Source organism: Pongo pygmaeus, chromosome 9 (genome assembly GCF_028885625.2).
Source record: "Pongo pygmaeus isolate AG05252 chromosome 9, NHGRI_mPonPyg2-v2.0_pri, whole genome shotgun sequence".
Classification (NCBI taxonomy): domain Eukaryota; kingdom Metazoa; phylum Chordata; class Mammalia; order Primates; family Hominidae; genus Pongo; species Pongo pygmaeus.
The window spans coordinates 114,248,194-114,320,282 of record NC_072382.2 but is presented as its reverse complement, the minus strand read 5'-3'; the positions used below and the strand labels follow the sequence as shown (position 1 = coordinate 114,320,282).

Below are 72,089 nucleotides of genomic sequence, written 5' to 3'. Positions count from 1 at the left end.
AGGGTTAGGTCAAGTCTTAGTTATTTAGAGTGCTACTTAGAAAATGTTGATTGAAGATTACCTTGAAGACCCAGCTCTGGCAATGTGCCTCAGGACTCTGTCCTTGGCCCTCCCTTGTCCAACGGTTTTATCAATTACTTGAATGAAAAAAGAATCAGAAAGCACTCTAATCACGTTTGTGGGTGACACAATACCGGGAGAGTCAACTAAAGCAGCAAGTGCAAAATCCACACTCAGAGTAATAGGCTAGATGTGGTAGGTTAAATTTAACAAAGACAGTCACAAAATCACAAATTTAGGCCCTGAGGCAGGGCACATTATGAAAGTCCTCTGCCTTGACAACAGTTTAAGTAGGAAACATCTGAGATTTCAGAGGGGCCACAAGCTCAGTATGATTCAGAAGGGTGCTACAATTGCCCAGAGAGCTGAGAAAACCTCAGAGGCCGCGTTCATGGAATTATGTCCCAGATCAGAGAAAGTCATAGTCCCACTGGACACAATGTGGTTTCAGGCACGTTGGTCACCCAAGCAATGGCCAGGGATGATTGGATTTTCTGGCCAGCTGGAAAGGGATCCTCCGCTTCTCTCATTTGTGTCTGATTTTCCTTTCTGAAATTCTACCTTTAGGCACAGAAGACATAACTTTTGATTTAGCAAATAAGCATCTCATGCATTCAACAAATATTTATTTAGCACCTATCATATGCCAGGCACCATACTGAACACCTTTTCTAATGCTAGGGTGGTGAGGGAACCAAGATGAACACCAAATCCCAGTGTAATGTGGGGAAATGACACGCACACGCACGTACACACACACACACACACACACACACACCATTTTAATGTGATATTGCTAGAATGATGGTGTTTGCAAAGTGCTATGTTAACACAGCTTTCCCCTAGACAAGAATTATATTCTTGGGCCACAGAGGGCAGCTTGGTATTTTAGAGGGAACCAACATTAAGGTCATTTCATCCCCAGAGCCAAGTACAGAGCCTAGCACACAGTAGATATTTACTAAGTAATTGATGAATAGAGGAATGGGATGGAAGACTGCCTGATAGAGCTGAGAACAAGCCCCAGCTCTGCCCCTTTCTGTCAGTGAGTCCATAGGCAAGTTGAATTAATTCACTGAGCCTCAGTTTCTTCATAAATAAAACAGGGATAATGATCTTCATCTCACAGGGTTGTTTTGTGGGTTTAAAGAAATGGAATGAGCTCCAACAGATGCAAAGTGCCCTTCAAGGTACCAATGACATAGTAATAATAAACTAGTACTCATTGTTCCTCCGAGTCATGTGCCAGCAAGATCATATTTGGACTATTCCGGGCATCATGAGTTAAGATAGGCATTAACAAATTATAGTCCATTCAGAGAAAAGACCAAAATGAAGAGTGCTTTAGGAAGCAAGAAATGTTGTGGGGCTAAGGAAGCAAAGTCTTCCATAGAGCCCCAGAAGGCAGCACAAAAGGAGGGTAGAATTTTGGGAGTTCTATTCCAGCTCTGGTATGGAAGAATGTTCTGATAACCATAGCTGCCAAGAATGAAATAAGCTGCTCTATCAAGCAGGGAGCACCTCATTGCTGGGACTTTTAATGCAGGGTTTGAAGCAGCATCTGCTAGGAATTTTTAGACCATCATTTCTTCAACATAATATTTATTGAGTACCTACTATGTGCTCTCCTCTTGTTCTAGGGAACTTTGTATTAAAAAGGAAAAGCAAAGACATAGCCTGTGGATCTAAAGCACTCACAAAAGCAAATGATTTTGTGTATAATATTACAAGCTGCTGTGGGAACACAGAGGGTTTTATAGAAGGGATTTTGCCTTTGGAGGGGAGATGGGACAGAATGACCTCTAAGATCTCTTGGTTCCTATTATTCTATGATTCTATGTAAATCATAATCTCTTTCTGCCAAGAATTTACTCATCTAATCCAAAGATTTTCTTTGGAATTAAACCTTGGCGATTGAGCCTCTAATTCTTGAATGATAAGATTCCACAAAAGTATTGATAATGATGCCTTACAGCAGAAAAGCACCTTCCCCCCCAATCTGGTGGAAGAAATGTGACATCTATTATAACATTTGACCCCCACATCTAACCTATACATAAAACCATGTTTAAATAGATAAGGAAATGGAGAAACAGGAACAACATGGACTTGCCTCAAGTCACTCACTCATTCGCAGTAGAGCTGGGGAGAACACAGGTCACCTAAGCCTCGTTTATTGTTCTTGCCAATAGGTCATAATGCATTTAGCTTTCTTCTTGTTGGATTTTGTCTTGGAAACTTTCTCTTTCCCTCTACCTCCTCCCCTCCCCCCTACTCCGTTATTGCAAGCACAGAATCTGGCAGATGAATGACCTGGCTGATCTCCCAAGTTTCCCTCTGAAATGTAGAACCCGACATCCCTTCCATTTGAAATTCCAAACACAGTCACTGCTGTGTCAGAAAAAATATTAACCGTTTGAGCAGTGGACCTTGCCACCAGCCCAGGAGAATGATAAGCACAGGCAGAGAAGGGAAGCTGCTCACTGCCTTTGTTCAGCTCTAAGGGAAGATGCATGACCTAGCTGGGGTGGCGATGCTGTTTTTTAAAAATAAAATATAGGGATTCAAATGCCTGTGCTAAGAGCATTTCCTCCATGGGGAAATGGCCTTCTCCGGGAGACCAATAAATGTGTTCTTTGGCTTATTTATTTGGCTTTCATTTGAGGTTGAAGTGGCAACCAGTGGGCAGGTCCTGAGGCCAGGGCTTCTGCAAATGTTAGGCCATTTGGAATGCTGGCGAGTCTGCTGTTATTTTTTATCCCTGGGAGTGAATCACTCTGACAGCCTGACAAGGCTGCTGAGAGACAGAGTGAGGCACCTGTTTAGACAGTTGTCCCATCAGACTAGGTAGCCTGCTGTCTCTTCACCAGTGGGGGTCAGGGCAGGGACGAGACAGGAAAATGATGTGGGGCTGAGCAGAAAGCTACACTGTCTCCTGGGATGTCCCCTGGACAAGTGCCCGACAGGCACCCTCCTAGGGTATCCCAAGCTGCTCCACTGGCTGGTTTGGAATTCTCAGCCTGGATCAATCAGGTAATTTATGTGATTTGCTTCCAGAAACACCACAGACAAAACAGGAAATTTCTACATCTTCATCCATGAAAGAGTGAGCTTTGAAAGGCATTCTCTAAAAGGAATTTCATGTTGTTGGCAATGGCAGTATCATTGGAAGATGACCCACACCTATACACACCCACACTCACCCACACCCATTCACACACACACACACGTGCACCAGCACCTCCTCATTCCCTTATCTTGCTTTATTTTTCTCCATGGCACTTAACCATTTTTGCTGTCACTTATTTGTTTGTTATCTTCTCTCTCTACTAGAGAATATTCGCTCTGTGAGGACAATGACTTTGTCAGTTGTTCATTGCCGCAGCCCCAGTCCATCAAATGGGAACTGGCAATAGTTAGTTCTCATTAAATAACTGTTTCTTCACTTGTGGCCTCAAGGCCTATTACTGGAGTTTTATTAACTTAGTTTTCAAAGACTTCAACGTTATTAAAATGCAAACATCCTTAGAATCGCTCTTTAAGTCTTAATAATAGTTCTCAGCTAATAAATTTTGAGGATGAGAGAGTCTGCCATCACATTATGAAGCACAGATACTTTCTAGAGTTATGCTTGAGAGGAAAGCATTACAGGTGAGGAGGATCTAAAACAAGAGGGTTAGAAACAGTAAGGCCTGAAATGTGGCCTCTTGATTATTTTGCCCCAGTTGGTCCTGCCTGAGTCATATTTGACTCTCGGGCCACTCTAAATCCAACATCAGCAAATCCTATGTCAGCTCTGGTAGAGAAATCCCTTTCTCTCCACTCTCACTATTGATACCAAGTGCAAGATCCCTTTGATCTGAAATATCAGTGATCAATCCACATAAACAGTCTGCTGCCTCCAATCTCCCCATCTTATCCCTGTTGTGAACCACTTCCAGGCCAACTTTCTAAAACACCACTGTCTTTGGACTACCCCATGACAGTCACTAAGACCATTTCTGAATATTTCTGGTTATCCCTTTAGAGACCTATGATAGGCACGTGCGTGACTAGTTTTGTTCAGTGAGTTTTAAGAAGACACGATAGACATCAGTTCCGGGCTTGAACACTTCATTGCTGATGTGAGACCCCCCAGAGCTCTTTCTGTCTGGCACAGTGACCACAAATATTTCAGATTAGCCTGGATCCTGAGTGACCAGGGTGAGCAGACACCCCTGGTAACCCACAGTGGATATAAAATATAAAATTAACCTTCATTATTTAAGGCCCTGATAATTAGGGGTTGCTGATGACTGCAGCATAACAGAGACTATCCTAATACCTACCACATGCAATAAAACCTATAATGTTTCTCATTACTCATTATCATGTGTGATATGGTACACAGGTTATGGTTCTATAACCAATGTAATAGGTTATATACAAGTAGGTTACATAGTACCTATGGTACTATTGAACAGACATGGATCTAAGTCCTAATTTTGCTACTTACCATCAGACAAGGACAAGCTATGTAATCTCCTACTAAGTCTCCTCCTTTGTAAAATTAGAATAAAACTTACCTTGGGGTGATTAAATAAAATAACCCAGGGCTGGTGACAGGCCTATAGCAGCCACTCAGCAAGCATGCCTAAAGTAGATAAGTTCCCTTTTCTCTTCCTCTTCTTTCTGCTGACATTCAAATGTCTCTATCACCTGCCCATACCTAGCCCACCTGACTTGCCTCCCACGACTCACCTTCACAACCGATGCTCACATAATGTCACAAGCAGTGATGCTCAACCCTGGCTTCACATTTGAAATATTCGGACTGCTTTATTAAAATACCCATGCCTCCTCTTTACCTTACGCCAACTAAATCCATCTCTAGAATTGGGACCTGGCCTTGGTTTTCTGTAAAAGCATCTTTGGTGATTTAAATGTGCAGCCAAGATGGAGATCCCTGATCTGTAATTATATGAAGGGTTGTGAGTGTGGACTCTGGAGCCAGTTGCCTGAAGCTACATCTTAGCCACATAACCTTAAGTAGTTGTCTCCGTGCTTTTACTTCCTCATTGGAAAGCAGGGATGAGAATAATGAAGCCTCACCTCTTAAGGCCTTTATGAGGTTGGCAGAAGAGTGTGAACGCACTTGTGCCATGCCTGACTCATGGCAAACTCTCAGTGAGCATGGTTGCCCCTTCCCCCAGACCATGCTCAGCCCTGGAATGTCCTTTTCCTCCTCAAGGCCCTCTCCTCCTCAGCCCCTGCCTGAATCTTTGTTCAGTAATTCCTTCACATGCCTCCTCTACTCCAGATACGACTGCATGGAGAGCATGTACCATGATTTGCATGGAGAGCATGCACCATGCCTTTACATATGCAACATATTGCTCTTCAGTCTACTAAGTCTATCTCCTCATTGAGACTAGAAACTGATGAAGGAAGGAGTGATATCCATGCTTCCTTTTCTTCTCTATTCCTTACAACCACCTGAGTGGCACTGTGCACATGGTACCATTGGCTGATTGATGGGCGGCTGTTGGATTCAAAGCCATTCTCAGCAATGGCTGCAGCCACTGGCATGTCAACATCTGTAACAGCCGGTCGTGTCTTCAGGGCTGGCTCCCCAACCAGAAATGGGGCAAAGCTTAAATACTTAAGCAGTCAAGGACCTGAACCTGGACCATATAGCACAAAGAAGGACGGGGGGCAACCCTCCTCTCCCCAAGACCCTGTGAGGGTGGCGGGCCCACCCAATCAAAGGAGAGACCTGCATTGTAACTTTTATACTCTGGCTGACAAATGATCCCGCTCCAAAGAAAGGGAGTGCTGGGGAGATTGTATTTTCATCCTTCCTGATCTTCTGAGATCGGTGGAGAAATGCTTCCCACCAGCGGTGGGCCCTCCTGGCCTAGGCCCAGGTGACCTGGAGTCCATCCAGGAAGTCACAAGCCTGAGGATACGTGCAGGACTTCCTTGCTACACCCTTCAGATGAGAGCAAGGGAGGCTATGGAAATCTGTAACAATTTCTGAGGATCTGGGTTGGACCTCTGAGCCCCCCAAATCAGTATCTCTTTTCACCGATGTCTGTTTTCACTGCCTCTTTTCTTCCCGATAGTTTACCATAAGAGGAGAAATAGCCAGTCGCAGTGGCTCACGCCTGTAATCCCAGCACTCTGGGAGGCTGAGGTGGGCAGATCACCTGAGGTCAGCAGTTTGAGACCTGGCCAACATGGTGAAACCCTGTCTCTACTAAAAATACAAAAATTAGCCAGGCGTGGTAGTGCATACCTATAATCCCAGCTACTCAGGAGGCTGAAGCAGGAGAATCACTTGAACCTGAGAGGCGGAGGTTGCAGTGAGCCCAGATAGTGCCACTGCACTCCAGCCTGGGCAACAGAGCAAGACTTCGTCTCAAAAAAAAAAAAAAAAAAAAAGATTTTGGCTGACTGCAGTGGCTCACACCTGTAACCCTAGCACTTTGGGAGGCCAAGGCAGGTGGATCGCCTAAAGTCAGGAGTTCGAGACCAGCCTGGCCAACATGGTGAAACCCCATCTCTACTAAAAATACAAAAAATTAGGCTGGGCATGGTGGCTCGTGCCTGTAATCTCAACACTTTGGGAGGCCGAGGCCCACGAATTGTCTGAGGTCAGGAGTTTGAGACCATCCTGGCCAACACAGTGAAACCCCATCTCTACTAAAATACAAAAAAAATAGGTGGGTGTGGTGGCAGGTGCCTGTAATCCCAGCTACTCTGGAGGTTGAGGCAGGAGAATCGCTTGAACCTGAGAGGCAGAGGTTGCAGCAAGCCAAGGTCATGCCATTGCACTCATGCCTCAGTGACAAGAGCAAAACTCTGTCTCAAAAAAAAAAAGGTGGGGGGTTGGGGGTATAGTGACGGACAGTTGGAAACTGAGGCCAATAAAAATTCTCAGATTCTTACCAGTGTCTCACCCACCATCCAATGTCCTTGAGTAATGAAGGGGAAACAAAGAAAGGGAACAAATACTCAACCCCGCCTATGCCTAGCTCCAGGTTCTGGGTGATTTGTCTATTTGTTCACCTATTCCTTGTCTCCATTTTGTAGCGTGGGCGTTGTTGTTCCAGTTCCACAGATGAGAAAACAGTCTCAGACAGGACAGGTGAAGCAGATTGTTTGGTGCATGTGAGAGCCAAGTCAGACATTCATTCATTCATCTATTCATTCTCTCACAGGATTTAAAGTTCCTCATGATGGTGGCAGCAGACGAGGTAGAAGCGAGGACTAGGAAAGACCTGAATCATAGGTGAGTGTGTATGTTTTAAAAATGTACCGGGATTTGTTTTAATGCAGTGTGGTAAGACTGCAGACGTGGAAATGATTGTTGTGAAGAAGGAAATCTCTACCTACAGATTCCTAGAAAGAGGAGACACAACACGCCTTGCAGGGCCACATGGGGAAGGGGCAGGGACAGTCAGGGGGCAGAAGAGGGAGAGGGAAGAGCATGTCCAGAGCCACTCCTGGGGTTTCTGTGGGAAGGAATGGGCAAGGCAGCGTCGACACGCCGAGTACACTTAGGATTGGATGGTTTGAATAATTCTGAGGGTCTCTGGGCCGTAGGGGTGGTCCCGAGTTGTTCAGTACCTGGCCCTGGGATGATTTCAAACAGGGAGAATATTGTCTTAGTATGTGAAAGTTTGATAAAGGAGATGGTTGGAAGTGTGGGCCCTAGATTAGTTGGTTTGTATATCAAAGGTGTGTTCTCAGCGGAGTCATTTGCTGTCCCTAGCAGTCTCTCCAGGATCAGTGCCCCAAATGCCAGAGCATTTAGAATACAGAAAATAAGAAAATAGTCAATACACTGTGTGATGGTAAAAATCTGTAGGTGAAAACACTTGGGAAGAATAAAAAGTGATTTAGTCCCATCACCCCAGCCACAAAGGACTGAGGCTATTGCCTGAGAGATAAGGGAATAAAAATGGCAATGATGAAGCCAAGACAGTGCCAACACTTCCTCTGGGGTCTCAGTCTTCGGATGCTGTAACAAAATACCTTAGACTGGAAAATTTATAAATAATAGAAATTTATTTCTTACAGTTCTGGAAAGTCTAAAATCAAGGCACCAGCAAATTCGGTGTCCAGTGAGTGCTTGCCCTCTACTTTATAGATGGTGCCTCTTGCTCTGTCCTCACATTATGGAAGGAAAGGAAGGGCCAAACAGACTCTCAAGCCCTTTTATAAGGGCACTAATCCTGTCCACAAGAGCGGAAACCTCATGACCCAGTCACTTCTTAAAGGCTCCACCTTTTAATACTATTGCATTGAAAATTAATTTTCAACATTAATTTTGGAAAAATACAAACATTCAAACCACCACAGGGTCCATGCAGTGGAAAGATAGCAGCATCTTCAGGGGAGGAACCACATTTTAGTTATGGCCAGAAGATAGAGAAAAGAGCCCAAAAATATAGGGAGTTAGGACTGAATGAAGGCTCCAGAGTAAACAATGGAAAACACTGGAAGAGATTGTGACTGGGAATCAGTAGGCAGAGGTTGAGGAGAAGGCAGAAGACAATAGCTGAGAGGATTGTAGAGCTGTGGAAACAAGGAGCAGGGGGCATGGTTGGGTCTATTGTCCTGGGTTGTGGACCCGCCTAGGCTGAGGTCCCAGGTTATTCAGGAAACCTGGTTAAGCTAGCAATCTGTAGGCAATGCTCATTATTTTGATACTATGCGGCCAAGAAGTTCTTGTATTTTTAAATGAAACCTGTGCACAGCAGCTGTAGAAAATTTCTTGGCCTCTTAAGGTCTTATTCCCAGTAAATTACCAAAGTTCAGGATGCCTCAGAGATTTAAGGTTTCACTCGGGTAAATAAAAAGCCTACAATACCTGGGGGAACAGCCTTTGACTCCTTTCTTCATAAACAGGGAAAGAATGAACAGAATCCAAGTGCCTTCTAGTGGAGTTTCCATGGCCCTTATTTCTTGGGGTCTTTGTTTTTAAATCTGTCACTGCACCAGCAGACAAATTAGCACTCAGGACATCAAGATACTGGAGATCAGAAGTGGACGTGAGAACACTGATCTGAGATCACTTCTAAGACATCTAGGTCCAAAACTCAAGGAGTTACAGGTGGCCACACCAGGTATGGAGGGGCTATTCCCAACATCTTTTTCTTAATTGGAAGAATCCATCATTGTTCAATTTCCCCAGTCATACCATGTAGAGAGGCTGAAACTTGAGCTATTTTCATATGCTGAAACTTCCTCCCAAAAGCTCTTTGTGTTCAAGTTGTATGACCCCCTTGCTTATGCTGACCTTCACTCTTACTTTTCCTTCTACCTCATCCCACACTTCTTACTTCATACTTGCCCCATATGGCTGCTTTTTCTCTTTTTTTTTTTTTTTTTTTTTTTTGAGACGGAGTCTCGCTCTGTCCCCCAGGCTGGAGTGCAGTGGTGTGATCTCGGCTCACTGCAAGCTCCGCCTCCCAGGTTCACGCCATTCTCCTGCCTCAGCCTCCCGAGTAACTGGGACTACAGGCACCCGCCACCACACCCGTCTAATTTTTTGTATTTTTCAGTAGAGACGGGGTTTCACTGTGTTAGCCAGGATGGTCTCGATCTCCTGACCTTGTGATCTGCCCGCCTTGGCCTCCCAAAGTGCTGGGATTACAGGCTTGAGCCACAGCACCCGGCCATGGCTGCTTTTTAATATGTTTATTCATTCATTCCTCAAATATAGAGAACCTACCAGGTACAGGCACTGTACTCAATATTGGTGGCCCTGATTTCCATCCTACATACCAATCTTAAATCAATCCATATTCATGACAGATCCTCTACGTGAAAACACAAGAACCAGGGTAGGTGCTGGGTGTGGTACAGGAGGGGAGAAGTGTTCAGTTCAGTCATCGACTGGCTGGAGCTTGCAGGCTGTGGAGGCAACATGACCTGCACAAATCTTCACTCTGCCAGACAAGCTGAGCAATGGATGGGATGCTGCTAACAGGTGTGTTTTCAGTTGTGGAAAGAGCAAGAGTTAAAAATCCCAGACTCTGCCATTTAACTCACTGTTTAATCTCAAACAAGTTTCTTATTCCTGTGGGAGCTTTAGCTTATCAGGCTGTAAAATGAGAATAATCATCATCTACCCCCAATATTGTTGTAAAGATCAAATGAATGGATGCCTGTGGAAGTACTTTATAGACTGTAAAGAGGGATGTAGATTATCATCTGCAGGTAATAATAATTGTCTAACTATTTGCAGATTAACAAAAAAGTATATCCCCAAACCTTACTCCTCACGGATAAGCTATATTCTCCAGATCGCAAAAAACAAATAAACTGGCTTCTGAAAGCTCTGTAAACATACCCCTAAAGTAGGTAACTCTTAACCACACTCCTTTTCACTTTCCACTATAAGCTTTGGTCATGCCCTGAGAGCCATGGGGGTAAGGAGTGCAGAGTTATCTGGGATGCTCACACCTAATCAGGGCCCCATGGAAATCCTTTCTACAGCAAGTGCCTAGTCCTGTATAGCAGAGCTGAGTACCCGATCGGATAATGAGCCGCACAGCTGTGCAGGCAGATATTTCGCCAATTATGGTGGCATTAGGGAAAGTTATTGGAAAGGACTTTCTCCCACCATTGAGTAGTAAATGCTTTGCTAATTTGCCTGATGATACATTTATGACGGTTGCTTGCTAATCCTCTTTCACAATCTACCTTTAATGGCCTGTCTGTTTGGAGAGGCCAGTCCTCTCCAATGAACCAACTTTATTTCATTATGGCTTATTATTGTATTTTGTTCAGGGAGTGCCTGCAAATGAGAAAGTGCCCCACAAAACTCTCTCATCGTGGGCATGATTACTGCCTCGGTGCTTAGAAAGAAAGAAAAACAAATACTAATCTTTGCTAATTGCAACAGTAAAATATGTGTAGTTCAGAACTATTCTGCATGGAATTGTGAGAGGAAAAAAATCCCACACACACACAAGTACACACTCACACACAAAATGGAGCCTTGACGTGAAACTCAGACTATAAATATGTAGGACCCTCTCCTCTCTCGTGCTCACTCATCTGTCTTCCACAGCCCCATATTTTGCACATGTGCATTTGAGGCTCAGTATACTGGTATTATTTTTCAGATTTTGGAGGAGGTGCAGCAGGGATTGTTCTATAATTAAATTCATTTCTCTTGGGGGAATTTACTTCGTTTGCATCTCTTGTGCTCCTTTTACAGAACAAGATCTGAAAGGAAGGTTTTGTTTGTACTCTGTTCTGCAGTTTCTCTACTTTCTCTTTTTTCTTTCTTTTTTCCTCAGGTTCTCCCAGACTCTGGCCATAGGCATGACACAAAAGCTAATCAAGGATTGTCAGGACAATTTTATTTAACTTGGAGTGAGTTGGGGGAAAGAGTTGCTCTCCATAAAAGAGGCCAAGTGTTAAGTGGGCAGATCATCCTGTAATTAAGGTTTTTTTTCTATTGTAAAGATAAACTAACTGCTCACTTCTGCTGGCTTTACCTCCTTCACTGAATCAGAAATACCATCTGCAGCTGTGGGGAAGGCAGAGGCCGATTCATGGATAATTTTATGGCCAATTTGACAGTCATGTATTTAAGAGCATAAGAAGCAAAAGTTGTGTGATGCCTGGCAAAACAAAAAAAAACAAAAACAGAAGTCTTATGGTCAGTCTTGAGTTCAAACCCTACATTTACAGTAAGGACATTACAAGGTTGAGTAAGCCGAGTAAATCCCTCCCACTAATTATAACTCAAAACCCTAGACGAAATAGAAAAAGCAACTATCCTAGCAACTATCCTAGGACTCTGAAAGTAAACAAAACAAACAGATTGTGAAGGCTTGTTAACACCTAGAGCAGCAAGCCATATGGGAGTGACTTCCTGAGGCTCCCTACCCTGCTTTCTCTCTCACCACATTGACGTGAGCATGGCTGCACACATGGAGCAGTACCCCATGGTAGCACTGGCAGCCAAAACTTTGATGGAAACACCATTTTTCTGGTAAGAGAAACTGGGAAAAGGAGGTCCTCCTGGAGGCTGGAAAATGTGAGAGAAATGTCATAGAAGAAAACCTTGGAGAATAAAATCGTCTAATTCTATCTATAACATACGCATGTTCAAAGAACCCCTGAGTTGTGCAGGCATGAGACAGAAAGTGGCCTAGCAACGATTTTGAGAACCAAACTGAGATGTCTATCATTATCCACAGAAGGTAAGACAAAACTTACAATCTGACCCCAACTGGTTCAGACTAAAATAACAACAAAAATCAAGGTTCTTTAGAGGATTTTAATAGAATACAGAGTATGCACAACATAGCATTTATACTATCCAGGATGTAATCCAAAATCACTTGCATACAAAGGAGCAGGAAAATGTGACAAATCTCAAGGGATAAAGACAATCATAAAATGCTAACCTAGAGATTATCAGACACAGACTTTAAAGCAGATATTATAACCATCTTGTATGAGGTTTGAAGAAAACTTGAAAAGAATGAAAAACATTTTCAGCAGTCTATTTCTATATTTCAGCAGAGATATAGAAACCATAAAAAGAACCAAATGGAAAATTTAAAACTAAAAAGTAAAACATCTGAAATTTAAAAATGTTCACTAGATAGTCTCAATAGGACTTGAAGATAGCATTAGAAATTGTCTCTGAGAAACAGAGACAAAAATTAAAACAAACAGAACCATCCTCAGGGACTTGTGGGATAATATGAAGAGGGCATTGTTGTCCCATGAGGAGAAGAGAAAGAGTACTTGAAGAAATTATGAGTAAAATCTTCCCAAATTTGGTGGAAAACATACATTTACAGTTTCCGAAAGCTCGGCAAGTCTGAAAAAAGATAAATTTAAAGAATATGCCAGACATATGATAGTCAAACTACTCAAAATCAAAGATTAAAAATATTCTGAAAGTAGCTAGAGAAACACATCACATTATATATAAGGAGACAGTGATTTGAAATAACATGGGTTTCTCATTAGAAACTGTAAAGGCCAGAAGGCAATGGGACTATACTCTGAAAGCATTAAAAGAAAAATAATTCTCAGTCTAGAACTCTATAGTGAGCAAAAATATTCATTATAAATGAAGATGAAATAAAGAAATTCTCAGATAAATGAAAAAGTGAGAAAATTCATAACCATCAGACATGCTCTAAAAGAAATATTAAAGGAAATTCTAGAGGAAAAAGAAACCAGAGAAAAACTTGTATCTTTAGGAAAGAAAGAAGAGCAACAGAAATGGTAAATATCTGGATAAATATAAAGCATTATTTGTCATCTCTTAATGCCTTTAAAACATGTGCTTGTTGAAAGCAGAAATTATAACATTGGTGGGATTTTCAATGTATGTAGATGATACATATATATAACAACTTTAACATAAAGTGGGAGGATGAGAGGATAAAGAGACCAATATGTTTCTAAGTTTTCTCCATTTTACTTGAAGTCATAAAATATTAACTCTAAATAGACTGTGCAAGGTTATGTATGTATATTGTAATCCTTAATCATTAAAAATAATACAAAGAGAAATAGTCAAAAAGCCAGCAGATAAGTTAAAATGGAATACTTAAAAAGTTCAAATAATTCAAAAGAAGTAACTAAAGAGGTAATAAAGGAACAGAAAATAGAAGTAACAAAAATGAATAATAAAATGGTAAACCTCAATCCCACCATATCAAGAATTATATTAACTATAAGTGGCCTAAACAAACCAATTGGAAGACAGAGATTATCAGGTGGAGCTGTTTTTTTTAAAAACCTGTCTTTACTATGTACTAGCTATAAGACCTTGGAAAGTTACCTAATCTTTTGATCCACAGTTTGTTTTTTAATTAATTACAAGGGAATAATAATATCTACCATGCTGAGTTGTTATGGAGATAAAATGAAGTGGTGTCAGCTAAATGCCTAGTGTATGGTAAGTACTCAATAAATTATATCAACTCTCTGCTAATGACCATTAACAACAACCACTAACAGCTACTAAATCTATCTATAGTAATTTAGGACCATTCATGTAGCTCTACATTATTTTGTCTTTGAAAAAAATCACTAAAGAAAAGGTGTGATCACAAAAGATTATCTTCTCTAAAGCATGGTTTCTCTTATCCCACTCTGAATATGACACAAAATTACTATATATCTTTTTTCTTACAGGACTCACTGCATATTTATAATATCTTTAGCGTTATGAATTAGTAAATTGTATAGATTGAGTCTCTATTTCCACATCTTCCAACAACTCTAACCATTTATTTGTTTGAACTTCTACCCTCATTGAAATGATCCTTGCTTACTAGAAAATAATTATCTGTACTACTTCCCATAAGCATTTCTGAATTTCACAATACTGAATGTCAGAGCAAGAACCCAGGCCTCTCAAGACCTGCCCTTACCAATTTATATGTAATTAAGACATCTGTTAATGAGCGCACATCCTCCACTGGAAGGTGCAACACTGATTTGTTCTCTTTGCTGGGAAGGTAGACTGCTTGGATTCCAGCCAGAGGAGAGACAGAGACATAGAGACTGGCTGTACATTTAAGAAGCAGCATTGTCAAGGTGCCAGAGAGCAAAAATACAGAAAAGTTCATCTCGACAAATATATAGTGAGAACTAACCATGTGCAGGGCACAGAGCCAGGGGCTAGGAAAAGAACTATGAATCAGTGAGGATAATCAACATAACTGCCACCCTCAGATAGCTAAAGGTCTGATAGAGGAGGCAGCTGGTCAACAGGTCATTTCAGTCAAGTGTGGTCATTGCTCAATTCATACCCTCTTAGACCTGCCCTCAAGAGGCCTTAATACCCAGGGCCTAAGTTCCCACAAACCCCAGATATCCCAGAGATCAGTTTGGAGAATTCCCACACTGGGAACTTCTGCTTTTCTTCAGCCAACATCACACATGTAGAGAGGTCTGGGAGCAGATATTTCCTGGTAGTGTTTGCAGTGTCATTTACCATTTATGTCACCTGTCATAGGAGCCATTATAATATTTGCTGAAGTATTTAAATCAAGTTCTTTACTTTAAGCCAGTGGTTGCTGAGCTTTAATTAAAGCGTATTTGCATACATTAATATCACCCAGCTTCCCTACATTTTAACTGTATTTTTGCATTCAAAACATGACATTTCAATAACAATAGTTGTCAGTGCCTGGGCTCTTATTTATGCCACAATGACAGATCCTGTTAATTACAGCCCCGGTTGGCTTTTCCAGCTCCTTCTGACACAGTCTGCATGCAGCCACGGCTTCTAGTCTTTAAGGCTTGTGCATTTCGGTATTTAAAGAGCAGCTCCACCATGCTGCAAAGGTCTTTAAAATGTCGGGCTCCTGTTTTCTATCTCCAGCCCTGCTGATGTTCCAGCCTTCAGGAGTCAGGAGAAACAAATGCAGCTTTTGTATCAGAGACTATTGGGCCTGGCAGCTTCTGGGTAAAATTCTAGTCCTTACTAATGGTGGATCTGATGTGTTAAAAGCTGAGGACCAACTTAAACTCTGATCCGGATTGTATCTTCCCTGCAGTTAAAATAGTGAAGAAACAGAAAGTAATTTTGGTAGACTATGAATGCTTTGAGTTGCAGGTGAAGGAATAATAGGGAAATTCTCACCTCTTAAACATTGCTGAGTATTACTGGGGGTGGATAGCTGCTGTTTAGTGAGTGCCAATGTAAGCTGGATGGTTGGCACCAGAGAGGGTTTGCCCTCCTGGGGAATTCCTGCTCCTGCTTTAGGATTTGGTCCAGGTCACCCACCTCCCCAGACAAGCTAAGTTACTCTCTCCCCTTTGTGCTCCCGAGGAATCTTCTCCTAGCCTTGTTAGGGCACTGACCACTCCTCATTATTTTCTTATCTCTCTTTCCAACTAGACTGTGAATTCCTAAAAAAAGGAACCATACTTTATCTCCCCATACCTGACACCAATGGCCCCAAAGAAACATTTCTGGAAATGAGAAACCATAATACCAGACTCCCAGGGTCTGAGCTGGCGCCAACAATCAGGTAAGGGCCCTAGTTGTGGGAAAGACCAGGACTAAAGGCCAGGACCATCCCTGAGAGAGGGGGGCCTGTCCTCTCTCATGGTTTAACCAGCCAGCCCACACATTGCAGGCATCCCAGGTGCAGGTGACCCAGTTCCACCCCTGCAGCCTCACCAATCAGACCCTGGACTTTCCCTCCCTCGCTCCAGGAAAAATGTTCTGAAATCAGAAAAGCAAATGGCTTCCAGCATCCCAAAACTGCAGAGACAGCTAAAGAGAGAAAGCTCTTTCAAAACAGCCTTTGTGGCCACAGTGGATTTCTGAACCCTGTAGTGAAGCCAGAGGAGTGAAAAGTCAGCCGGAGGTTTACATTTCCAAACACTGAAGCTGGAACAATAAACAGTGCGCTCAGCAGGCAGAGAGACAGCCTGATTTGGGTTTCTCTTGTTTATCCAAATACTCTCCAGCAAGCCCCAGCTCACAAACAATCTGTTTGTCTACCGTGAGTCCATGAGTCACTGACCTCTGGGAGCCAGACAACGTTTCCTGGGTTTGACAACAAAGTGATAGCAAATATCTCTGCAGTGCAGAGAACAACAAAAGATGCTGTGAGCCAAAAACTACTTAGAACCAAACTGGAACCCTAGGGAGGTGGGTGGATGCTAGGCCTGCTTGAGGAGAGTATGTGAACCTGTGTTTGAGCTCACAGGCACTGGTCCAGTCCCATTTTAGCAGCCACTTTTAAGCCCTGTCTATATACTGCCCTCTCTGCAAGCTTTTCTGTCTCCTTGTGTGTTAATCCATTCTTGCACTGCTATAAAGAAATACTTGAGACTGGGTAATTTGTAAACAAAAGACGTTTAATTGGCTCACAGCTCTGCAGGCTGTACAACCATGGCATTGGCACCTGCTTGGCTTCTGGGGAGGCCTCAGGGAGCTTTAACTCATGGTGGAAAGAGAAACAGGATTAGGCATATCACATGGCCAGAGCAGGAGCAAGAAAGAGAGTGGGAGGTGCCACACACTTTTTATCAACTAGATCTCGCATGAACCCAATCATCACCAAGAGGATGGCACTAAGCCATTCATGAGAGATCTGCCCCCATGATCCAAACACCTCCCACCAGGCCCCACTTCCAACACTGGGGATTATATTTCAACATGAGATTTGGCGAGGACACAGATCCAAACCATGTCACCCTGCACATCAGTTCACTGCAAAAATATATCTATTGAATACAGATTATATGCCAAATACTGGGCTGGATTCTGAAGATAAAGACAAATTAGACTCAGATTCTGTCTTATGAGTTTTCCATCTACCTGGAGAGACAGTTAATATTTTTATGGAGTGGTAAGTGGCATTTTCACAGTGTATGAAGTGTTATAGGTGCAGAGGGGAGGATCACTAGACCCAGCCTGGGCATCTAGGGAAGGCTTTCTGGAGGAGGAGACATCTAAACTGAGTTCAGAAAACAAATTGTGTCCAAATGAAGAAAGATGGAAAATGTATTAGAGGCAGCACAACCAAGAGGAGCAAAGACACAAACATGTGAAATGGCCTGGTGTGTGTGAGAAGCTCGAAGCAGTTGAATGTGACTAGATGTATGTGCAAGGTAGACTAAGTAGAGGTAGGACTGAAGGGACCAGCAGGGGTCAGGTCAAGGAGGGTCCAGTGGGGTCTTTATGTCAAGGGGAGGTGCTTGGGATTTCTCCTCTGGGAAACGGGAAGTCTTTGAACGGGTTTAGGAAGAAAAGCGGCATGATGAGATCTACTTTTCAGAATGATCACTCGGGTTGCAGCGTGGAGAATGACTGATTAGAGGACACTGTGGAGGTAAACAGACCAGTTAGGAGGCTGTCACTGCAATCCAGGAGAGAGCTCAGGTAGCAGCAGAAGGTAAGGAGAGTATGTTGTGCTGTTCTTGCATTGCTGTAGAGAAATACTTGAAGCTAGGCGTGGTGGCTCACTTCTATAATTCCAGCACTTTGGAAGGCCGAGGTGGACAGATCACTTGAGGTCAGGAGTTCAAGACCAGCCTGGCCAACATGGCGAAACCTCGTCTCTACTAAAAATACAAAAGTTAGCCAGGTGTGATGGTGTCCACCTACAGTCCCAACTACTCAGGAGGCTGAGGTAGGAGGTCGAGGCTGCAATGAGCCGAGATCACGCCACTGCACTCCAGCCTAGGCGACAGAGTGAGACTCCATCTCAAAAAAAAAAAGAAAGAAAGAAAGAAAAAAGAAAAAAAGAAATACCTGGTACTGGGTATTTATAAGAAAAGAAGTTTAATTGGCTCATGTTTCTGCAAGCTGTACAGAAAGTATAGCAGCATCTGCTTCTGGGGAGGCCTCCGAAAGCTTCCAATTATGGTGGAAGGCAAAGAGGGAGCAGGCATGTCACATGGCAAAAGCAGGAGCAACTCGGGGTTGGGGAGGTACCACACTTCTAAACGACCAGATCTCATGAGAAGTCATTCGCTATCATGAAGATGCTACTAAACCATTCAAGAGAAATCCACTCCCATGATCCTATCATCTCCCACCTCCAATACTAGAAATTACATTTCACCATGAGATTCAGGTGAGGACACGTTTCCAAACTATATCAGAGAGTATCAGGTGAATGTGAGAAATATTGAGAAAACAGGCTTGACCAGACTTGGTTATGCAGCTTGCAGGAGAGAGAGAGGTGTTAAGAACAACCTTGACATTGCTGAATTGAAGAGCTGTGGGAAGGGTGGTACCACTGATGGAGATAATCATGGTAATTGTTGTTATATGCATGGTTTACTATATGCCAGACATTATTATGAGTGCTAATGGGATATTTCAATTAATATTCACAACAACGCTATGAGACTGGGACTATTACTTTATCTTACAAATGAGGAAACAAGACACAAAGAGTGTTAGATAACTTGTCCACGGTCACACTACTATCAGATGGCAACCCTGAGCCTTTGAACCCTGGGCAGAGGGCTCCAGAGGCTGTGATCTTATCATTATGCTGTGTGGCCCTCCAGGACACAGGTAGTGCCATGGGTACATCACATAGTGGCTGGCTGGCATGCAGTCATTGGAGTCTGTCTTCGTTTGAGTTCCTCTAGCAAGTAGTTTGTTTGGGAGGCAATCCCAGGAAACATCAGCAGTGGAATGGGGAAGGGAGGTGGGAGAAGTGGAAGGAAAACCAATATAGGGTAAGGTGGCATACAGGTTACAGCTGTAACAACTGGAGCTCAATCTTGCTGAGGAGCTCTAGGATCAGTGTAGAACACATGCGTCAGGCCTGTCTCCCTTGAGGGTCAAGGAAACTGGGGTCTGTGTCTGCTCATTCACTGGCACTTCCAGCCAGCTATAAGGGATAGAGTGGGCTCTAGTAACCAGAGAAAGCTGACAGGCAAAGTATCCTAGGTGCTCACCATGGAAGTCCGGCTGGAACACAGGTAAGTTCCAGGGAATATGGGTAGGACTCTGACAGCATCTGCCACAAAACCCAGGAAGAATCTTGGGACTGCATCACAGAATGCATCACTCTGCATTGCAGAATACATGACTACATCCATGCATCTAAGCTAAGGAGAGCAGAGAGACAACGAGAGTCAGTACAAACCAGATATCCCAAGTGTTTAACCAACAGATGTCCAGAGCCCTTTAAACTGGCATGATGGAACTTCCAGGGCTTAAAGTCTCCAGATAAATTTCCTGCTAATTTTGTATTTGTAGTAGAGATGGGGTTTCTCCATGTTGGTCAGGCTGGTCTCGAACTCCCAACCTCAGGTGATCCACCCACCTCAGCCTCCCAAAGTGCTGGGATTATAGGCATGAGTTAGCTGAGCGTGGTGGCACATGCCTGTAATCCCAGCTACTCGGGAGGCTGAGGCAGGAGAATTGCTTGAACCCAGGAGGCGGAGGTTGTGGTGAGCCAAGATCGCGCCATTGCACTCCAGCCTGGGCAACAAGAGCAAAACTCTGTCTCAAAAAAAAAAAAAAAAAGTTCCTGCTGTGCTGGTGATTACCAGAGTTGGAGGTGAGAAAGGAAAAGGAAAACATTCTGGGGGCCTTTTCACCTTTCTTTATTCCAAAACCACAGGTAGAGAGAATGTCATCCAACCAAGCTTACTGTGGTCCTCCAAATAGAAACATTGCCAGTGGCTGGTGACCCCAACTTGCATAGGGTCTGGGTTAGGCATGGGGTAAGGGGATGTGAATCTGCAACCTATATTCCCATCAGCAAGGGCTTTCCACAAAACCTCACCCTGAACACAACCATTAGACTTCACTCAATGTCCTGGCTCCAACCATCTCCAGGTCTGAATTTTCATTCATTTCTCTAAAGCAGAAAACTCAGAAGGTGTTGTAGTCCAAATTCAAGAAACTGAGCATGCAGCAGTGGTCCTGAGTTTGGTGCAGAAACAATGGAGAGATTGCAGTAGAGTTAAATGTTAAATATAGCCTTGAAGGTAATTAGGGATTAGAGGGATTAGAGAAGGTGCTTTATAACAAGATCTGCCTATTAAGATAAAAGGTGCAGATTACTATCTGGACCCTGTGTTCAAAACCATGCAAAATTGTCTTCTTAAAAAAAAAAAAATAAAGTTACTCAAGGTGGGCTGACTAGATATGGAAAAATCAGAGAGATGCCCCTTTGGTGAAAGGGTAACTTGTAGATACAGAGACAGGAATTAAACTTCATCAAAGCTGTTACCATCACTACCATGCTGTCAGGTAAACTATGTATGAGGCTACTCACTTCAGAACCAGAATTTGACTGAAATTATACCAGTCTCTGTACCTTAAATTCCCAATAGATTATTTCATAAAGACGAGAAGATATAGCTCAGAATGGCCCAACCAATTCAATAGAATGCAGTACAGGGAGTTTCCTAAACAGTTACCTTTAAACGTGAATATCAGCATGAGTTCAAGTAAGTAGTAAAGATGAAGTTCAACCCAGGTCTATCAGATGCCCAAGTTCATTGTTTTCCTTTCTTTTTTTGTTTTTTCCTTAGAGACAGTCTTGTTCTATCGCCAGGCTGGAGTGTAATGGCACGATCTTGACTCACTGCAACCTCTGCCTCCCGGGTTCAAGTGATTCTCCTGCCTCAGCCTCCTGAGTAGGTGGAACTACAGGCACGTGCCACCACACTCAGCTAATTTTTGTATTTTTAGTAGAGACGGGGTTTCACCATGCTGGCCAGGATGATCTCGATTTCTTGACCTGTGATCCGCCCGCCTCGGCCTCTCAAAGTGCTGGGATTACAAGCGTGAGCCACCATGCCCAGCCCATTGTTTTTCAACTACATCTTCCCCATTGTCACCATTTGCTTCTCATTGTGTTTTAGAGGTGGTGTCTGTTTTTCTTAATGTCCTACCCATTCTTCCACGCCTGGCTCCCAGAGGACTTCCCTGACCGCTGGAGTCCTCACCTTCACTTTCCACATCCTCACTCCAGAGACCCTTCAGTTCTGCTTGTCATTAGAGCCTGGCCTGTATTGCTCGCTAGTGTGGGAATATTCAGGTCCCTCATCTCTACCATAAACTCCTGTGGTGATTTTAAAATATGTTCACAAATCCTTGTCTCTTTAAAAAGTGAAGCCTAATTCTCCCCCTTTTGAATGTGGGCTGGACTTAGTAATTTGCTTCTAACAATTAGAATGTGGTGGCAGTGACAGCATGTGACTCCTGAGAGTAGGTCATAAAAACATGGTGCTTCCTATCTTCCCCCCCCCCCCCCACTCTCTCTCTCTGTGTGATCTTTTACTCTGGGAGAAGGTAGCCGCCATGTCATGAGGACACTCAGCCCAATGGAGAGGCCCATATGGTGAGGAACCGAAGCCTCCTGCCAATGAATAGCCCTTGAGGTCTGCCAACAACTGGGTGAATCACTTACTATAGAATGAAAGAAATGTCAGACATCTTAAAATGCTAAGTCCTAAACCTTTTTTTCCATCTCGAAAGTAGATCCTCCAGCCACAGGCAAGCCTCCACATAACTGCAGCCCCGGCTAGCATCTTGACTGAGGCCCCATGACAGAGACTGAACCGGAACCACTTGGCTTCCTGACCCACAGAACTGTGGGAGGTAATAAAATGTTTACTGCATTTTAGAGTTGCACCACAGATAACTAATGCCTTACACAGGATTGGTCTTCTAGTAGGTGTCTGTTAAGTATTTGCCAGCCAATTGCTTTGACTGGGAAGAACAATCTGTCACCCTAGGACATGAGAGAGCTTAGGAAAGGCTATAATTTGGACCTTTTAGGTGGCAAAGAGAATACGAAATGGTGAAGGGCACAGCGTGATAGAATGATGTATTCGTTTCCTGCAGCTGCAATAACAAATTACCACAAACTTGGGGGCTTAAAACAACATAGATTTATTCTAATTCTGGAAGCGAGAAATTGGAAATCAGTTTCAGTGGCCTAAAGGCAAGATGTCAGCAAGGCTGGTTCCTTCTGGAGACTTTAGATGAGAATCCATTTCCTTGCTTTTCAAGCTACCACAGCTGTATTTCTCGCGTTTCTTGGCTTGTGGTCTCTTTCTCCATCTCTCTCTGCTACTGTCTTCATAGCACCTTCTCTTTTACAAGGACCCTTGTGGTGACATCTGTCCCACACAATAATCCAGAATAAAGTCCCCATCTCAAGATCTGTAACTTAATCACATCTGCAAAGTCCCTTCTGCCATATGAGGTAACATTCACAGGTCCCGGAAATGAAAATATGGGCATATTTGCAAGGGGCCGTTATTTAGCCTCCTACCACAAGCAGAAAAGCCTCGCTTCTCGAATCAAGACGGATTTGAATTCAAATCCTCCGATTAATCATTGTGTAATGTTGAACCAATAACATTAAACTGAGGCAAGTTTTTTAAATCTCCATAGCAAAGACAAAACTTCTTAAATGAATACTACATATAAATGCACCTGGCACTTAGTGATTTTGTTTTTTTTTTTTTTTTTTGGTTATTCGGTTTCTAAATGTTAGCTTTTCTCTGTCTTCATTGTATTGAGTAGCTAGGAAGAAAAAGACCCAGGCCACGAAGGAAGAGGACTCAGAGGCTGTGAGACTTGTAACTAGTTTTATATGGCACTTATTGTTTACAAGGCAGTTTAATGTCTATTACATAATTTGACTTTTAATCAAATGAAGGAAACAGAGGCACAAAGGAGTTAAGTGATTTTACCAAAAATCACCCTGCTAGTGTCAGAACTGAGTTTCCTGATGCTAAATCCTAAGTTTTTTCCTTTATATCAAATGTATTTGAGTAGAGTCTGCAAAAAAAATGAGAACAGCCACCAAATAAAGCAAAGGAAATGAGAAAAGAAGGCCGACCAAATAGTGTATTACTGTGAATGGGTGAAGTGAAGGAATAGTGCACAAAAGCTTTTAGAGGACAGAAAGGAAATGCAATTATAAGAAGATAGTGTTCCTCCGAGCAGGTCCAGGCTGGCTCTCAGGGAAGCAGGGAGAGAATGGGACTTACTTTCACCTTGATACGATGCACTCTAATTCCTTTCCTCTCACAAAGAAAGGCACAGAGAAGCAATGTGGAGAGTGCTCTCTGAACTTTGGGAATAAAAAACTTTCTGATGTGGCTAATCAGTTTGGCTTATCCAATGAGACACCATCACAGGAGTCAAAGGCGAATCTGGGGATGATTCTGGGAGGGAACAACATTGGATGGTACCACTGCATGGCCTGTCTGGCTCCTGAGCGTGATGTGTTCTCCCTCTCATCTGCTAGATGGGGTCCAGACTCAGAAGGTAGGAGAGCTGCTCTGCTGGGGGCCGAGGTTGCAGTGAGGGGAGAAGTCTGTTACTGCCTAGGGTGAGAAATCACATCAATAATAAACACATCGCATGTCCCCCTTCCAATTTGCAAAGCACTAATACCCTATATTTTTTTCACTTAGCCTCACAAAATCATGCTCATTTTGCTCATTTTACAAAAAAAAAAAAAAAAAAAAAAAAAGGAAATGGATGAAATGAAAGAGCTACTACCATTTTACTGAATGCTGAATATGTGCTAATCACTGGACAAGGAGTCTTGTGCCTTTGTGATTAGCACATACAAGGATCATATAAATGTAATCATCTCAATTCCTCTGTGAGGTATGTCTTTTTACCTCCAGAAGGACTTAAGGTTCAGAGAGGGTAAGAGGCTTGCCCAAAGACCGCAGCTACCAGGTGACAGACCAGAATTCAAATGCAGGATGGCAAGATGCTTACTAGCAGATCATTTTAAACGAGCATGCCTGGCACGCAGTAAGCACTCCATAAGTAGTGTCATCTGCTACCACTGGTGTTCTTAGAAAGGCTCTGGCCCAACCCTATCCTAGAATCATCACTCCATTGCAGCCTTGACACTGGAACCAACTCTTTGCTCTGGAGTTAGGTTAAATCATTGCTGGCTTCAGGCCCTTCTCCATTAAAAAACGTACCCATGGAGATAATGAATACACTGAATTTCTACCAATCATCACGCCTTGGTGTTAATCAGAAGGAGTGTCCCATAGGAAGGCAGGACTGGGCATTCCTCTCTACCCATCACATGATTTGATGAGCACAAGGTGCTGTGGGTTGATGCAGAGTCTTCCTTTCTTAAAGGAGCCCTGATTGTGGACTGGAGGGGCCTATGTGACATGATTCCCGTGAGCCAGCCTGGCAGAGGGCAGGATGGCTATCTCTCTACTGTGGCTACAGCTGCCTTTGGAGCTTTCTCAGGGATCCCGGGTATCCACTGATTGAACAAATGTACACAAACACAGCAGAGCCTGCTCCTGCCAGAAACAGACTCAAAGCTACAGCGACCAGTCCCAGAAAAGTTCCCCCAGGCCAGCTCAACTCCCACCAGCAGGGGTCACACCTAAGCAGCTAGAAGGGTGAGGGGCCCTGAGAGTCTGGCCTACCAACCAGCAAACCTTTGTATGCTGCGGGTGAGGCCCATACTCACCATATGGCCCATACTCACCTTTCCAGCACATGGAAAGGGAACTGGAGGAGAACATTAAGCTGAGAGGAGGTCCTAGTGGGCTGGGGCCAACTCCCCAGGAGCAGAGGAAGCAGCTAGCAGCCTGGATGGGCAGAGGCAAGACCAGGGTAAGCTACATCTCAAATTGTGCCTCTGTAGGTAGCTGCCAATGCCACCTTAATGAGGTGTCTCAGACAACCAGAGGCAGCTGTTCACCTGATGGCCTTTCCCGGCTAGTGGCAGGAGGCTATGTCACTTCCCCTGGAATGCCACCCCGGTCAGATGGCCAGATAGAAGCTGAAGCAGCCCTGAGTCAGTCCTGGAACCAGAGCCCCCACAGTGGGCACTGAACAAGGCCATGACCCGTCCCAGCTGAAAGGGTGGAGAGGGCCCTTTCCATAGCCATTTGGATTCTGATTTATTCTTCTTTCCCTCTGGAAGAAGAGTCAAAGGACCTTCCTCAGCAAGGGAGGTGGTAGGAACCAGGGTGATTGTCGCAGGCTGGGTTTGGATACTTTTGTGGTATCTCAGAGCGTGAGCACGAGACATACCTGGAAAAAAAAGTCTTGAATAAAACATGGAAAATGAAGTCCACCTTCCAGAGTTTTTCTCATAGCTGGGAGTTGGGGCATCTGTGGCAGCTGACTTCATTTTCCCCTTAGCATCTGAGGTCCTCACAGCAGGCAGACCTAGCTAGATTTCAGATGACTCCATCCACAGGGGAACAGGATTCAAATCGCCTCCTGATAACCTCTCGGGACATTATTTTCCCCCTTCTGGTTAATCTCTATTTCAATGTTAAGCAGAGACCTTTCTTCCCTCTCGGCTACTATCCAATTTATTAGTTTAATTTAGAAAAGGACTCTTTAAAACATTCCATTGAAATGATTATCCTGGCCTGGGAAAGGAACCCCAGCCACAGTGGGTGGTTTGTGTTGCTCTGAGGCCATGAGGCTGGCACTGGCTCCCTGGTGAGTGATGGGGACACACCCTGTGGCCCGGGGCTAGAGGACAAGGGCTGGAGCACAGTGCCCTGCACCTAGCTCCTGATGGGTCAGAGCCCAGTTAGGCTGTGTGCAGGGGGAACAAGATGGGTGCACCCACAGATAGGGGGCTGAGGTGGGAGAGGGTAGGCACGGGGGGCTGACCCCAGGCAGGACCAAGACCTGAGCTGACAGGTGCAGGGCAATCCCCAGGATGCCTTGCTGCCCTCAGTCTCCAAAGGAGGCGAAAATCCTCACCTGTGCTTAGCATTCCCCTGCCTCTGTGGCAAGGAGTCCTGCTCCCTGAGGGTGACCACTTGGTCCCTGGCCCTGACTGCCCCAGGACAAAGTACAGAAAGGTCTGTTGAGAGTCAGCAGGTGAGGTCGGAAGAGGTAGGCTTTGAGGCAGACAGAATGAATCCAATTCAGACCCACCACTCACTGACTAGGTGACCGTGGGCAAGTGAGTTAATTTCTTTATGACTGACTTTCTTCCTCTGAAAGCTGGAGATGATGATAGCTACCTGAAGTATTTTGTAAGGAGAATGTATGAGTGCAGGAAGAATGGCCAGTGAGGAGCCTGTCAAGTAGGTGCTCAGTAAAAGTCCTTTTCTGCTTCCCTTTCCATCTGAGCAGGGCCAGGGGAGAGGTCCCAGAGCTCAGCCTGGCAGCATTTGCTGCCAGCCCTATTGGTACCTGATGCTGTTTCTCTGAGTCTCCTACTTGAGGGGATATGATCCACAGGGAGACAGAGCCTCAAACCTGAGACAAGGCCAGCCTGAACAGAAGTTGGACAGATGCTAGGTATTCACTGGGCACAACCCCTGGAGGCCATGTAGGTAAGCACCCACAAGCACCCACATTTGCATGGTGTTCTATAAACCTCAAAGCATCTTTGCCTATGTTTCAGCATTTGCCTAATACCACACTTTGAGGTAGATAGAGCAGGTATGCCCTTTATCTTTCTCATTTTACAGATGAGAAACCCAAGGTTTCAGCAGTTTCTATAACTTGCCCAAGGTCACAGAGCTAGTGAGATGCAGAGTTGGGGTTCAAACCCACTTCTTCCAGCCTCCAGTCCAGTACCCTTTCCACCACGCGCTGTTAACAAGCATCTTTCCACTGAAGCTTCTCCTGAGGCTGAGGAGGAGATAAGATTCCGTTCAAGGTTAACCACAGCCTCTGAGTTGGAAGGACTGGGGTGGGGGCTGACCTCTCCGGACTGGATTGTTGATTTAGTGCTAGCTTGACCCCTTCAATTAGCTGCTGGACGGAGCCAGGCCCAGGAGAGATGAACAGCAGGGCTTAATGGAAATGGGGATGCTGGTGATGATATGAACAATCTGAATTATGGTCTCAATTTGCACAGAGCCTGATAGATTTGCAATAATTCCAAACCAGGTCAAGTGTCTGTGTCTCCTCTTTTGCTGATCTTACACAAGATATCTCCATTTGTCAGGCTCCGACTCCCTCTCTCCCAGAAGCTGCCAGCCCCCTCTTCCCCCCTGCTTTTGCAAAGTTTTCTGAGTTCCGTCTGCAGTACCCTGACCCAAGGGCACCTCTACAGCTGGGCCCAGAGGGACTGAAGCTGCTACTAGCATGGCACGGTCCTGGGAGCTATGAGGACACCCACAGAGACAGACGGTGCACACTGAGGTAAGAAAAGGGTCAGCTCTCCATTGTCCTGAGGCCTCATGCTGTGGTCATTTTTGTTTGTTTGTTTTGAGATGGAGTTTCACTCTCATTGCCCAGGCTGGAGTGCAATGGCATAATCTCGGCTCACTGCATCCTCTGCCTCCTGGGTTCAAGTGATTCTTCTGCCTCAGCCTCCCAAGTAGGTGGGATTACAGGCACCTGCCACCATGCCCGGCTAATTTTTTGTATTTTTAGTAGAGACGGGGTTTCACCATGTTGGCCAGGCTGGTCTCAAACTCCTGACCTCAGGTAATCCTCCTGCCTCAGCCTCCCAAAATGTTGGGATTACAGGCATGAGCCACTGCGCCTGGCCCTGTGATCGTTTTTAAGACAAGGAGATGGCATAATTTGGTATCTTAGGGGATCATCTTATGTAGGTGTAAAATGGCTACAATTAATGGATGCAGTTACAATATAGTCCTCCTAGAACCAGGAACTAGGACAGCAGAGGCCTGAAGTAGATGCCAGACCCTCCTCCAGGCCAAACCAGGGATAACTGACCTATTCCACAGCTCATGAGCATTCTTAGACCTGGGCACTGACATCAGCTACACTGTATGGCACCCTAGGCAAGCCTGTTCATGGTTCTGCTCCTTCCTTCTTAACCCTTGGTATGAACTAATCTATATAGATTGCTAGATAATCCACAATTGTTGGATAAGCATCAACTATATACTTGGCTCTGGGATGGGTGCTTTGGGATAAAGAAGACTTTAAAAAAATAACTATCATTTATTGAACACTTATTATATGCCAGGTATTGTGCTAAATACATTACATATATTATCTCTTCCTTTCTCGTTTTTTTACCTTAAAAGGTAAGGTCTATTATCATCTCCATTGTATAAAGAAACAGAGGCCCAGAGAATTTAAGTAACTTGCTAAAGATGACATAACTGATAAGAGGAAGAGATGCAATTTCCACTCAAATTTGTCTTGGTCTCAAAATATGCTCCTGACCACTAAGGAAAGATACCATCCCAACCTTCAGGAGCCTAAAATCTAATAGGAAAGAAAGAAACATAATACACAAGGAACACAAGGATAATAAAGCAAAACAGCAAAGAAGATGCCACTCTGTGCTGTGTAGATGAGAGACACTTGGCCTTGAGAGCGATGAGAGAGCAGCGTAGGTCAAATCAATGAAGAAACATTTGAGTAAGCGTTGGAGTGTGGGAAGACTGAAGCAGGGAAAGAAAATGTATCTAGTGAACAGAGTAGAGCAGAGAGGCCCCAGCAGGAACTTGGGGCATGGGAGGAAGAAAGCCTAGAGAGAACACTTAGAGCCACGTTAAGAAGGACCTTGAGTGCTGGGATAAGGAATATAAAATTGGTCTCTTGGATAACACAGAAGAGGCTTCAGCTGAGAGAACATAGGGGCACGACTGCATCACAGTGTGGGCAGCAAAGAGCTCTTGCCCCACCTGGGAGACACAACCTTCCTGGCACTCAACACCTGCCCTGAGCAGCCGCTGCAGTAATCTATAAGACAGAATGTGGAGACTCGTGAATAAGAGGACCCATTAACAATCCCCACCTTCTGGGGGTCAGAAGGTTAAAACAGAGAAAGACAAGAGAGGAGAGAGGAGGACAGGGTGGGACTAAAAGCAGAAAGATGGCATAAGCCAAGTCCTGAACCCTGGGGGACACCCCTGGCCATGAAGCTGTCTGAAAACCTACAGGTGAGATCACCAGAATGTACCCTGGGGCCAAACACTCCCAAACTGGGGAGCTGGGGAAACCGCTTTGTACAGCATCGTGACCCAGCTCACTCCTGAGCAGTGGGCTCTGTAAGAGCCGAAAGACTCTCTTCTCGTGGAAGCTAAGATTGGTAGTAGCCAAGCCAGCTGGAATGTCTGTTCAGCTACCACAAAGGGCAAGGCTGATGGAAGTGGGAGCTATGTTTTCACAGCTCCAGTTCCCCTCTAGCAGGGCCTGTGGGTGGCAGGGGCGTGCTGAACAGCAGGGGCTGCTCCAGACCATCAGCCTAGACCGACTCAAACAGGAAATATCATCCATTGGTTCTGCAGCAATGGCTGGTGAGCCCCACATGTTATCTGTCCCACCAGACAGAACTGTGCCTTATGGAGAAAGAGCAGCTGACATGTTCTCTATGGGAAAGGTACAAGTAGGATCTGGAGGTGGGGTGGGAAGAGATCACAGGACTTAAACTAGCCCCAGCCTAGTAGAGGTCAAGCACTATAGAAAGTCACCTTTAAATCATTCCTTGGAGGGATCTGAAAGTCATGGTTGACTTCCTGACAAGAAGAGTTTGGTGAAACTCTTGGAAATCATTAGTTCAACACTTTACAATTTGACAAGGTCTCTTACTTACATTATCCCACCTAGTTGCCACTATAACCCTTTGAAGTAGACAAAAGAGATATCACTCTCCACATTTTACAAATGAAAAAAAAAAAAAACGGAGGATCAGAGAGGGCTATGTCTTGCCCAAGGTTGCGCAGCTCAGGAGTAGGATTGCAGGGATTCACTCCTGGGCTCTTCTCTTCATAGCCCTTGTTTCTTTATTAAACCCTGTTGTCCACTCTGCAGTGACTGTCAAATTTGAAGAAGGCAAGACCAATCCTAAAAAATAAGAACCTTAACTGGTCACTCATGTTGCACAGAAATAGTTTGTTTAAACTGTTTAGTTTCATAATGGGTTACCCTGTTATATCCCAGAAAGGAGGAGGGGCACATGAACTGAGGAGAAGGTAAACTAAGATCCATTAAGTCTATTGAATAGGCTGGGTGTTATAATAAATATCTTTATTTAACATTCATTATTTATTCATCCATACATTCTACAATTACATTCCTGAAAGTTAGGCACTATCCCAGAGGGACACAATGAAAACACAGAAGACATGACCCTGTCCTCATATAATGTAAATTCTAGTAAAGATTATAGAAAACAACCAACCAAAAAAACCCTTCTGCATTACGCTAATGAAACAAAGAAATAAAAGACTAAGGTAGATAACGGAAAGAGAGTATGTTCTTTAGGTACTATAGTTAGAGAAGGCCTCTGTGAGAAGCTCTCATTGGAAAGAAACCATGGAGGATCATTTCAGGCTGATCATCTGGAGCAGTAGGCCACACCCAGAGGAGGAAGAATCTACAGAGTGTTTAAATAAAGTCAGATTCACTGGAACAAACAGAATTGGGAACCCATTCCTAAAGGGGTGAAAGTAAGGACAGATGGCATAGTATTGTGTTAGGCAGGGGAAAGAGCTGGGTTTACTCACACTGCATTAAAGGATTTTATACAAGTAGGTGGCATGATCTAACAGATATTTTAGGAAGGTCATTTCTATTGCTGTTTGGGGAATACAAGGGGTAAAGTTGAAACAGGAAGCCTAGTTAGAAAAGTATTTCAATCATTCTGTTGGAAAGTGATGGCAGCGTGGTTTGGGGAAGGCAGTAGAAAATGGGAAATGAATGCAGAATCTATTTTGGAGGTATAATTGACAGAATTTGCTGTTGGATTAGAAAGGTAGGAGTTAGAGAAAGGAAAGAATCAAGAACAATTTCTAGAGTTCTAATTTAGGTAATTGGATGAGTGGCAGTGACATTTATTGAGACACAGCAGGCAAGGCAAGAGAGGTTTTGAGTGAAGAGGTGGGAGTGAAGAGTTCTCTTTTGGATGTATTAACTCAAGATGTCAGTGGGACATTCCAGAGGAGATGTGAAGTAGATATTTGTATATGGAAGTCTGGAGTTCAGATGATAGGGCTGGGCTGGAGAGACAAATCTGACAATTGTCAGTACCTACGTGGCATTTTAAAGTCACGGGAATGAGAATACCTAGAAAGAGAATGTAGAGAAGGGAAAGGAGGTCTCATGATTTAGCCTCAAGGAAGTCCAGCATTTGGAGGAGGAGAACGCAGCAAAGAAAACTAGAAGTGGATCAGGGGGCAGAAAAAGAAAACAAACACAGGAGCCAAGAAGTCACAGCATCCACAAAGAGTTTCATGTTTCAAGAAGGAAATATAAACAACAGTGTCAAATTCTGCTGAGAAGTCAAGAGGAGGACTGATTTGGCCACTGGAAAGTCATCAGTGACCTTTAGAAAAGCAGTTTCAGTAGAGTGTGGAAGCAGCCAGATGGGAATGAATTGAGTTGTAAATATGAGGTATGAGACCAAGACAAACAACTCCCTCCCCTACCCACCAAAAAAAAAAAAAAGAAAAGAAAAAGAAAGGAAACACTGGGTGAATTGCACAGGGTTGAGGGAAGGTTACTATGTTCTTGATGTTTCATAAGTGAGGAGATGCTAGAACATGTTTCTATGATGCAAATGATTCAGTAGAGTGGAAGAAATTAATGACACAGTAGAGACAGGGGATAACCAAGAAATACGATCTTTAAGAATGTAGAAGGAGGCAGAACCAGAGCATCTGAGAATTGACTTTTAATAGGGAAGAAATCCTCTCTCCATAATAATAAGAGAGAAGGAGGAAATTGTTGCTGATGCAGGTGGATTTGTAGGATCAATAGGGAATTAGCATCCAGTAGCTTCTATTTCTTCAGAAAGGATTGAGGTCACCCATGGAGAATGAGTGCTGATAAGGGAATGTGGAATTTGAAGAGGGAGGAAAAGATGTGAAATGATTATGTTGGGAAGTGAAGAATAAGTCTATTAGAACACAGTAGAGTTGCCAGGCAGCTATGAGTCCCCAACTGAAATGTGTCGTCATGAATTAATTTCTTTTAAAAAAAACTTTGTTTTGTGGCTTTCTCCATTAGTGTTCGGCTGCTCAGGAACAGGCATGGAGAAGGAAGTTACACTTAGAAGCCCAACAGGAGTTTTGCAAGACAAAAGTTTAATGAAAGGAGAGAAGAGCACAGAAACTGAAGGTATTTCTTAAGGAATTGTAATGAAAAACTATAGAATTTGAGCTGGACTAGGAAGGAAGTAAAGCTAAGCAGGTGCTGGTGGAAAATGAGGAATGAGTGGGGTCAAAGGATTAAGGGTCTCCAAGAAGGCAAAGATTTGTAAAAGAGGAGGTATCAGGGCAAGAAAGGTAGAACAATTGGAAGGTTGGAAAATGATGTTTGAAATTGAGATTTGCAAAGTGGTGTAGTTTCTATTGCCTGCAAGACAGAGTATGGTCATAGGAATGAGGAGGACCACAGAAAAAAACATGGCTGGACACAAGAAGGTCAAGAAGAAGAGGGGCCAGGGTATTGAATGGCTCATCCCTCTGCTTAGCTTATGCTTTGTTTTGAGGCAAGTGGAAGATGTGTACATACCTTCACATGAATCTACCATATTTCCAAGATGTAAATGCCTCACTTGAATTAAGCAGCATCCATATGACCTGTTTCAGCATTACTCAAACTTGTTCTTTATGGCTAAACAACTCTCAGGCATGGTGCTCTTTATGGAGCATCATGAAATATGGACATATTAAACTTAAAATAGCTCAACATAAAATTTTTTTACATTATCAGGTACCATCTAAAACTAGATGTTAGCTTCCATAAGTGGAGTATCTAATGTCAAAGGCTTAGGAGAATGAATTAAAGTAGAGAAATTCTATCCACTCACTTACTGCTTTCCAAGTACTAGGAAAAAGACACCCATCCCCTGTCTCTCATTCTTCCCTGGAGAATGATGTATACCTGATGCTCTGCCTAAATGGGTCTCCGGGGCTCTGAGAGAAAGGGGAGGGACTCCTGGCCTAGGAGAGGGGAGGAGTTGAGGGGCTCCAACCCCAGAGACTTGGTAATAAATGGAGCTAGAGCTTCTTCCTCTTGGTGTCTAGGAAGGGATTCTAAGGAGGGATTCTGAACAACAGGTCAGCCCCATCCACATTTCTAGGCAGATCACATGAGAGCTTCAGGTAATTGCCTCATCTCACCTGGCACATGTTTGCTAATTTTATTACACAGCTTCTTTCTTTCTGTTAACTAGTGGTTTTTAAATATCTTAAAGTAGATGGAGACCATCCTGGTCAACGTGGTGAAACCCCATCTCTACTAAAAATACAAAAATTAGCTGGGTGTGGTGGCACATGCCTGTAGTCCCAGCTACTCAGGAGGCTGAGGCAGGAGAATCACTTGAACCAGGGAGTCAGAGGTTACAGTGAGCTGAGATCATGCCACTGCACTCCAGCCTGGGGACAGAACGAGACTCTGTCTCAAAAAAAAAAAATGTCTGAAAGTGAGAAACATTTATATGTTTCAGAAAGAGTAAGGAAACAGGGAGCCAGAAAGACCACATCCTCCTCCTGAGATCACCTTAGAGGGTACTGGGTGGAGGATGACTTCAGTGGACTCATGTCAATCATTTACAGTCTCTTGATCCACTCCAGTGGTTTATCTGAGCTGAACACTCTGAAACGTGAAGACGTGAAGCAATTTAAAAAGTCCATTTATTGCACAGATGGACCAAAAAGTAAGATGGAAAAGGCACCAGTCTCCCAGGCTATACTGTCTATTCTGGGCCCCTGAGTAAATAAAAGACTCACACTGACCTGATATAAGAGGCCGATGGGGACCAGAGAAGCACTTGATCCCACGTGTTCATTCTGACAAGTTTAGACAAGACTAACACCAGATGAGTCTAGCCACCCAAGCACATGACCTGGGTCTGGGCTTTTTCTATGCCCCTTCCTCAAACTCCAACTATTATTTTACTTCTTGGGATGCTCAGTAGACCAAAACATTCATCTGTTGGGTCACATGAGCCACAGAATATTGTTTTGAGCTCACGGTACATGTGGAGCCATTATTTGAACCTTGAACAATGGAAAGGCCTTCACTTCTGTCTTTTCCCAAGGGGGAAAAAACGTCTACAGAAAAGATCTCCTTGCATAGAATGCACAAAGTGAAACATCTTCACTTTGCTCGTCTTAACCGCCAAGGTAAGATAATCACAACAATAATTAGAATTTTTAAATATCCTCTACTTAGAGAAGGAAACCCCCAAGATGTAAAATCAGCTGTGGCAGCTATTGAAAAGGGACAAAAAGCAAGCTACCTCCCAGGAGTCTTTGAGAAGAAAGGAAAGCCATCCGAAAGGGTGCTTCATCAGCAGGAGGCTTCTTGGCAATAATGATGATGATAATTTGTGGGATGTATATACCTGAGACTTAGGAAAAGTAGCAGATAGCAAACCTAAAAAGAAATGTCTTCCTCAACCCTCACAAAAAGATTATTACCATTTGATGATTCTCATTGTCTAAATGCTCCTTAAGGGAGCCAAGGGAATTGAACGTCTAAAACTTGAAAAAAGGGTTAGAAATCTAGAAAAAGCTTAGACAGTGATGAGAGTTGGGATAAGTGGGGAAGGGGCTCTTTGTCCCCCCTAGTGGATCAGAGCTCACTGCTATTATGAGAAAGAAAGAGAAGATCATCTTTCTTGTAACTTTACTTGTGGGTTTCCAGCTTGTCTCAAACTTTGTCTGAAATCCTTCTCTGTACCCTTTCCAGTATTCCAGTACAGGCACCTTTAAAGATGCCACTCATTTTACCATAAGATGAGAGTATTACAGTCATGTTTAGGTTGTATAGATTTAGTTGTATCTGCCTCGCTTTCTGCTCAGGCCTCCGGTTTGGGCTTTAAATTGACTGACAATGGGACTCATACACACTGTGAAAGTATAAACCAGCACAGGCTTTTTAGAGGGTACCTTGGCAGTAAGTATTTTTTAGAAAAACCTCTACGTGAGTGCATTCGCTTGGACCCAGCAAGTCCTGTTCTAGGAATTCATCCTAGGGAAGCGATTAGACACGTGCCAAAAGATTACACAGCTAGGATGTTTGGCTCAGCACTGTTTATAATCATGAAAACTGGGAAAAAGATTCAATGTCCAGCAATAAGGAGTTGGTCAAATAGTGTGACACAGTCAAAATGTGAACCCCTAAAAATAATGATGTAGAGAAGTATTTACTAACTTAGTCATTGATACGCAATGTATTTTAAATGGAAAAAGAAGACCGCAAATATTATTCAAAACCATACTATTTTTGTAAAATCTACATATATGAATAAAAAAGATAAACACTAAGGTATGTATTAGTGGAATGGTGAGTTATTAATGTTTTGAAGGAAACCAAAATATTTCTCTCTAAAATGCTGAAGACTGTTGAGCTAAAAAAGGTTGAAATGCAGGGCATGCTTTGCTCCTCCTCTCTGCCTTCCCCACCCACAGGTAGGCCCCTTCCCTACATTTGCTTATCAGCTCAGAAGCAGAGCTCAGAGACAGCAGCCGTCAGAGGATCTGGGAGCTGACTTTACTCTTACCGTAAATCTACCTTCCCACATTTTCCTGCCTTTTGGAAGCCTGAAGATACTCTCCTCTTTGTCTTGTCATTGAATAGAATTTACGGCTCTGTTAAAATACTATTTAAGCAAGGCCTCTAAAGCCACTGCCTTGAGAAGGAAAAAGAGTTTTGAACTGAGGCCTCTTCTGTGTGATGGGTACAGCACATGTTAATAAACTTCTGCTTGTTTTTCTTTTGTTAGTCTGACTTTTGTTTTCAGGAGAGTAGCTCAACTTAGAACCGAAAAAGATAAAGAAAAGAAATTATGTTTTCTCCCCTACAGTTTATAGTTTCTGTTTCCTGCTTTATCTGTATTTTCTAATTTTTTATAGTGAACAAGTATTGCTTTTGTAGTGAAGAAATCATCTTAATTAGGCTTTCCTTAAAAAATTAGAAATACATTTCTAAGGCAAAACGTATCCCTTCCTCCCTCTCATTGCCATTTTCCCTCATAGAAGCAACATCTATTACTAGTTTCTTGGATGACTTCAGTGACACTGTGCATGTGATAAGGACAGGAGGCAGAGAAATTCTAGGCAGAAAAGGGCAGATCCCCAACAAAACCCCACCCTCAAGCCTGAAACTATGGCCCAAAGTGAGAACTGACATCCCTGTTTTCTTGCTCGAATGTTGCCTTTTCCTAAACCACCCATGGCCCACCCCGTCCCTCAACCTGTGCCTATAAAAACCTCAGACTCAGCTGGCAGAGGAGAAGCAGCTGGACATTGGGGACTATGGCTGGATATTAGAGAGAAGCAGCTTGACTGCAGAGGGACAGCTTGATGGCATAACTGTGGAGAAGAATCTGGCTGAAGATGGCTGGAATTCAGGAGAAGATTTCCTTCCCGCCCCACCCCCTTTTCAGCTCCCCTTCTAGCTGAAAGCCACTTTCATCAGCAATAAAATCCCCCACATTTACCATCCTTCAATTCGTTTGTGCATCCTCATTTTTCCTGGACATTGGAAGAGCTCAGAAGCCAAGTGTGCAAATACAAAAGGGCCAACTGAGCTGTTAACACTCAAGCTGTCCATGGATGGCAGAGCTAAAAGAGCACTATAACATGCCCTCTGGGGACTTTGGGGTCATGAACACCCCACTAGATGCTGCTGCTGGGCCAGCACAGAGTTTGCTCCTGCCAGTGCCCGAAAACACTCTCCCAAGCTCCTGCACCTGCTCATCTGCATGCTCCCTCCCACGAGGGGTGGAACACAGTGTGTCTGGGTGAGTGGAGTTCACCCCTGCCAGTGTGGAAGTGGCCTGCTGGTTCCAGTGCTTGTGCACTCCAGTTCCCACCTTGTTCACTTATGCACTCCCTCCCACGAGGAGTTGAATACTGCAGGCTAAGTACACAAGGTGTCACAAGTGTCACAAGTTTGCAAGACCCTGTCACAAGTCTTGCAAAGGGGTCAGGGAAATATCCTGCATCACCTGTACACATAAGTGAAAAAAAAAATTTATTTTTCAAAACCATATTAATTTAAACCTTAAATCAGAGAGTCAGGAAGGGCTGGTTGTTATGGAAGGAAATGTATCCTGGGGTACTTTTCAACTGCCTCTGACAAGTGGGGCTGGTACCAGGCTGAAGTGAGCAAGGCACTTGACTTGGGCACAAAATGTAAGAGGGTGCCAAATACTCAGTAATCAAGGCAAAGAATATGTTAATACAATATTTTAAGAGTCAAAATCAATGCAAGTACTTTATGAAGAACAAAATCAAGACAGGACCAGATTACTGTCATTTATTTTCCCTTTCACCTCAGGTTTCAATATGGCTCCATGTGGCACTATCACTGTCAGTGGCAAGAAATCAAGTGATAAGAAGAGAGAATGTTTGGGGTGGGGCAGGGAGAGAAAGGGATCTGACCTACACTGACTGTTCACTCTGTGTCAGGACTGTGGTTGACACTTTCTAAACATTATTGATAGCAGGTTGAACCCATCTATCCCACTCATGATGGTTCCCTCTGGATGGAGGAAGCTCTCCAGAGTAACACTCTGACCTTCTCTCCTCTATCCCTGACCCCTCCACAAGGAGATGGAGTCAGTTACCTGACTGGTGGGTGGGTTTGGGAGAAGAATTGTGCATATACAGCCCCGCCCCTTCCTCCCTCTTCCTGATGGGATGTTTCTGCCTACAGAAATATTCAGGAGCCACCTTGAGTCAACAATGACCTCACTTTCTTGGGGAATTGGCTCCCTCTGTCTAGAGGGAAGGCCCCTTTCAGCCATGTTCATACTGTATACACTTGACCTTCTGGTCATAGCACATTAGACCAGGGTGGACACCTGACCAAGCTAGACCAACTAGAGTCTCTCTTTATGGACTCTGGAATTATGATCTAAAGAGAGCTAATTTGGTATGTGTGGAAATAGGCCAAAGAGAGATGCAGTTCAGTCTGTGGCTGGCTAAGCTTTTAACAGTGAATCTAGGAGCTAGGAGATAGCCACCTTTCACTCACTATGGGGCAGGAGGTGGTCACTGACAAGGTGGTCTGCAACAAAGCAGACGTGAAGATGGAGACAAGAAACAATGGCAGGGTCCCTGTGATTCCCAGGTTCTGATTCCAGACCCTTCAGAAGCTGTGTTCCTGCCGTTGGCCTCCATGAGATGCTCCTGTGTATCTAAAATAAGGTTCCTTTTCCAAGCATAAGCTGGCTCAAATTGGTGTCTGTTACTTGTGCCTGAAGAGTCCTGACCACTACAATCATCTGTGTTAATATCATCGTTATTATTCTCACCCACAGTCGTTTCATGCAAGATCCCCCAGACTCATTAGTCTGCTAGATTGCTCTCCTGTGCTCTTTCATTACACTCCATAGAGTTTTTCATCCTTTGGATGACTTAATTCCTCCCCCTACCACTGACTCTTGTTGGTCAACTGGCTGGGGCTGGCATCATGAACAGCAAAATAATTTTTCAAGACAGTTGAGGGTAAAGAAAGGCAGATTTATTAGAGAAAGTACAAAGAAAATGTTGTAAGAAAGCAGTGGGCAGCACAGCAGAGAAGGGACTGTCTGCCAAGAGGCAGTGGCTGGAGGGAAATTTTATAGGGTCATGCTGGAGGGTCTACATGCAGACAAGTCATGCTGCTGGGGCTACATGCTGAGCAAAGTATTTGAGAACAGGATGTGGGGCTAGCAGGTTGTTTGTGATGAACAGTCTCTCAGAACATTGTTCTTCCCTACCTGAGGCCCCTTCCTTGTTGTTGCTTACTTATCAGGACCCAACATTGACACCACCCTATTATTCTTTTCCCTTATAAATACCACCCCCTGTGAATAAGTAGAATTATTTTGCATCATTTACTTTCAAGATGTATTAGTCAGTGTAAGCAACACCAGCTACTATAAAAACCAACCCAAAATCTCGGTGGCTTAACACAATAGAAGTTTGTTTCTCACTCACACAATGTCCAGTGTTCTTGTTCAGGCACCTGTCCTAGTAGGTTCTTGTCCAAATGTGACTCAGAGATCTGCAATTCTTCCATTGTGTGACAACTCTGTCTTCTAGGTCCCCATAGCCCTTCACTTGGCTTCTTCCACATGGCTGGGGATCAGGAAAGAGCACAGAGGATCACACAAGATGTTTTGTAACTAGACAAGTCTAGAAGTGGTACACATCATTTATAGTCAAAACCCATTTGCCAGAGTTCAGCCAAGTGGTTTACCTAGATGGAAGAGGAGTTGTGAGATATAGTTTAATTGCATGTCTCAGAAGGCAAGAAGAGTAGGTTCTCTACCACAGGAAAAGAAATAATGTCTAGCTCTAGAGTAAAGTAACTACTAGTTCTATGACCCTCATAAAGTCATAACCTGTCATTTTTCTTACCTTCTAATGTTAAGAGTTATACATCAATCATTCAAAGCGTATTCTTTGGAACCCAAGGTTTCAAAAGAGATGTCCCAGAGGCAGTGGTATGCTGGACCCAGCTGATACTAGCTCCTAAAAGCCAGTTGCTCAATTTTTGAAAATTTTCCTCTCCTGTTCTTAATTGAAGTCATTATAAAAAATTAAATTACAGGCATATAAACTTAAATTATATTAAAAACAAAGGTAATAAGTATTCAGAATTTACCACTCAATTAATTTACTACATCAAATTCTTAATACCCTTGAGGTTGTTTACAGCAATTGTAGGTTTGGTGAAATAACTGTATAATGGTGCATATAATTCTGAGCAGCAGTCCCAACTCTACCTTCAGTCTTACCACCACATCAGTAGCTTAAAGCAGTGGAAATACTCACACCACGGAAATCTGAACATGCGACAAATCAGGGCTCCCCAACCCCAGAGCCAGTTGTTAAATATTTACTAGCAAACCACAGCCCAAGGCCAGAGAGGGTGTGATGGTGGGGGGGCGGTGGAGTTGGGCAGGGGGAGGTAAGCCCTAAAAAGAGACCGCAGAACTGAAAATGCCCCAGGGCCATTCCCCCGCCCCACCCCCACCCACTTCAATCACAACAGGATGTGGTTTTGTTAGTTTTATATCCTGGGCTTCCATGTGAGCTTTTGTTTCATAAGGGACTTCTCCTGCTTTAAAAGAAAAATATTTTCAAACTCCCGCATTACAAGATTTATAAGGCCCCTTTCTCACCTATTCATTTTTTCCTTCATGCATTTCATTTAACATTTACTGATGCTTACATTTTATGGTGTAGACAGGGTAACAGCTTGTTTGAAGTCAATTTTGATATCAGTTAGTGTTCTACCCTCTTCCCAAGAAAAGGGAAAGAAAGTAGAATTACTATGGATTGAGTTCTGTAGTTTAGATGCTCTCATTCTCATCATCATTCTCATCTTTCATGACTAGCATTTAGATGCTAGTCATTCTCATCACACCCACAGAAGAGGAAAACGAGATTGAGAAAGTTCAGAGACCCGGCCAAGGTACACACAGGAGCAAGTCACACATCTTCCCCATGCCTCCTCCTGCACTCCTTACTAGACCTTGGACATTACTTCAGCAAACATTTATTGAGCATTTTCCATGTGCCTGACACTGTTCTAGGTGCTCGATGTACATGGGTGAATTCCTAAAGAGGAACAAATCCTCTATCAAATCAAGGAAGGAGAATAGGGTCTGGAAGGCAGGAAACCTAAGCATTTCTTAGAACTAAATCAAATGGAAACACTTCAGCTATGACAGGAAATATCTTCTTCATTTACATAGGGCATACACCAAGTAACCAATGGAAACCTACAGAGGGTTTTTAAACCCCCAAAAAATCTGTAACGGGGCTCTTGAGCCCCTATGCTCAGGCCCACTCCCACCCTGAGGAGCATACTTTCATTTTCAATAAATCTCTGCTTTTGTTGCTTCATTCTTTCCTTGCTTTGTGTGTTTTGCCCAATTCTTTGTTCAAGATGCCAAGAATCTGGACACCCTCCACTGGTAACAAAATGTTAGTGTGGATTTGTTAGGATTAGACCAAGGAAAGCACCCTTTTTTTAGTTCTGGCTTAGCCTCAGCCAACCAAAGAGCTGTGTCTCAAGCTAATTTGATCCTCTCTTTCATTCCTTTGGAACCACACCCCCATTGACTTCCACACTGAGTGCAGAAGAAAGCAGGACATAAGAGGATGCACCAAAATGAGGCATGAACTTGTGAAAAAGTCATCATTAATAATAAAGTATGCACAGCATTTTGTTAACTCTCTGCACAAATCGATAGTCTCAACATCTTCCCAGCCTGCTGAATTTTCCTAACTCCTTCCAGGCTGCAGATGTGGGCAAACTGCCATACTATAAACCTTCTCTCTCCTCTGGGTCTCATTTGTTCTCTGACCAGAACCTAGTAAGGCCTTATCCCAACTGAGGAGGGCTAACTGATGACTGTCACTTGGGATTCGCTAAATCAGATGGTTTTTTAAAAAAATTGCATTGAGTTCCTTTGGTCTGTGATAATGCAAGAAAGCACAAATCAAGAGTTTCTATTCCCATGTTCCAAGTAGCTGGAGCTGGGTAGCAGTTGTCAGTGTCTGCTGGGTGTGCAGAGCTGTGCAAGCCCCTGCAGAGAGAGAGAGACAGAAAAGATCCAAATGTCATGTGAGGACTGGGTGAGGAACCCAGACTGCTAGCTCCCTCTCCAATGCTCTTTCCCAGATTGCTCATCACTTCTGATTGCGGTCAGCAACAGTTGCAGGGCTCCTCTCTGTCGCACTCTTCCCAGTAAGGAAAGGCCCTGAGCGTTCTGCTATGCCTCCCCTCGGAGCCTCCAGCCAGCTCCAGACGCTTCACCAATCTTTGCTGCTTTCACTCATTTTCTCCCCTACCAACACTCACTCTGATTTGAGGGCTCCTGAAAGTCAAGACAGGATACACAGGGTGTGGCTCTGTCCTCCAGGTATTCCAAGTTACTTGGGTAACCATTGTTATATCTTTAGAAGTGTGAAGTTTAGTTATGAATTCATCCACACATACCTGCCCACTTTATCCCCTTCTCTTCTCCCGGGCTCCTGAGACTTAACCGAAGCTCTCTATTCCTAGGACAAGTGACTTGGCAGAAACACACACCCTGTGAGTTCTTTTGAGGAAGGCAATGGAGAGTAAGAGGGTATTAGTCCGTGTTCTCCAGAGAAACAGACCAATAGGATGTAGCTATAGAGAGAGATTTATTTTAAGGAATTGACTCACACAATTCTGGTGGCTATAAAGTCCAAAGTTGTAGGGCTGGTTAGCAGCCTGAAGACATAGATAAAAGCTGATGTTGCAGCCTGAGCCTGAATTCCTCCAGGCAGCAGCAGATTGGAACTTCAGGAAGGGTTTCTGTGTTGCAATCTTGAGACCAAATTGCTTCCTCTTCCAGAAGCCTGTCTTTGCTCTTAAGGCCTGTCAACTGATGAGATGACAGCCACCCACATTGCGGAAGATAATCTGCTTTATTCAAAGTCTGCTGATTTAAATGTTACTCACATCTGAAAACTTCCCTCACAGCAATATCTAGACTGGTGTTTGACTACACAACTGAGCCTAGTCAAGTTGACACATAAAATTGACCATCACAAAAGTGTTCTCACTTCAGAGGCCCTCTGCCCTCTGGCCCTTACGGTGGAGTAAAATGGATTTCTCCACCTTAGAATTTGGAAGAAGGGATTTAGAAACAATACCCTTAATTATCATGAAATATAAAGGAGTTTTGCCATGTAATGCAAAACAGGAGGAGGAAAATTTTCACAAGAAATAAAGATGAAATTAAGTTGCTAAGAAGAATATAATTTCCCAAGTGACGGTTGTGGAAGGAAGTTAATCCCTATTGTAGGGAGACATGTTTAACTTAGAAGACATTAGCAGGGAAGAACAAGCCATTATTCAAAATGGACCTTCTTCTCCCAACACCTCCACCAAACCACATTACTCCCATTCGTGGGCCCGGAATTCACCCTTCCTTCCCCATCTACCTGTGGAACCAATAGCTACTGAGGCCAGGGTCCATTCTTCCCATATACAGCCGGTAGACAGCAGGCCAAAGGGAAAATCTACTAACCTGCAGAGTACACTGTGTGGACTCACTCAGAATCCCAGACTTGGCATCAACATTATTTTAAGCTGAAGATATTTGAGATTCAACAGATACAGAAAGAAGACTTCTCAGAGCTTCCCTTATCTGACTCAACAGAGATACTTCTGAGAAAGGAGAACTGCCATAAATTCCCTCTTTGGGGCAAGTCTATTCCCAGGAGAGAAACCAAGAATAAATCTACCATAAATCTCCTCTCTGGGGGAGTTGTATGGCCGTAAAGAAGACAGAAAGACCACTCACACCTGCATAAACAAACATTATCTTAAACTTTACCTCGTATTTATTCTCCCAAAAACCCATTTGTCTTTCCTAAAGAAACTTATTTGTCCTTCTCATAGAAGCCTTTGCTCTCCCTACCCTTTCTCCTAAATTAGGTATATAAGCTCCAAATTCTGACCATCCCTTTGAGTTACACATCACTGAGTACTCATCACTGAGTGTCCATGTGTACATATTTTGTGTGCATAAATAAGCTCTTTCTTTTCTCTTGCTGATCTGTCTTTTGTCAGTTTAATTTGCCCATCCCCAGGTACAGGACATCAGAGGGTATAGAAAAAGCTTTTCTTCCCCTACAATACCAAGACTGAAACCTACCCAGAGAAAAGGAAGTGCTAAATGAACATGGGCTTTGCTCTTTCTTTAGGAAGAGGTAATGTCTAGGGAGAAAAATAATTGGAAGCAGTATATCAGAGGAAGAAAGGATTAAAAGAAAATAGGGAGGAAAGGAGTAACATTGTGGTTAAGGCTGGAAATCCACCGAAGGCCCAGCAGCATCAGTGTGGAAGATCCCAGAGAGCTTGGCAGCAAGGCTTTGCTCTAAGTGTGGAAATGAGGGAAGTAGACAATTGACCAGGGTAATAACACTTGATTCCTGAGTAAAAAATCTTCTTAATCCATCTGACTGATCCAGTGGATGTACGCTTTAGGAAAAATAGGTGAGGAAATACTTGCAACAGGCAGGAGAGAGAGGATGCCCTCCTTCCCAGCAGAATGGCAGCTCCACTGGTCAGAGAAGCAGCAGCCTGTGCCAAATAGCTCAGCCGAAGAAATAGTAAAGCTTATTGCCCAACCTTTTCCTCCACAGAGGTAGAGGCCAGACGCAGATATTGAAGGACAGAGACAAATGGAGACCACTGTATGGGTCTAACTATCTAAGTAGCCTAGATTGTAACTAGGGTTACAATCTAACTAGCCAATGGCAGTGACCAAGAGAATTTTGTATCAGTCAGGATTCCAACAGAAAACACATAGCACACTCAAATCAGGACTACTTGAGGAGGCTTTAATGAAAGACTGTTTACAGAAATATAGGCAGGGCATGGGGGGAAAGGGAGAATGCATCAATCCAGAGGAATAAAGGAAGGGGCAGTGACCAGAACCCAAAAGAAATAAGCTTGCAGAGAAGGCTTCCTTGAGAGGGGCAGTGACCAAGGAAGACCACCAGCCCAAGGCAAGTCTGCAGGAAAGAGCCCAGGGGAATAAATGCCCTGACCCTACATGCCCCTTTTCCTCCAGCTGACCACCTGCGCTCCTCCTTGGCCAAACTTGACAGAAATCTAGAATGCAAGGAACCATTGCTGTCATCCATCAAGTCAGCCCCAGGAAAGAGAGTGGAGCTGAGAAGGCTGGAGAGAGAATCTGGAGGAGCAAACAGAAAGTACCTGACTGGGTCACCAACATCCAGGAGAGGGTCCCTGTGTGTCAAGGATCCTGAGAGGGACAACTGATGCATAACAACAGATAATGGGTCCACACTCCTTTCTGCCTCCTCCTGATCGCAAAACCCACTACATACATGTAAATGTACCACACACACATGCCCACTACACACAGATATATATATAGATACACATCCACACACATAGGGATACACATACACACAGGCACACAAACACATTGCACATGTGCACAATGCAAACATACATGCATGTACACATATAAGCACGCGTACATATGTGAACACATGCACACACACACATACCCACACTTAATCATAGTCTGCACACGTATCACTGCACACTGCTCAGGCTCCTCCAGATCAGTCAGAAATTATAGGAGATAAAACCAACAGAATTTAAACAAAGATAAGAAAGACCTGGAATGATGGGCAGACTTGTCTAATTATTGCTATTTTTAGAACTCATACTGCAAGTGGTAGAAAAGAATGGGGGTGGGGGGTGCTGACCAAAGAGATTGCTTCATTATTGGAAACAGAAGATAAGTAGGCTGAAGAGGGTGATTGGAAAATTGAGAACAGGGAGGCAGCTCTTCCCCTCTCCCCTCCACCCCCATGTCTCCCTCTCCCATTCCAGGAGCTGAGCACTAGGAGAAAGAAGGGCACATGAGACCAGATGATGGAAGCTGACCTGGTTTTCCACTCTGGCTACAGACTTTCTGGATGTGTGACCTCAAACATGTTCCTGAGGGCTACCTCTAGCCTATAAGCTGTCTTTGTGCAAATAGAAGACACCCCTTTGCACAGGTAAATAAGAGAATATTCTGGTTGGATGCAGCACCTCATAGTTCCTGATCTGGCAAACAGTGCATGGCTGAATTTCCACCCTCCCAACAGTACATTTGTGCAGCATCCTAGCTACCCAACCACATGCAGCAAGCAGGTGTCACATCACATCTGTAGACCCCTGCTTGTCCTCTCCATAAGTGAAGATAATATCTGCGAAACAGGGAGATCCAACACAGGAGACAAAATGCAAGGCGAGAACCAATAATTTTTTTTAAAAAAGTCATTCAAGGTCTTAGGGTGCAGGCCACCCAGGACAAAGACTGGGAGGAGCATGGGTTCTCTGCCACATATGAGGGGGCAGTGAAGACCAATTTTGATTGATATCTTAGAGTAGGAAGTTGGAGGATTTAGGGATACCCAGTGACTGAATTCTAGGTTACATCATCAATATCACTAATTTCTTGACATAGAAGCTGACCAGCTCTCAGCATTTCATAATCATTGCAGAGTGCAGGCTAGGGGCTCTGGGGCCCCAGCCCTGCCAGTTTGTAATTGATGTAGGTTAACTCTATTCCCCAGTTTCCTCATCTGTAGAATCAGGTAAGTGGCCTACCTTTTTCATAGAGGAATTACAAAAATAAAACAGAATAATATCTGTGAAAATGTTTTGTGACTCATGTGGGATCATTTGGATTCTTCTTGTTGCTGGTTGACAAAATACTATTTTCGATGATCCCTGGGCTTTGTTCCAGCCTCCACCTGGGGTCACTTGCCCAACTTGTTAGGAGCTTCACTATCAGCTCAGGAGGTAGGTTTCCAATGTCTTCTGCACGTGATCCAGGAAAAAGAAGGCTTATGTTCCAGAAGAAAACTTCAGGTTAGACTTAAGGAAGAACTTCCAGACATTGAATCAGATGAGTAAACAAGAAAGTGAACTTTGTACTGGGAGGGAGGGCAAAGGTCTTTCAAAACAGGATTGAACCCCTCATCTATTGAGAGTGATTTAGAAGTATGTTTGGATTGACTCCTGGGACACTCTGAGCCATGGAGATAAGAGCTATACTTATGAGCCCCTTCTAGGCTCCTTTCCAGGCTCCAGAGGTTAATGTTTCCATTTAAATGGAAATTGAGTGCAAAATTATTAGCAACTGTTCAAAAAGAACCAAATTACAAGAGGCTGTTCTTTGTACAGTACAAACAGAGCTGCTGCTGGTGTTCTGCACCTTAAGTACAAAGGTGAGTCCTGCTGAAGGTGGGTGACTCCTCTACCCTCAGAGGAGTTGAACCCCTGGAAATGGTTCCTTTGGAACACAGACTGGGAAGGCAGAAAGCTTCCCTCTGGCCTCGGATTCTAGTAAGCCCCAAAGGAGGGTCAGATGCAGAAGTTCCAAGAACAGCTGCAGAATACGGGTCGCATCGGTTCTCACCTCCCCGGCATCGCCTGGCACATAAAATCAATCCTCATTACTCACCAATTCCATATTTGCAAATTCACCTCCTCGCTTAAATTTATGTATAACCCCAAAATCAATGTCCGAGGCACTTTTTATAGTCATTTGCAAGCATGCACAGAGCAGTGACAATTTTGAAAAGCCTGATGTACACATTCCCAGGTGAGAGAGAGCAAGGGGATGCTCTGCCTTCTCATTTCAGCTCTCATACTGTAAACAAATGTCCTTTTTTATTTTTGAGACAGGTTCTTGTTCTGTCATCCAGGCTAGAGTACAGTGGTGGCACAATCATGGTTCACTGCAGCCTTGACCTCCTGGGCTCAAGCCATCCTCCCACCTCAGCATCCTGAATAACTAGAACTATAGGCGTGCACCACCACACCTTGCTAATTGTTTAATTTTTTGTAGAAACAAAGTCTCACTGTGTTGTCCAGGCTGGTCCCGAAGTCCTGGGCTCAAACAAATCCACCCACCTCAACTCTCCAAAGTGCTGGGGTTACAGATGTGAACTACCATGCTCACCTAACAAGTATCTTTTTCATGGTCTATTTAGTACTTTTTTTTTTTTTTTTTGGTCATTCTACTATGTAAAATGGCCACCAAGTGTAATGCTAAAGCACTTTCTAGAATTCCTATGTGCAAGAAGGCTGTGAGGTGCCTTAGGGAGAATATGTGTATGTTAGGTAAACTTCACTCAGGCGTGAGTTCTAGTGCTATTGGCCGTGAGTTCAATGTTAACGAATCAACAATGCATATCAAATAAGGTGACTTTAAACAGAAACACACACAAGACAAGGTTATGTATGGATTGGTTGAGGAACATGTGACCAGAGGCTCACAGGTCTGCACTTCCCCTAGAAACAATGGTTCATTATTGGCTAATTCAACATTAGCAGAAACATTACAGAACACAACTCCTGCAAATAACAAGAATTGACTATTGTAGGTGTTCAGTCAGTGATAACTATGACTTCTTCACAGGGTTATCTCTGAGCTCGAATGTGGAGGTGCGTTTCAACCCTTTGCCAGCAAGTTTAAAGGATCTTCTCACCCAAAAAAATGCCTTGCTTCTACAGCCCAATTTTTCCCATGCTCAGATCTGCACATCCCAGTATAAAGTATAAGGCCCAACAGGACCGAGAAGGGGTTATTTCTAGAAGGTTCCATGATTCATAGCCATGGTGGAGTCCTCTCATCTGAAACAACAGAGGCTTCCCAAAACCCAAAGAGTAGTCAGAGCATAAAACTTCAAGAATCCAAAGCTTAAAAACTCAGGAAGAGTAGGGGTAACCCAAATCAAAAAGAATGGGAGCTGGCAAAGTCTAGCTCTCAGTGAACCAGGAGCCAAGACCCAGCCTGGGACAGGGAGGCCAAGAACAGGCGAGGAGACCACCAACAGCAAGGGCTTGGGGAGAGGGCCAAGAAACTGGCTGGTGTTGGGGCTTGCATTCATGAGCCCTTTGTGGAGGTGGTGGGAGAGGGGAAGCCCCCTGAAAGGAGATAGAACAAAAGTTGGCCTTCTCAATAAATGCAATGTGTTCATATAAATGCCATCAGAGAAGGTGGCCAAGGCAACCCAAAGCCATAAGAGAGTGCTTAAACTCCAGACAGGGAGAGGCAGAGGAAGAAAAAAGTACTGCCAGCTCTCAGCTTCTCTGAGCAATTTGCTCTTACCCCCCAACACTCAAGCCCCCCTCACTAAAACAAGAGCCCTGGGTTTCATTGGACCCACCTTCTCTAAAAGGCGATTTAGCAGCTATTTATTGTTGATCAAGTTTGTCCCTTGGGAGGCCTCACCCTTTACCCCCAAGCTATTTATCAAAGCCTTCCTGCTGAGCTTATAGAATACTCTTCTTGATATGTTTGTTGGCCATTTGTATATCTTCTGAGAATCACACATCACTAGTGATCAGGGCAATGCAAATCAAAACCACAATGCAATACCACCTTACTCCTTCAAGAATGGCCATTATCAGCCAGGCACAGTGGCTCACGCCTATAATCCCCGCACTTTGGGAGGCCAAGGCGGGTGGATCACGAGGTCAGGAGATCAAGACCATCCTGGCTAACACAGTGAAACCCCGTCTCTACTAAAAATACAAAAATTAGCCGGGCATGGTGGCAGACGCCTGTAGTCCCAGCTACTCAGGAGGCTGAGGCAGGAGAATGGCATAAACCTGGGAGGCGGAGCTTGCAGTGAGCCAAGATCGCACCACTGCCCTCCAGCCTGGGCGACAGAGTGAGACTCCATCTCAAAAATAAAAAAGAATGGCCATCATCAAAAAATCAAAAAATGGTAGATGTTGGCATGGATGCAGTGATCAGGGAACATTTGTACACTGCTGGTGGGAAGGTAAACTAGTACAACCACTATGGAAAACAGTGTGGAGATTCCTTAAAGAACTAAAAGTAGAACTACCATTTGATCCAGAAATCCCACTGCTGGGTATCTACCCAGAGAAAAAGAAGTCACTATACAAAAAAGACACTTGTACATGCTTGTTCATAGCAACACAATTCGTAATGGCAAAAATGTGAAACCAACCCAAATGCCTATCTATCAAGGAATGAATAAAGAAACTGGTGTGTGTTTGTGTATAGATATGTGTGTGTGTATATATATGTATATATGGGTATATATGGGTATATGTGTATATATGTATATGTACGTATATATGTGTGTGTGTGTATATATATATATATACATATATATGAATGATGAAATACTACTCAGCCATAAAAAGGAATGAATCAATGGCATTCGCAGCAACCTGGATGGGATTGTAGACTGTTAGTCTAAGTGAAGTAACTCAGGAATGGAAAACCAAACATAGTATATTCTCACTCATATGTGGGAGCTAAGCTATAAGCATGCAAAAGCATAAGAATGACACACTGGGCTTCGAGGACTCAGGGGGAAAGGGTGGGAAGGGGATGAGAGATAAAAGACTACAAATTGGGTGCAGCGTATACTGCTCGGGTGATGGGTGCACCAATATTGCACAGATCACCACTAAAGAACTTACTTATGTAACCAAACACCACCTGTCCCCCAAAAACCTATGGAAATAAATTTTTTAAAAAAAACAGAATACTCTTATGAGAAGTTATTTCCATTTAACCACTTGGCAATGTTGCCATGCTCTTAGAGACTGGGGTCCAGGAAATGTCCTGGCTAGCCTAGCTCTTTCAGGGTCTGTCAGCAGGGCCCATAGAGCTAGTGGGAAAGCCTAGACCAGTTATTCAGATAACTCAGGCCACATTGGTGTCTAGATTCACCCATGTGTGTACATTATCAGGCTAGGTTCCAGTTGCTAATCCCAGATGAGGGTATATTAGGGTGTGTGTATGTACACACTCACATGTGCACACACACATACACACACAGCAGCTCAGGCTGGCTTAAGGCCTGAGAAGTTGGGGTACACATGTCTTAGTAAACATCCTTTCACATCCAGGACCAATATTACCTTCAGCAGTTTGGGATCTGGCTCCTAGAGATAGCTGGATGGCTGGTGGGGTGTGCTCCACACCCTCTCATGATTGTTCTGGCCTTCAGGTTGTCTGTTGCACACATCCCTAAGGCTGCCCAGCCTGGGATTTCTACAAGACAACTCTGGACTCAGAGGTGCTTGGGGAGTATCTCTCACTGAACACTTCCTGCCTGTCTACTAAGAACTGGAACTGGCTTCTGGGATCATGGTTTATCCACAGTGGTTCAGGAACAGCAAAGCTTATTAAAAGCATAAAATCTGCTTGGATTTTTTAAAAAGGAAAAAAACATTCCACAACTGTTCCTACTAAAACCTATTAGAGATAAAAATCAGGAGTTAGGACCCTTGGAGAGAGTCCCCCAAACTCAGTTTGTGATGGAGCTGTGGTAGAATCCGGAATGACATGCTGCCTCTCTCTTTTCTGGTTTCTATTCCTGCTTCTGCTTCGGCTTCCCTCTTCCCTTCCTCCCTTCCCTTCTTTCACCTCCTTTCCCCTTCTTTTCTCTCTCTCCTTGTTTCTCTGTCTGCAGGAATTGAAATGTGCAACACGGGCCACTCAGCAGGCTGGCTGGCTACCATCACCAGCCTTCTTTCCCTCCATCACAGGTCATGAGGCTGCAGTTGCCTTGGAAAAATTCTGGTGCTACCCTCTTCAGTACAGGGAAATTTTCCTGGCTCCACCTTTTTCATTTTGAAGTGGTTTTTGTTTTCATGTCATTTCCCATTTCTATCCAATGGCCTCATGTCTGTATTTACTGTCTCTTCCCAGCCCCTTTGGTTTAATGGCTCAGCTGGGGGATCTGGGCTCTGATTTTTGTTTCTTTCGGGTTAGGTCTTCTCAGATCACCTTTATTTCTACCCTGCCTGGATCACGGTAGAAGCATCAGGAGGGTATGTGATAGCCTCAAGAAAGTCCAAGTGCAAAGATGCTCCGCCTACTCAACCCTTGCAAGGCTGGTTGGACACACGTAAAATCAGGAATTGCTGCTAGGGTGAGAAAGGTTTATCAAGCTCATGTTTTAAGCTCTGAGTTAATGTTGTTTTAAGCTGACTCAGTCATTAGATTCATACAGCATTGGCTAGGGGCGAGGGGCAGGGGGCAAAAGAGAGAAGAAGGAAACCAAGTGAGTAGGGCTGGAGAAACAGTTTGGGATTTGGGAGCTGTGGGAAGTGAGACAATTAGGGAGGAAAAGGGGGGATTTCTCAGAAGTGGTATGTGGGTGAAATGGATTCCTCTTAGCATTCTTTAAGAGATCTCAATAAAGATTTAAATCAAATTATTATTTGCTGGTTGGCTTGCTCTTCTCCAAATGCAACTCTATACAGAAACTAAGAAACATGGAGCCACAGCTTTTTTCAGTTTATATCAAGACAGAGCCTAAGCTCCTCATCATGGCTGACCTGGTCTCGCAGACACATCTCTCACCGTTGTTCCATTGAGAGTTCACATTCAGCCAGACTGGGCTATTTCAGATCCTTTTAATAGGTCAGGTTTTTACTCCCTCTGTCTGAAACTACCTTCCTATTCCCTTTCTGCCTTTCTTAGTCAGTTCATGCTGCTATGAGAAAAGACCATAAACCAGGTGGCTTATAAACAGGAGAAAATTATTTCTTCAAGTTCTGAAGGCTGGGAAGTCTATGATCAAGGTGCCAACAGGTTTGGCTTTCTGGTTCATACAGGGCATGTGTCTCATGTGTCCTTACCTGGTGGAAGGGGGCAAGGCAGCTCTCTGGGGCCTCTTTTATAAGGGCACTTACCCCACTCATGAGGGTTCCACCCTCATGACTTGATTACCTCCCAAAAGCCCCACCTCCTAATTCCATCACATTGAGGGTTAGATCTCAACATAGGAATTTTGGGGAGACACATTCAGGCCATAATACTTCCTTTTTCCTAGCCAATTCCTACTCACAGTTTTAGCTTAGATGTCACTACCCAGCAACCCCATATCTGGATTCCATGGCTATCTTCTGTCTCCCATAGCACCCCAAAATAATTCTTTCAGACTACATTGTAAGTGTGGATTCGTTGTCTTCTCTACCCTATTATAACCATTATGAAGGCAGGGGCTGTCTGTCTCATTCACCCCTCTGTGTTTAGCACAATGTCTGATATAGCCTAAACGCTCAATAAATGTCTACTGAATGAATGACTGACACTGAAGCTTCTTCCAACATACCAGGATGACTCCTGATGTTCTATATTTCTCCACCCCTGGTGCCACTTACGCCTCCCATCCTGACAGTTTTCAGACTCCGGAGTAGAGAGTTTACCCACTTCTTTCGCTGGAAGCAAGAATGGAAAGAGCCTCAGCTCCTGGCTCCAGGCAGGCTGTCACCCAGGGGCTCACAGAGCACGAGCAGCCTCCATGGAGTGGGAAGGGCTCTGTGGTGGACCCTCCAGCAGGCAACATAGCCACTTGCCAGGTGTTCACCTCTCCAGGACTGCCTCTGCCTAGCCTGGATGTAGAAACTAATCTCAAAGAGGACTTTTGTTTTTTAAGGATTTCCTTCCCCAGGCTGGATCTCTCTCCACTTTCCCAAATCCCTGCTGTCCCTAGGATAGGACTCATTTATTCATCTCAGTAAACAAACATGTACTGAGCACTTACCGCAGGGAGGATCCCACAACTTGCCCTTGTTATTGTGTAATGTGCAGTCATCTGGTAGAGGCTGCAACCACCCAAAGACACAATCAGAAAGCGTGCAGAGGGAGGGGGTCCAGAGAGAAGTCTAATCCAGTCTGAGGGCATTCCTCCAGCCCACTGAGACATCCCTGGGGGATCCTCATTCTTTCCCAGTCAACCCTCTGTTCTCCATTTATCTCCTTTTCAATGATTCTCTCTTTTCCTTCTTCCCTAGACATCTGGAGCCTCCTGCTGATGTGGGCAGTTTCCTGCTTCTCCTCTAGATAGTGAGAGCCTCACACCCCCACAGGGAGGTGTTGCCTGCAGTCTCAGCTCAACACCCTGGTCATCCTTTGCTCACACTTGCTGACTTAGTCATACCTCAGATTGAAGCATCTGAGGATAATGGGCTGTGTGACTAAGGAAGGGGCTGCCCCCTCCAGAAGTTTAGATTATATATTTGTGTGCAGGACCTAGCACAGATAGGTCTACCCAGCATAGCTTTTTCTAACTTTGATTTAGACTGAACTCTAGAAGAGCCAAGGAGAATGTAAGCCTCATGTTAGGGAGGTCAAGTTACTTCCTAGCTCGAGATTCTAGAGAGACAATTTAGCAACATGGGCTTTGAGGTCAGGCTGCTAAGGTTCAAATCCCAGCTCTGATACTGGCTGATTAACCATTAGTGGAGTTATTTATCCTCTTTAAACCTGAGTTTCCTCAGCTGTAAAACAGGGGTAATAATAGCTCATACTTCATGGTGTTTCTATGAGGATTAACTCAGATAATTTGTGTAAAGCCCTCCATAAAGTGCCTGACACATGGCACTCAATAAATGTCAGCTTTATTTTTAGAAACCCATTTCAAGTATTGGATAGCCCAGTCCCCAAGCAAGACTCTGTGGGAGCCACATCTTGCTGAGAGTGACAGGAAGAAGTTATTTTTAAAACAGATTACATTGCTGGGTTAAGTCCCACTTTTGGACTCTGTGTTGCCTTTCTCCTTTGATTCCTTCTAGGTGAATCCTAGATGGGTGCCCAGCATTTTGCTTCAATCAACTCTAAGGAAAACACACTCTGGAAAGTCTGCTAATCTAGTCTAGCAACCCAGAGCTGGAAGCTAGGACCAACCAGAGTGACTCACAGCAAATCTCATCTTTCCCTGGAGATGCAGAAAGGAAAGACTCCAGACATCGTCACTGAAACTCCCTTGCAAGCCCCCACCTCCCATCACTGCACCAGGAACTTGTGTTTCTCACTTATGACTTGACCCTGGAGGGCTCTCCTCTACTATGACTCCCCTCTGAGGATGCGGTCACTGCATCAGCCATCTCAGGCAGCACCCTTGAGTTACATGCAAACTGCTTCCCCTCAAAGATGCGGTACACACCTTACACAGCTGGTACAGTGGGCCATTGTCAAGTTTCCTGGCTGCCCAGCACCTTTAAACACCCTTCTTACATTAGAGGAATTTTCCATCCTATGCATCCTGCCTCCTAAAAGTAGAAACAGTAACAGTCACTTTCCCAGCCTCCTTTGCAGCTAAGACATAAGCAGGTGGCCGAGGAGCTGCTGGGATAAGGTGACATTCTGGGGCCAGATGTGGCATGAACACTGAAGGCAGCAGTGGTGACAATGGTCATGTTCCTGGCAAATTGTGATGCAAATTAGAACATACAGTTGGCGGCAGTGGCGGTGCCACAGCAGTTTTCTCATTAGGCCAGTTCTGCCACGTGTAGTGGAACATTATTCTGCACGTGTAGCCTGGGGCCTGGTTTCCCAGGCTCTGCTGATTCTGTGAGACACCCAACATCCTGTTACTAAACCTTTCCTGCTGTGTCAGCCAGAATTGGCTTCAACTTCTTACCATGAGGAACCCCGATTCCTACAGGCAAAAACCACAGGGAACACATGGTGGCAACACAGAAGTCAAGTTTTACTGAGATCTCTCTTGCTTAATAGATATGTCCAATCTCTTTAAATTCCTGTGCCCCTGGTCCTGTCCTGAAGGGAAACCTCAGACTTTATGGTTTTTAGGCAAGTGGAGCAGGCTGTGACCCTTCAATCCAGCCTGAGAAGGCATAAACAGCATCTCAGCATTTGTCAAAGCAGCTTCCTCCAGGGGAGAGGTCAAAGCTGTCTTTGTTGGGATGATTCCAAAATAGGCTCCAGGGAACACAGCTACAGGCTGAGACCAAAGGCCCTCCTGGGGCAGCTGACACACAGTAAGCAAAGGGCCCGAGGTCATGCCTGCGTCCAGAGCTTGAGGGCTCTGAGGTCAGGCCAACGCAAGGAATGGTGACGGGAAAGACTGAGGAGGTCAGGCCCGCTCAGAGAGACGTCATGAGTTCCTTGGCTGCAGCTCCTGTCCAGGGCTTGGGAGCAGCCACCATGTTAAGCCCTTCCAGAGCCCTGGCACTGCTAACAGAAATACTGGCAAGGTGCCTGGTCACATATAAACAAATTATCCTTCCCATACTCCTGGGGAACTGAAGAAGGAAGGCATGGAAGACCCTGAGAACCATGCTGGGACTTCTCTACATGCTCCCTGCTAAGGGTCTTCCTGTTTCCAGACCCTCTGGTCAGGACACTTGTCTAGGAGACAACTGGCCTCTGGCTAAGGAACAGAGGGGAGATGAAGACACGGGGTAGCTAGAATGCAAGCTGTGAGTTTGGAGCTCCCTGAACCATCTCTTCCAGGTGACTGAGGGTAGCTGGAATGCAAGCTATAAGTTTGGAGCTCCCCGAACCATCTCTTCCAGGTGACTGCTTGGCTGAGGTCAGAGAGTCCGGGCCAATGTGCAAAAAGAACCATGCCAAGCAGAGCAAGAGGAGAGCTCCAGTGTCAGAGTGCGAGGTCCTGAACCCGCTGTGCCAGATCTACTTCTGGTGACAGGAGGCAAGAAATATCCCTTTCTGCTCATGCTAGTTCGGGGGATGGCTTTTGCCACTTGCAACCAAAATAGGCCAGACCACCACAGGTTCCTGAGACAGAGCCTTAAACATGTTTCCTGTTCTCTGTATGCTCATAACAGTGGGGACAAGCCATCATTTCATGGAAGGAGAGCCACTGTGCTTCTGACTAGAAAGGCAGCTCTTGTTAGTGCATGACCTATGATTACCCCACAACAGAGCTAACATCATTCAAACATCCGCAAAATAGCCTACAGTCATGCACCGAGTCACAGCCTCTTGGAGAAGCTTCAGCATGAAGTCCAGAAGACTTTAGTCTGTAATTCCATATAGATATAGTCAAAGAAAGAAAAGATCCAGTCTTTTTTCTCCCCTCCGGCCCTCGTCTTTGGCCCTGACACCCTCGGATTGCCAGGCTTGTCTCAGAAGATGCTAGGAACTGTCTAACTGCCCCTACCAAGTTAAGCACAGCAGGAGGCAAATAAAATGAGGCCCCGCCATCCCATTGTCATGGGCCCCTCCCACCTTAGGCTGTCCAGATTCAGGGCTCGGCACCAAGCTTAAGCCACACTCCCTACATTCTTTTTTTGGGAAGCTGGCACAGACCTCCAGGCCTTAGCCCAGTAACAACTGTAGTTTTGTTACCCTGGGGCATGGAAAGTTCCGTCTCCCTGACAGCCTCATTCATTTGTCTCTTAATTAGACACAGACCCCCACGGTGCTGTATCCTCCACTGTGATCTTTGACAAGCTCCTAGAGGGCCTCCCCCCTGAGTCATGTGATCAGAGGGAAGTCATCCAGTCCAGCCCCTGCTTTAGGCTCACTCCCAGCACCCCAGCAGCTCCCAGCCCAGAAAGGGAGTCACGTCCCAGAGAGGCAGCTGTACCATTGCCGGCTTTTCAGTTGTTAGAAATTTCTTTTCCCTATTCAGCTAAAATTGGCCTCCCTTCTATCCCATTCCCCTTCTATCTTATCGCAGATGTAGTTCATTTTCACATCCATAGGACAGGAATTTATTGAAAAACAGATCATTTTGTCCTTACCAAAAAAAAAAAAAATCTCTTTTTCACCTAAACAACCTGTTTCTTCTCCTGTTCCTTATGGTTTTCAGACCCACAGCCATTCTATCCATGGTTGCCTGGATACTTTGCACAAACAAACATTAGACTACACGGCAGCATCAGAACTAAAATCTACTTCAGGTGAGGTCTTAAAAAAAAAAAAAAAGCCCACACATTAGTTAATTATAATTTAACTTATATCCCACCCCCTCACTGTCCAGAACTTGAATAGTTGGTGAGATAGAAATGTCTGGTTGCCTCCAAATATCCATTTCCCCTCCTTTTCATCAACAGGATCTAATTTTTTAGCTGGGCATATTATCACCTGGGTAAAACAGTCCAATTCCAATCATCCATTGCAGCTGTGTTACATGAAACTAATTTCTAGCCAAAAAGACATAAGCAGAAATGTGTGAGGAACTTCCCAGAAGCCTCCCTAAGTAAGAGTGAGAAGGTGGACCCTTCTTTCTGCCTTCTCCACCCTGCTTCTGGAACTCAGATGTGATGCCTGGAACTCTAGCAGTCATCCTGGACCACGAGGATGTGGACTGTACACTTGAGCAATTAAAAGGGAACTGGTCCCTGATAACTCTGTGTAGCTGGCTGCCCCCACCAGCTTGGGATTGCCTAACTCTAGACTTGTGTTATGCAAAAAATAAACTTCTCCTTTGTTTAAGCTATATAGTATTTGAGTATTTTCTTAAATATGCATTAAGACCTAATCCTAAATTTGCCACCATGAAGTCATTACAGTGAGTTGTATATTTACCCCAAGAAATTTCTCAACCAGATAATTCTGAAGATAAGAAACTCCAGCTCTCATCACAATTTCTTTTTTTCTCTTATCTTTTTTGATGCTTAAAAAACTTTGCTGAAGACTTGGAGATAACAAAGATATTATAACAAAGGAAACAAATTCGGCATACTCATTTTCTGTGGATGTCCTAACAAATTACCACAAACTTGATGACTTAAAACAATAGAAATTTATTCTCTTCATTCTGGAGTTCTGGAAGGCCAGAAGTCTGAAGCCAGTATCACTGAGCTGAAATCAAGGTGCTGACAGGGTTATGCTTTCTCCAGAGGCTCTAGGGGAGAATTCTTCCTTGTCTCTTCCGGTTCCAGGTGGCTTCTGACATTCTTTGACTTGTGGTTGCATCACTTAAATTTCTGCCTCTGCAGTCATATTGCCTTCTCCTTTTTTTAAATGTCAAATATCCCTCTTCCTCCCTCTTAGGAAGGCACATATGATTGTTTTTAGGGCCCACCTAACCAATCCAGGATAATCTCTTTTTCTTAAAATCCTTCATCATATATGTAAAGGCCTTTTTTTGCCATATGAAGTAATATTCACTTGTTCCAGGGACGAAGGACATGGATATCTTTGGGGAGCCATTATTTTAGCCTACCACACCTGGATGTTAAGCAGCGCTTCTCTCAGAGCTGAAGCCCTAAGACCATAGTGGTGTCTTATAGCGGTGGTGTCCCCTACCCAGGTCCTGGTCTGTGTCATACTACAAGGACAAGCTTTCTGTCCAGCACAGAGTCCTGGAGCACACCTCCCATAGCTGAGGTGTATATAGTTTCCTGACTCCCCCAGACCCAAAGAGAGGGACCTGTTTCTTATGCTTGCCTCTGCCACCTGCCTTTATATCCCACTGCCAAGTCAAAAGCCCACCCGGCCCATCTCCATCTCCCGTACCAGGATTGGCCTCTTCACAGGATGATAGACAGTGGGATTGCCCAAAGGGATGTAGGGTCCTAGGACTCTAAAAGTCAACGGATCACCTCAGAACACAGTAACAAAAGATTCACCTATTCATTCATTCAAAGAAAGGCAAGATTGTAAGGTGGCAAGCCTGTATTGCAATTGGAATCGTGTAGGTTTGAGCTATAATGCCATCACTTGCCAGTTACATAATCTCTATAAGCCTTCGTTTCCTCATCCACAAATAAGAAGCTAGAAAGGAAAATAATGTCCACATTGCAGAGTTATTGTGAGAATTAGGAAAAAAAAATGTTATGTGCGTGAAGCATATAGCACCAAGCTCGGCTCACAGAAGCTAGATAGGCTGAGACTAGGACTCATCCATTTAGTTTTCCCTCCAATAGTGGAGTGAACATCCTACTAATGCTGAAGGTGCAGTCACGACTCAGGCAGGCTTGCCCTGAAGATGCCCAACCCAGGTCAGATCCCCACACAAGTCATCTACAATGAGATATGTACTCCAGTGCAGTTTTGAACAAAGTCTGGTGGAAGAAGCTGTGGGCTCTTGAGGTTCTTGGCTTGTCATTTTCTCAAAACAATGCAGCACAGAAAAATTTACAGAGAAGAGTACATTTGTGCACAAGGCCCCGCCATCTAGTAAGGTGGCTGCTGGAAACTCCACTTCCTAACTGCAAACTGACTTTGACAGACACTCAACTTGCAAAGGGTAGACCCAGGCCACTGTGCATTGCACTGAGACCTTCTGCTCATCAATTACTCATATGAGGAAAACAGCTTCCAGTTTGGGATTTTTAGTTAAATGCTAAAAATTGGAGGTAAATTAATTAAGATATAACTTCAACACCACCAGCCTTCCCTCGTCAACAATTCCTAAGACAGGACGGCGGCATTAATTGTTGCAATTAATTAGGCATTAAACTGATAATGGGTACAGCTGCTAACAATTAACAGCTAATTATGTCAAGCACTTTAACCATTTCACAAAAGAAATGGAAATTGGAGGGAAGGGAGAGTGAAATGAAAAGAGAGAAAGCAGTTACCTCATAAACAAATGAGAGGCAGTTAGCACCAAATGCAGCTGGATCCTGCTGTAGAAACGACAGAGAAAGCTGATACCAGCCCTGTCCCCAGCAAGGCTGAGCTTCAGAGAAGCCACGCGACTCTGAATTTGAACAGAAGAGACTTGAGTCAAATTGATCTGAATAGTGATCAGAGCCAAAGTATGACAAGCTGCATTCTTAGTGCTTAGTGCATACATATATGTTACATATATTATATATTTTATATATTTTTATATTACATATTATATATTTTATTATATATATTTTATATGTAATATATATAGTCAACTTTTATTTTAGATTCAGGAACACATGTGCAGGTTTGTTACATGGGTTTATTGCATGATGCTGGGATTTGGGGGGCAAGTGATCCCCATCACCCAGGTAGTATGCATAGTACTCAATAGGGAGTTTTTCAGCCCCTGGCCTCCTCTTCCTTTTCCCTCTTGTGCTAATCCGTTTTCACACTGCCATGAGGAACTTTCCTGAGACTGGCTAATTTACAAAGGAAAGAGGTTTAATTGACTCCCAGCTGCATGGCTGGGGAGGCTTCAGGGAACTTCTAATCACGGCAGAAGAGGAAGCAGGCACCTTCTTCACCAGGTGGCAGGAAAGAGAAGAGCAGGGGAAACCACTTCTAAAACCATCAGATCTTGTGAAAACTCACTCAGGGGCCGGGCGCGGTGGCTCACGCCTGTAATTCCAGCACTTTGGGAGGCCAAGGGGGTTGGATCACCTGAGGTCAGGAGTTCAAGACCAGCCTGGCCAACAAGGTAAGACCCGCCCCCCCTTACTAAAAATACAAATGTTAACCCAGGCATGGTAGCAGGCACCTGTAGTCCCAGCTACTTGGGAGAATGAGACAGGAGAATTGCTTGAACCTGGGAGGCAGAGGCTACAGTGAGCCGAGATCATGCCACTGCACTCCAGCCTGGGTAACAGAGTGAGACTCTATCTCAAAACAAACAAACAAAAAACCAAACAAAAAAACCTCACACATTATTACAAGAACAGCATCGGGGAAACCACCCCCATAATCCAATCACCTGCCTCCCTTCACATGTTTGGATTACAGGTCCTTCCTTCAACAGGTAGGGGTTGCCATTCAAGATGTGACTTGGGTGGGACACTGAGCCAAACCATATCACCCCTCTAATAGTCCCCAGTGTCTATTGTTCCCATTTTTATTTGTTTGGTTTTTTTTAGACAGAGTTTCACTCTTGTCGCCCAGGCTTGAGTGCAATGGTGCGATCTTGGCTCACTGCAACCTCTGCCTCCTGAGTTCAAGCAATTCTCCTGCCTCAGCCTCCCGAGTAGCTGGGATTACAGGTGGCCGCCACCATGCCAAGTTAATTTTTGTATTTTTAGTAGAGACGGGGATTCACCATGTTGGCCAGGCTGGTCTTGAACTCCTGACCTCAGGTGATTCACCTGCCTCAGCCTCCCAAAGTGCTGGGATTACAGGCGTGAGCCACCACGCCCGGCCCCCATTTTTATTTCTATAAAAGACTGTACCCAGTCTTTAGCTCCTGCTTGTAAGTGAGAACATATGGTATTTATTTTTCTGTTCCTGCATTAATTCACTTTGGATTTTGGCCACCAGCTCCGTTCATGTTGCTGCAAAGGATATGATTACATTCTTTGTTATGGCTGTATAGTATTCCATGTATATGTACTGCATTTTCTTTATCCAGTCCACCACTGATGGGTTGATTCCATGTCTTTGCTATCATGAACAGTGCTGCAATAAACAGGCTAGTGCAGGTGTCTTTTTGGTAGAATGATTTATTTTGCTTTGGGTATATACCCACTAATAACATTTCTGGGGCCGAATAGTAGTTCTCTTTTAAGTTCTTTGAGGAATCACCAAATCACTTTCCACAGGATCTAAACTAATTTCTATTCCCACCAGCAGTGTATAAGCATTCCCTTTTATCCACAGCCTCACCAGCATCTGTTGTTTTTTGTCTTTTTAATAATAGCATTCTGACTAGTGTGAGATAGTATCTCATTGTGGTTTTGATTTGCATTTCTCTGATGATTAGTGATGCTGAGCATTTTTTTTTTCATGTTTGTTGGTTGCTTGCATGTCTTCTTTTGAGAGGTGTCTGTCCGTATTCCTTGCTCACTTTTTAATGGTTTTTATTTTTTGGCTTGTTGAGTTCCTTGTAGATTCTTAATATTAGACCTTTGTTGATGCATAGTTTGCAAATATTTTCTCCCATTCTGTGGGTTGCCTGTTGATAGTTTCTTTTGCTGTGCAGATGCTCTTTAACTAACTTAGGTTCCACTTTTCAATTTTTTTGTTGCAATTGCTTTTGAAGACTTAGTCATAAATTCTTTGCCAAGGCTAATGTCCAAAATGATATTCCCTAGGATTTTTATACTATGAGGTCTTACATTTAATTTTTTAATTTTGTATTTATTTTTTATTTTATTTATTTATTTTTGAGATGGAGTCTTGCTTTGTCTCCCAGGCTGGAATGCAATGGCATGATCTTGGCTCACTGCAACATCCACCTCCCAGGTCCAAGCAATTCTCCTGCCTCAGCCTCCTGAGTAGCTGGGATTACAGCTCCATGCCACCAGACACAGCTAATTTTTGTGTTTTTAGTAGTGATGGGGTTTCACCATGTTGGCCAGGCTGGTCTCGAACTCCTGACCTCACGTGATCCACCCACCTCAGCCTCCCGAAGTGCTGGGATTACAAGCACACACCATCACGCCCACCTAAGTTTTGTATTTTTAGTAGAGATGGAGTTTCACTATGTTGACCAGGCTGGTCTTGAACTCCTGACCTCAGGTGATCCACCCACCTTGGCCTCCTAAAGTGCTGGGATTACAGGCCTGAGCCACTGTGCCCAGCCCTGAGGTCTTAAATTTAAATCTTTAATTCATCTTGAGTTAACTTTTGTATATAGTGAGAGGAAGGTGTCCAGTTTCATTCTTCTGCATAGGGCTAGCTACTTGTCCCAACACCATTTATTAAATAGGGAGTTTTTTTCCATTGCTTATTTTTGTTGACTTTGTCAAAGATCAGATGTTTCTAGGTGTACAGCTTTATTTGAGTCCTCTATTCTGTTTCATTGGTCTATGTGTCTGTTTTCATACCAGTACTGTGCTTTTTTATTATAAAGTCCTTCACATATATTAATCCATGTAATCCTCACAACAATACTTTGTGCTAGTCACTATTATTTCCATTTTGTGGGTGAAAAAACTGAGGCACAGAGAGGTTAAGTGACTTGTCCAAGGTTACTCACTTATAACTGTTAGAGCCTATACTCAAACCCAGACACACTGACTCCAGAGTATACCCAAAAACAAATGGACCTCACTAATGTGATGAACCCTTAATAGCCCTTAAAACTTGGATAGCAATGTTTCATTGAAACTTGAGCTCAACCAGTTATTTTAAGAGAAAACAAAACATAGTTCAATTGGAATGAGCATTTTCTAAAGTGACAACGTTGATGGAAATCCATAAATTTAAATCACCTCTAATCCAACTGGTATTTTATTTGTGCTTCTGTCTGTAAGGACCTGTGTCCTGCTTCTACAGGAGAACCCAATATTCTGCTAGGAGTTGCCAAGCAGCTCCTTAGAGCACCTCAACATCCTGTTTCTCAGATGACTTCACAGTAAACATCATTGGTTGGTTTTGACTCTGAGTTTTTGTTTCCAATAAGCTTTCTTTATCATCTCATGGGAATGGAAGGTGAAGGGAAAAGAAGAACCAGAGTAAACCAACCACACACACACACACAAACACACATATATGCACATATATAGACACACATGTGCATGCATACACACAGACACACATATACACACGTACACACACATGCATACCTTATTTAGATGATTACACTAACAAGGAGAAAGTTGAAGGAAAAAGTATCAAGTCTGCTTATCCTTACATAAAGCCAAGAGAGACAAAGAGGCTTGCTTGGTATCTCACGGGATGGCAGATAAAGCCAAGACTGAAAACTCCTGTCCCCATGTTCTGCAAAGAACTCCTGTCCCCAAGTGCTTCATAGAGAACGTGGTGAATCACACATTCCAGGCCTCATCCTTTGAGATTCCAATTCAGCAGTTTGGGTGGGGCCCATGCAGTTGCATTTCTGATGAGCTCCCAGATGATGCAGCTGCTGCTGGTCCACACACACCTCAATAAATAACCACTGCCCTATTCTGCCCCATTTCTCCCATCGAGGCCCACTAATTTTTTCTGGAGTGGGCTCTTTCGCCCAGCCTGGCCCAGTGGGCACAAGTGTCTGTGTTGGTTCCATTGACTGGGAAGTTCAGCTCATGGTCCTTGGTCATCCATGACCAGAACCTATTTTTAAACAGAATCCAGGAAAGGGGGCCAAATACGCCTTCTGTTTTCACTCTTCTTCCCCACCTCCTGTCCCACCTAGCTTGCAGTTGGGGTGAGTTGTTTTCTAGGAGTACAAAGGAAACTGTTCTTAATTAGAGCAGAACTGGAAGGACTGCCCTAATTTGGAGCAGTTTGGTTTGGTTTTCTATTCACCTGTTTCTCAGGTCACAGGTGCCCCTGGTCTTTGCTGATACCACATTGTCTTCCTCCTCAGGACTCCCAAGGGAACTGAGACCTGTCCTCTCTCTTTCCCGGAGACAAGCCCTTAAAGCTTACCACTCACCTCAGGGCTTGCCTGATCCCTCTGTCATCTTCCTGGAGCTGGGGCTTGCAGCAACCAGAGCCACGAGACTAAAACTAGAGCTGTGGGCGGGGGAGGGGGGTGGGCAGAAACATCGGGAACACAGGATGGGCAAGAGTCTGGAGGCCAGTGGTGTACACTCTCACTGCAGGGAGCACCTGGATGCTGGCTGGTTTCATGCTGCACTTTGGGGCTATGAAGGACAAATTTCCTGAAAATACTTAGCTGTGTCAAGTCAAAATCATAAGTCTTCTGCAGCCCAGATTCCCCTCTTTGAGAATATGTGCCCTCCCCATCAAAGGGAGCCAGGGCTCTCATTTTAGCATCATAAAGGGAAGTCTCCGATAAAACTCAGATATTGGACACTGGGAACTCCACGATCTTTTCCAGTGTTATTTATAAAGAAGATCATAGGGTACCTTCATTTGCTATTGGTACAAATGGAAATTGTTCTGTTCTCTGTGAAAGAAAACATGACACAGCATGTGAAAGACGTTTAAGTGGGTAATTCTGCTTCTAGGAGTTTGCTCTAAGGAAATAATTGGACAAGGACTCAAAGATGAATGTACAAGGATACTCATTCCAACATTATTAATAGCAAAAAAAGTAAACATCCTAAATGCATGAATAAAAAATAGGAGTTTGGTTAAATGAACCATAGGAAATACAATCACTGAAATATTATGTGACTAATAAAAATGATGTTAGACACAACAAAATGTTCATAATGACAATGCCACATTATAAAATGTAGTCTATAAGACAGTATATATAAAATGATATTTTTGTAAAACCGTATGTGACTGCGTGTGTGTGTTCTCTGGAAGGAAAAGAACACTAAAAGGGCATACAACAACAGGTTAAAAGCTGTTATCTTTACATGATGAGTACACAGGAAATTTCTGAATTTTTTTCCTCCTATGCTTCTTTTATGTATTATTCAGGCATCCAACTTTCCCACCTGGAGTATGCAATGGAATAAGAAAAAAAATTATAGAATAAATAAAATCAGTATGAATTGTATAATTTTAGGTGTCCTGAATAAGCCATGATAAATATTTTGGGGTACAACTTTCCTATTGTTTCTGAAATCTATTTCCATATAATAAACTTAGAAGGATAATTGTAAATACAAAGATTAATTTTTTAAAATCTTGCATGCACATGTGCAGACACGCCAGTGTACTAGTCTAAGAAAACACATCTTCAGTACATAATCTACATATTCATTGGTCTCTTCACTCCTTCCATCCCCCACTCAAGCAACAAAGATTTTTTTCCCCCACAATGTCTCCTAGCAGCCAAACACAGGCACTGCTAATGAATATTAATTGACCTAACATCTTGTGGTGATGAAACTGCACATTTCCCTGTCTCATTTTGTTGCTAGGGAACCATGTGAGACAGCCATGGGGCTCTGGGACCCAGACCTTTTAAGTACAGGGCAGGGTTAAGCTACAAATCAAAGTACTCCACCCAATTAATTGGGTATACAAGGAACTATATGTATGTATGTGATCCTGTCAGATAAACAGGAAACAAAAACATGGCAATAGGCAGTTTGGCAGTGGGCAGGCAAGCTGGTGGAGATGGGCGTAGACTCTCAGTTACTACAGCCCCTCCCCACGGATCTCCTGCAGTTCCCTCTCCAGGGACCCACTGGCACCATTGTTTCTTCCTCACCATCCTTCAAGGTCTACAGTGGAACCATGCAGTTGGGGCTGGAGGCAGCATGGGGGAAGGGGAAGGAGAGAATGTGATAGTTGGATGTAATTGCCCTGAAATTGTAGGCATCATTTTCTGTCATCCCAGTGCTCATATTAGATGCAAATAAGCTGATAAGTGAACCTGGCCTACCTGCAATTTTCCTTCTGCACCTGACTTTGATCTTCTTTCCTCCTCCCTTTCCCTTCTCTTCTGTCACTCAGCAAGCAGAGAACTCATCCTCATTAGTGCTGGTCTCTGGTCTGGCCACCTTGAACCCTTGCACTAAACAAAGAGCAAGCTTTCCCACCCGAGCTTCTGGAAGAAAACCCTCATGGAAACTACTCACTCCCTATGCCTCCTGCTTCTCTTCTCCCTTTAAGCCCTTACTCCCTTTAAGCCCTTACATTACACCACTTTTCCTAACCATTCCCCCTTTCCAACTGACTAAGCACCTTCCCTATAAAATGAAGATGTCTCTGTCCTTTGGCCCCACAGGCATACCAAAGACTTTCTGTTTGGCAGGCTCCCTAAAGGTGAGGGTTGAGCTCTGGTCTCAGCATCTGCAAGCTTGACTGAGAAATGGGAGGGTGAGTTCTAGTTTCTGGAAGTGAAAGGCAGTGAGGCTGGGGTAGTGGGTGCTCTCATCTGGCTTCATCTGATTTCCCTTCAAGTACCTGAGCAAATACAACCGTGAGGACTAACTTCATGCCAAAGATTGCCTGTCCATATTTTTAGAAATCATATTCTTTTCATTTCCACATATTCATTCATTCATTTAACAAATATTAATTGAGCACTTACTCCTAGCCCAGAACTTTTGCTAGGCCCTGTGTGGATTCAATAATGATTCCAAACAGACACAGCCCCCAGTATGAGAACATGGGGAGAGACACAGAGATGGAGCTTAAAACATTATGGAAAATCCTGAAAATAATCAAATAAATTCACAAATAAATATAAAGCCGCAGCTGTGGTATAAGAAGGCGAGGCATATGGAAGGAGGGGCTGCTCTCCTAATCTTAGGGACTAGGGAAGGCTTTCCTGAGGATGTTGACCCTATTTCTTGGGGGAATACTAAGCTTCACGTTTGCCACCCACCATGTCCTCACCAACATCAAATGGTGCCTGTTTCCTCTTCTGGGTGGAGTGGAGGTTGTGGGGCTGGAAGGAAAGGAGGTTCTAGGCTCTTCTAAATGAGAAAGATAAATGCGCTCACTTGTTTTCTTGCTTTCTCTCCCCCCTCTCCTTTGAATTTGAAAATGTTTGTCAACAAAAATTCTAAAGGAAACTCCATGTCCTTAAACACATAAACCACTTTCCACAGGGATGGCTCCTGGTGGCATAGGCTTCCTCATTGGCTAATGGTGTGGGTGGGAGCAGAGATGATGGGCATGAGAGTACAAGATGAGAGGATCCCAGAAGTCCAATGGCTGTATTCAGGGAAGAATAGTAGGGACATCTTGAGCAAAGGGGTAAGATCCCAGCATGAGAACATGGGGAGACACAGAGCTGGAGAAACAAAGAAGAGGCCAGAGGCTGGTATCCAATGAGGGAGACTGGGAGATACACCCCAGGGAGACATGGGAGACAGAGCAGCTGCTGCCTTCCCCAGTTTTCACTACAAGGTCTTAAGTCCAATCTAAATTTTCATCCAGGCACAGTGGCTCATGCCTGAAATTCCAGCACTTTGGGAAGCCAAGGTAGGCAGATTACTTGAGGTCAGGAATTTGAGACCAGCCTGGCCAGCATGCTGAAGCTTTGTCTCTACTGAAAATACAAAAAATTAGCCAGGCATGGTGGCGTACACCTGTAATCCCAGCTACTTGGGAGGCTGAGGCAGGAGAATTGCTTGAACTCCAGAGGCAGAGTTTGCAGTGAGACTAAATTGTCCCACTGCACTCTAGCCTGGAAGACAGATCAATGAGATTCTGCCTCAAAAATTAATTAATTATTTCCCAAATACCTGGTGATGGAAATGTGTGAGGAAGAGTTGCATCTATTTCACAGGTGGTTTGGAAAAACAGCTACCCCGGTGACAGCTGGATCACCTCAGAATTGGAAGGGATCCAAAAATCATCCAGCTCTTCACCAGTCATCTTCTCATTCATTCCTCCAGAGAGATGTCCAGCTTTTGTTTGAGCACAAACAAAAATGAGCTCCCCTACTCCCTAAGGCAGCAGTTCTAAAGCTGAGGAAGATTTTCCTCATACTGAGAGCACCTCTGCCCACAACATCCATTTCCTGGGCCATGGTCTTCACTTGGGAGCTACATAGATAGATTAGATTGGCTCCTCATCTAATGGGAGCCCATCAGATACAGGAGGACACGTTTTCTCCTTTATCTCACTTCCTCATTCATTCATTCATTCCCTCTTCAGATGCTTACTGTGAGCCTCCTCTGTGATATACAGCAACAGAGCAGTGGCAAAACAACTGTCAAGGAAGCCAGCCTTGCCCTCAGCTGCCCAGAGTTTCCTGTGATAGATGGGGAGTGTGTGGACAACTTCAACAGAGAGGATAGGAGTCCAGAGAAGGGCCCGTCCTTTTGGGGCATTTCAGGAATCCACTAAAATGAATTTAGCAATATTTTTATGAAGATATTTTTCAACATACAAGGCTCTAGCTGGAGCCTGTTTATGTCTGGTGGTGATTCAGAGGGGACTTGGTTTTCATGTGAACAAGGGATCCTGCAGGTTGAAATGAGTAATGCCAAGTGGGTGGCCAGATTCTGCCTGCTAGATCCAGCCACCCCACACCCATCAAGTAGGAGGTAATCCAAGAGTATCTAAAAGAAACTTGAGCTACTACTTCAGGAGATTAACTCTCCAAAGAGGGGCTGAGGAGAGGTAAGGAAAAATGACTCCCTGGCTCTTTAGCCAAGTCAAGGAGAAAGATAACATCTCCTCAGTCTACACACCTGAATTCCCTGGTCTCTCAGGGCTTCTGATTCTTACAACAGAAACACCTCCACAGGCTGTAAGCAGGACATAGTAGCTGGGAATTCTTTCATGCTAGGAACTCTTGGGGCTTTGAATTGGATATCCCTCAGGTTTATCTCAGGAATTTGGGCCATAAGATTATTGGCTTGCCAGGATACAATGCTGGGAGTCAGCAAAACAAGAAATATCTGGAAAGTGAACTTGATTAGGCAGAGATTTACTAAACTCTGACAAAGTGGTTCAAGTCTACCTCAGATTTCCCCATGGCAGTGTGAATGGCCTCATGCCCTCATCCTTGAGGAGGCGGCACTTGGGTGATGCAGGCAGAATTGCCAAGATAGACGGATCTGACCATGACGCAAAGGCATATCGCCTGGGAAGCCGAGAGCCTAGAGGCCACAGCCATACCACTGCTGCCTTTGATGTCTTAGAAGCTAAAATCTAGAACACCAAAATGCTCAGACATGTCTGTTAATTCCATTGTTTGTTTCAGCATTGGGAATCAACCACTGAATCAAAGTTCTGAGGCCAAAAGTAGTTTTGAGATAGTATCTTGTCTTTCCTCTAACTCCTTATGAAGCCATCTTAAATAGCAGAGTACCTGCCCTCTACTAGTAGAAAAACAGACATTGGAATGTACAGTGATGCAGCCACTTTCCAAAACTGTTTGGCAGTCCACAAAGTATTAAACATAGAGCTTTGACCCATCAATCCCATTCCCAGATATCTACCCAAAAGAAATGAAAATGTGTGTTCACACAAAACCTTGTACCTGAATGTTCACAGTAGCATTACTTAGACAAAAATGGAAACAACCCAATATCTATCATCTGATTAGTGAATAATCAAAATGTGGTATATCTATCCAAACAGTAGAATATTATTCATAAATAAAATGAAGTACTGATGTATGTTATAACATGAATAAACCTTGAAAACATTTATGCTAAGTGTAAGAAGCCAGTCACAAAAGACCACATATTATATGATTTCATTTATGTGAGACATCCAGAATAGGCAAATGTATAAAGAAAGTAGATTTATGGTTTGTCTATGACTGGAAACAGGGAATGTGAAGGTAGATGGGGAACAAGTGCTAACAGGTACAAGTTTTCTTTGGGGAATGATAAAAATATTCTAAAATTGGATTATGATAATGATTATGGTTATACACCTTGGTGAACTAAAAATCATTGAATTGTACACTTTAAACAGGTGGACCTTATGTAAATTAATGAGAGGAAGGAAGGAAGGAAGGGAAGGAGGGAGGGAGGGGATGGAAGGAGGAAGAGGATGAAGGAGGAAGGATGGAAGGAGGAAGGATGGAAGGAGGAAGGATGGAAGGAGGAAGGATGGAAGGAGGAAGGATGGAAGGAGAAAGAGGAGGAGGAAGAGGCTATGATGAATTTTAGAGCCACAGAGGATAGCTCTTCCTGGTGGCAGGAGTAATATACTCCAATCCAAAGCTATAAGAGAGAGAGAGTGTGTGTACTTCCTGGGCTCAGTCGGGAACACTCTTAGTATGTTAGACTGTTATTCTGGTGGCCACCAATGAGCCACACCCTCCCTATAATCACACCCTCTTTGTGTAGTCCCTTCCCACATTGGCTCTGTAGCTTGCTCTGGTCAATGGGACATTAGTAAGCATGACTCAGAGGTTGGATTAGCACTTGCCTACTGGAGCTTGTTCTCTTGGAATGCTCTTACATGGATCCCAAACAATTGTGAGAAGAGATCCAGCAACACACTGGAGAGGCCACATGGAGAGAGGAAGAGAAAAAGAGGAAGCCCTGGCCGGCCCCCAGCCACTGCAGCCATCCCTGCTGAGGTAGAAGCCATGGGGTGAGGAGGCTATGTTGAATGGCCCAGCCACAGAAGCCACTCACTGAACCAAAGGACCACCCAGCTGAACCCAGCCTCAGTTGCAGAATCATGAAAGATGAAACATCATTATTGTTTAAGCTACTAAGTTTTGCTATGGTTTGTTTTGTGATATTTATCACAAAACAAATTTAGTATTTACTAAATACCCTGAAAGACCTGATAACCTCCAACTCTGTCACTCACTGATTTGATAATGGACTTTAATCTGACGACCTTGAATACTGAGATGGATTTAAGGAAAAACACGATTTTAATGTGTGTATAACATGCCATTTGTCACTGTAGTTTAGTGCAATTTTACACAATATTTATCTGATTGGCATATCAGTTACATCACATCACTGAGAATTGCCTGTACAGGGATTCTGTGTGCTTGGCAATAAGATTGATTATGGTTATTATACTAATGGCTGGAAACATAAATTTCATCAGGAAAGTTGCTTTGAAGCCTCAGTGACAGGCCTTGTACATTTACTTGCTAAATGTTATACTGCATGCATGCAAAGTGCCATCCTAGGGGACTCGGGCAGAGACACTGGAGGTGACAAGACATGTCTGCACTGTCACATAAAGTGTTGC

General features: G+C 44.0%; 1 long non-coding RNA gene across 1 annotated transcript; it reads left to right on the top strand.

Moving 5' to 3' along the window:
* The first annotated feature begins 25,033 nt into the window (after positions 1-25,033).
* Positions 25,034-46,629, top strand: LOC129007841 (uncharacterized). Its single transcript, XR_008492402.2, has 4 exons — positions 25,034-25,156; positions 27,471-27,667; positions 32,456-32,566; positions 45,018-46,629. It is a non-coding gene; the product is annotated as an uncharacterized LOC129007841 (long non-coding RNA).
* The last annotated feature ends 25,460 nt before the right edge of the window (positions 46,630-72,089 follow it).